The 72,089-nt window shown below is 41.1% G+C and overlaps 1 protein-coding gene across 1 annotated transcript; it reads left to right on the top strand.

Moving 5' to 3' along the window:
- Nucleotides 1–45,109: 45,109 nt before the first annotated feature.
- Irak1bp1 (interleukin 1 receptor associated kinase 1 binding protein 1) lies at nt 45,110–64,370 on the top strand. The gene is made up of 4 exons (XM_052189309.1): nt 45,110–45,453; nt 54,370–54,435; nt 63,606–63,736; nt 63,834–64,370. The coding sequence occupies exons 1-4, from the start codon at nt 45,142–45,144 to the stop codon at nt 64,102–64,104; spliced, it is 780 nt and encodes a 259-aa protein (XP_052045269.1). The 5' UTR covers nt 45,110–45,141; the 3' UTR covers nt 64,105–64,370.
- Nucleotides 64,371–72,089: the final 7,719 nt, after the last annotated feature.

Raw genomic sequence — 72,089 nt, 5'->3', positions numbered from 1 at the left:
AAATTGGGTTTTAATAACAGCTCACCCCACTGGTGTTTTGCATTATTCACTGCAGTCAGGATCAGCACAGTGAATGCAAACAGAGGTTAAAAAAGATCTCATACAGACCCGAGCAAGATGAAAAGCACTCTTAAACAACATGGAAACCTGGGCTTCCCTTGCTTTGTCAGGGCAGAGATGGCTCAGCATCGCTTATTACTGGACAGTGTGAGGCTTAAAAATGTGGACATCTGGAGGATTGAACAAAAGTGAGGAAAGAAAGACTAAAATCTTGCAGTTACAACTGATCATTCTTTTAAATGTTTTAAAAGTAAAAGGTAAGTTTTACTATAACAAGAATTAAAATACACTGGAACTATTTTCTATCTTAATAAATAGAAGTTCAATTAGATTTCTCCATATTCACAAGTTCATAGACATGCTACAATTTGTTCAGCCCAAACTGTTGGACAATTAAAGACACCTCAGGTTTTACTATGATGTCAGTATTTATATATCTTCAATTATTTTGTGGATGAACTAGCTAAAGACTATATGCATAGTTAGGAGTTTGTAACATATTAAATATATATTTATATATTTAATATATATTATATTATATTATATTTATTATATTTATTATATTATATTATATTATATTATATTTATTATATTATATTATATTATATTATATTATATTATATTATATTATATTATATTATATTGACTTCCCAAAAGTTAATATATTCCTTCCTTTCAGTGTTACATACTGGTTTCTCCACATTTTTCAATCATTATGTATTATCACACCTCTAATGCTCAACTAATTTGGTAAATAAAAACATTACCTCCTTGTTCTCCCCTCTGATAATAATGATCTGGACGAAGACGTTTCCTTCTGCAATGGTAAGCAGTTCCTACAGACTCATGACTGTACAAAGTGCTGAGAGTGACTGGCTGTTGAGTATGCTCAGCTGGAAATGGAACATCAACGTCACGTTTTCCAAGACTCCGGCAATATTGTGGGAGGAGAGGCAGAAAGAATGGGTAAGCAAGAGGAGGGCTGTGTTGAACACTGACTTCTGGGCATGAGATCTTCATTGCTTTGTTGAACACAAGTTATCTGCATTCTTTCTCCTCAAGACTGGGCCCGTTAAGTTCTTCCTTGGAGGGAGAATGGCTTACAAAGCTCCCACCTTCCCTGAGGATTTATCAGTAGTTAATGGTTGATGGGGACAGCGACATTTTCTTCAACAGTATAGCCACTGGTAAGACCCCCAGAGTCATAAGGACATGGTTCTCACAGGAATATGCGTCCTATCCAAGGGGAAGAAACTTGCTACAGGGAACAGATTTATCTATAGACGTGTCCCAACCAAGAGAATAAGTACTTGGAGGTATGGTTACAAGTGAAAGAGCTGCTGGGTGGCAGGGAGACAAACGCAGTAAGAGGCTAAACTGGCAAGGAGCCCACACAGCCTCCTCCAAGCTAATCCACCGACTTCCTCTGTGAATTAAAGGGAGCGAGAGCTAGAACCTGGAAAGGAGGTGTGTTCCTGCCATGGGGCAACAGTGTCCAGCATACTCCATGAGCAAAGTTTAGTGTGAAACCTGCTGGTGGGACAAATGTTTCCAGGGTTTACGGCCATGGTATAGGGGACACAGAATGGAACACTGACATTGAGAGACAAGTTAAAGCTACTGTATAGATTTAATAATTTCTGAGTGTTATCCAATTTCATTTGATGATAAAACTCAGAAAGAGTAAAGATGGAAAGGAAACCTAACATATTCTCAGAGACTAAATACCAATAGTCTTAAAAAGGTATTGAAACAGAGTGCCTTGTTAGTAGTCAATTGACAAGCTGATTTATAATTTTTTTAATTCTCTGCACCCCTGTCCCTTTATCTATTTAAAAAGACAAAGCCCATCTCCTTACTCCTTGAATCTGAGCACGTGTTTCACTGTGCTTGCGTGGACAGATGGTACAGGTATGAAGCTAGTACGTGCTTAGCGTCGTTATTTCTGCCTCCAGTTTCACACTGTCATTTCTGAGAAAGCGTACCCAGGTTAATCTGCTGGAAGACAAAGGACACATGGAAAGAAGCCAAGTCATCAAATGTAACAAGAATGTTGAGACTCTAGGTCTCTGGCTCTCAACCCTTCTAATACTGCAGCCATTTAATACAGTTCCTCATGTCGTAGTGACCCCAACCATAAAATTATTTTCATTGCCACGTCATAACTAATTTTGCTACTTTATGAGTGGTAAGGTAAATATCTGTTTTTCTGATGGTTCTTGGTGATCCCTGTGAAAGAGTCATTCAACCCCCAAAGAGATGGAGACCCACAGATTGAGAAACACTGCTCTAGGGTATCCAACAGCTTGCTGGAAACTATTCATAGAGCAAGCCCAGCTAAGACTTACAAGACTGGCTTGATGATCACAATATATGAGTAGCTCTTACAAAGACCAGACCACAGTTGATGGACACCAGGACACAGAAGCAAAGTAGATTTTTTATTGCTGTCACCTACCAGTGTTTAGGGTGGTTTTCCCCAGGATGTTAATGTGATGGACATAAAGGAAGTGTGTGATTTGTGCACCACACAGACAATGGACAGTCGGTGTTTCATTGTGTGTGTTAAAATCATTTAAGATCGTTCCTTGTTTTCCCATATTAAAGACATTCGGTTTTTTATTTGAAATGATGACCAGGCACACTACAAGTCGGGTTAAAAGCTTTTCCCGGGAACTGTTTTTTGGAGAATGGGATGAATAAAGAAGCCAGTGTGCACAGGCTGCAGGAGCCTATAGCCCTTCATATCCCTCACAGTTGCTCAGGGTATACAGTCTAGAAGACAGCAGGTCACCAGATCAGAAAATTATCCTTTTTTATCTTAAGTTCTACCCTAATAGGAAATTCAAGCAACAGAACTGTTTTCATTTGAACTCTAGACTCCACTCCTACTAGACTGCTTTGGCACTGTGCCTTCAGAAAGGCAGTCCTCCAGCCACAGGTCCCTGAGGTCCCATGCCCTTCCCCTTCGTCTTTCCACGCTGTGGGCTTCTTTCCATTTTATATCGCACATCACACTTGCTTTCATCTATGGGCAGCCAAGAAATTCTCAGCCACAGAGAGAATAAGGTCTGACTACTCAGAGTCACCAGATGTTTACCAAAGTCCCTGTGAGCGTGATAGAAGAGCAGATGTTCATCAGTATAGAGGAAGAAGACTGAGCCCTACGGCCCAAGGCAGGGCCTGCTTCACACAACACCACACAAACTCCCATAGTTCCATGGTACCCTAAACACAGAGAATCCCACCTAAGCTTAATGCTCTACTATTGACATCTTAAAATTCATTTTTACTTTGCACAAGGGGCAACATTTCTGGAGCCAGTTCTACACAGAGGCAACAGATAATTCCGATAGGTTCTGCCTTCCACAAAACAGGTTTCATATAAGGAAGTCATCTTCCTTAAGAAATCTTCTAGGAGTGTACTGACTGGTTTTCATGTGTCAACTTGACACAACCTGGAGTTATCACAGAGAAAGGAACTTCCCTTGAGGAAATGCCTCCATGAGATCCTGCTGTAAGGCATTTTCTCAATTAGTGATTGAGGGAAGAGGACCCCCTTGTGGGTGGTGCCATCCCTGGGCTGGTAGCCTTGGGTTCTATAAGAAAGCAAGCTGAGCAAGCCAGGGGAAGCAAGCCAGTAAGTAACATCTCTCCATGGCCTCTGCATCATCTCCTGCTTCCTGACCTGTTTGAGTTCCAGTCCTGACTTCCTTTGGTGAATAACAGCAATGTGGAAGTGTAAGCTAAATAAGTCCTTTCCTCCACAACTTGCTTCTTGGCCATGATGTTTTGTGCAAGAATAGAAGCTCTGACTAAGACAAGGAGCTGCTAGTCACTGAGTTTGTTAAAGTCTGGAATTTTACTTTTTAACATTTATTTTTTTGTTTTTTGAGAACACCATACAGGATTGCTGGGTTTACGCTTTCACCCCACTCTTTCCCCTCCAACTCTCCTATGCCTTCCTATGTTTAAACTTTAACTATTATTATTATTACATACACAGATGTGTGTGTGTGTGTGTGTGTGTGTGTGTGTGTGTGTGTGTGTGTGTGTGGTGTGGTGTGTGTAAGCTGCTGAGTACAGTTAGTGTTGTTTATATGCATATGTGTTTAGGGATGACCACCCGGGATTAGATAACCTATAGATAAATGAAGCCCTACTCACCATCAACAAAGCTTCTTTTTGCAGCAGATGGAGACTATCTCAGAAACCTACAGCAACATGCAGAAAACAAAAGAATATGAGATGTCCATCCCCAGTTGATATATCTACAATGCAGTCCCTAGCAGACCTTAGCTCAGGGCACATCTTGGAAGAGGGGCTGGAAAGAGCAGAGGACCAGTGCATCTGCCATGAGATTGTGTCTCCTATACATGACTGGGAGCTGCGCTCACCAGACCTCAACATTTAGTATTTTAAACCTTAGGTTTCATTCTACTTCTCCATAACCATTCACGTACCAATGCAGACTCTCTTAACAAGAGATTTGAAGCAAACACTGGTAAAAGTCTGAAAATGATCTGTGGATAAATGGCCTTGATTTCCCTAAAAAAACAGGCTATATTTCAATTAACATCCCACACCACACTGCGTGCACTGCTGAAACTGCACACACTTTCTTACCTCTCTTGCCTTGCTTTCACTCTCTGTTCTGTGGCAAGGAAAGAAGAAGTCTAAATGGAATCTTTCCCTAGAGGTGCATTTTATGTACTATTTTATTAAGCTTGCATTGTGTGTCAGGTATCTAAAGGAACACATAGAAATGGTCTCTTTCTAAAATGGCCTTTTCTATGACCTCTCAGAGTAAATCCCTTGGTAACTCTTCCAGAAACCGTAAAGCCCGAGGACAGGAGTTTCCTAGAAATGTCATTATTGCTGCCAGCCAACAATAAATGTTCACTGTTTTTTTTCCTATGGTCTCTCCTTGTCATGTGATTCTTCTTCAACCTTTAGAACACCCCCACCCCATAGACAATCCACATCTCCATGGATTCCCCAACCCTTGGACGTTGGAATTTTCTTTTTTTTTTTTTTTTTCTTTTTTTTTTTTTTTTTTTTTTTTCTAAATATTTTTTTTTATTTGATATAATTTATTTACATTTCAAATGATTTCCCCTTTTCTAGCCCCCCCCCACTCCCCGAAAGTCCCGTAAGCCCCCTTCTCTTCCCCTGTCCTCCCTCCCACCCCTTCCCAATTCCCCGTTCTGGTTTTGCCAAATACTGTTTCACTGAGTCTTTCCAGAACCAGGGACCACTCCTGCTTTCTTCTTGTATCTCATTTGATGTGTGGATTATGTTTTGGGTATTCCAGTTTTCTAGGTTAATAACCACTTATTAGTGAGTGCATACCATGATTCACCTTTTGAGTCTGGGTTACCTCACTTAGTATGATGTTCTCTAGCTCCATCCATTTGCCTAAGAATTTCATGAATTCATTGTTTCTAATGGCTGAATAGTACTCCATTGTGTAGATATACCACATTTTTTGTATCCACTCTTCTGTTGAGGGATACCTGGGTTCTTTCCAGCATCTGGCAATTATAAATAGGGCTGCTATGAACATAGTAGAGCATGTATCCTTATTACATGGTGGGGAATCCTCTGGGTATATGCCCAGGAGTGGTATAGCAGGATCTTCTGGAAGTGAGGTGCCCAGTTTTCGGAGGAACCGCCAGACTGATTTCCAGAGTGGTTGTACCAATTTGCAACCCCACCAGCAGTGGAGGAGTGTTCCTCTTTCTCCGCACCCTCTCCAACACCTGCTGTCTCCTGAATTTTTAATCTTAGCCATTCTGACTGGTGTAAGATGAAATCTTAGGGTTGTTTTGATTTGCATTTCCCTAATGACCAATGAAGTGGAGCATTTTTTAAGATGCTTCTCCGCCATCCGAAGTTCTTCAGGTGAGAATTCTTTGTTTAACTCTGTACCCCATTTTTTAATAGGGTTGTTCGGTTTTCTGGAGTCTAACTTCTTGAGTTCTTTATATATATTGGATATTAGCCCTCTATCTGATGTAGGATTGGTGAAGATCTTTTCCCAATTTGTTGGTTGCCGATCTGTCCTCTTGATGGTGTCCTTTGCCTTACAGAAACTCTGTAACCTTATGAGGTCCCATTTGTCAATTCTTGCTCTTAGAGCATACGCTATTGGTGTTCTGTTCAGAAACTTTCTCCCTGTACCGATGTCCTCAAGGGTCTTCCCCAGTTTCTTTTCTATTAGCTTCAGAGTGTCTGGCTTTATGTGGAGGTCCTTGATCCATTTGGATTTGAGCTTAGTACAAGGAGACAAGGATGGATCAATTCGCATTCTTCTGCATGCTGACCTCCAGTTGAACCAGCACCATTTGTTGAAAAGGCTATCTTTTTTCCATTGGATGTTTTCAGCCTCTTTGTCGAGGATCAAGTGGCCATAGGTGTGTGGGTTCATTTCTGGATCTTCAATCCTGTTCCATTGATCCTCCTGCCTGTCACTGTACCAATACCATGCAGTTTTTAACACTATTGCTCTGTAGTATTGCTTGAGGTCAGGGATACTGATTCCCCCAGATTTTCTTTTGTTGCTGAGAATAGTTTTAGCTATCCTGGGTTTTTTGTTGTTCCAGATGAATTTGATAATTGCTCTTTCTAACTCTGTGAAGAATTGAGTTGGGATTTTGATGGGTATTGCATTGAATCTGTATAGTGCTTTAGGCAAAATGGCCATTTTAACTATATTGATTCTACCGATCCATGAGCATGGGAGGTTTTCCCATTTTTTGAGGTCTTCTTCCATTTCCTTCTTCAGAGTCTTGAAGTTCTTGCCATACAGATCTTTCGCATGTTTGGTAAGAGTCACCCCAAGATACTTTATACTGTTTGTGGCTATTGTGAAGGGGGTCATTTCCCTAATTTCTTTCTCAGCCTGTTTATCCTTTGAGTATAGGAAGGCCACTGATTTGCTTGAGTTGATTTTGTAACCTGCCACTTTGCTGAAGTTGTTTATCAGCTGTAGGAGCTCTCTAGTGGAGTTCTTTGGGTCACTTAGGTAGACGATCATGTCGTCTGCAAATAATGATAGTTTGACTTCCTCCTTTCCAATTTGTATCCCTTTGACCTCCTTATGCTGTCGAATTGCCCGAGCTAGTACCTCAAGTACAATATTGAAAAGATAAGGAGAAAGGGGGCAGCCTTGTCTGGTCCCTGATTTCAGTGGGATTGCTTCAAGTTTCTCTCCGTTTAGTTTGATGCTGGCTACCGGTTTGCTGTATATTGCTTTTACTATGTTTAGGTATGGGCCTTGAATTCCTGTTCTCTCCAAGACTTTAAGCATGAAAGGATGCTGAATTTTGTCAAATGCTTTTTCAGCATCCAATGAAATGACCATGTGGTTTTGTTCTTTGAGTTTGTTTATGTAGTGGATTGTATTGATGGATTTCCGTATATTGAACCAACCCTGCATTCCCGGGATAAAGCCTACTTGATCATGGTGGATGATCGTTTTGATGTGTTCTTGGATTCGGTTGGCAAGAATTTTGTTGAGTATTTTTGCATCGATGTTCATAAGGGAAATTGGTCTGAAGTTCTCTTTCTTTGTTGGATCTTTGTGTGGCTTTGGTATCAGCGTAATTGTGGCTTCGTAGAAGGAATTGGGTAGTGTTCCTTCTGTTTCTATTTTGTGGAATAGTTTGAAGAGTATTGGTGTTAACTCTTCTTTGAAGGTCTGGTAGAATTCTGCACTGAAACCATCTGGTCCTGTGCTTTTTTTGGTTGGAAGACTTTCTATGACTCCTTCTATTTCTTTAGGCTTTATGGGACTGTTTAGATGGTCTAGTTGGTCCTGATTTAATTTTGGTATTTGGTATCTGTCAAGGAAATTGTCCATTTCCTCCAGATTCTCCAGTTGTGTTGAGTACAGGCTCTTGTAGTAGGATCTGATGATTTTTTGGATTTCCTCAGTTTCCGTTGTTATGTCTCCCTTTTCATTTCTAAGTTTGTTAATTTGGATACTTTCTCTGTGCCCTTTGGTCAGTCTGGCTAAGGGTTTATCTATCTTGTTGATTTTCTCAAAGAACCAGCTCCTAGTTTTGTTGATTTTTTGTATGGTTCTCTTTGTTTCTACTTGATTGATTTCGGCCCTGAGTTTGATGATTTCCTGCCTTCTACTCCTCCTGGGTGAAATAGCTTCTTTTTGTTCTAGGGCTTTCAGGTGTGTCATTAAGTTGGTAATGTATGCTCTCTCCATTTTCTTTTTGGAGGCACTCAGGGCTATGAGTTTTCCTCTTAGCACTGCTTTCATTGTGTCCCATAGATTTGGGTATGTTGTGTTTTCATTTTCATTGTGTTCTAAAAAGTCTTTAATTTCTTTCTTTATTTCTTCCTTGACCAAGGTGTCATTGAGTAGAGTATTGTTCAATTTCCACGTGTATGTGGGTTTTCTGTTGTTTCTGTTGCTATTGAAGACCACTTTTATTCCATAGTGATCAGATAGGAGGCATGGGATTAGTTCTATCTTTTTATATTTGTTGAGGTCTGTCTTGTGACCAATTATATGGTCGATTTTGGAGAAGGTACCATGAGGTGCTGAAAAAAAGGTATATTCTTTTGTTTTAGGATAGAATGTTCTATATATATCAGTTAAGTCTAATTGGTCCAAAGCTTCAATTAGTTTCATTGTGTCCTTGTTTAGTTTCTGTTTTCCTGATCGGTCCATTGAGGAAAGTGCAGTGTTGAAGTCACCCACAATTATTGTGTTAGGTGTAATGTGTGCTTTGAGTTTTAATAGAGTTTCTTTTATGAAAGAGGGTGCCCTTGCATTTGGAGCATAGATGTTCAGGATTGAGAGTTCTTCTTGTTGTATTTTTCCTTTGACCAGCAAGAAGTGTCCCTCAGAGTCTCTTTTGATGACTTTGGGTTGAAAGTCAATTTTATCTGATATTAAAATGGCTACTCCAGCTTGTTTCCTGAGACCATTTGCTTGTAAAATTGTCTTCCAGCCTTTTACTCTAAGGTAGTGTTTGTCTTTGACCCTGAGGTGTGTTTCCTGTAAGCAGCAAAATGTAGGGTCCTGTTTACGTATCCAGTCAGATAGTCTGTGTCTTTTTATTGGGGCATTGAGTCCATTGATGTTAAGAGATATTAAGGAATAGTGATTGTTACTTCCTATCATTTTTGACGTTATTTTTTAAATTTGATTGCTTAACTTCTTTTGGGTTTGATGAAAGGTTACTATCTTGCTTTTTTCAGGGTGGAGTTTCCCTCCTTGTATTGGTGTTGTCCTCCTATTATCCTTTTTAGGGCTGGGTTTGTGGATAGATATTGGGTGAACTTGGTTTTGTCGTGAAATATCTTAGTTTCTCCATCTATGGTGATTGAGAGTTTTGCTGGATATAGTAGTTTTGGTTGGCATTTGTGTTCTCTTAGAGTCTGCATGAGATCTGCCCAGGACCTTCTAGCCTTCATAGTCTCAGGTGAAAAGTCTGCTGTGATTCTGATAGGTCTTCCTTTATATGTTACTTGGCCTTTTTCTCTTACTGCCTTTAGTATTCTTTCTTTGTTTAGAACATTTGGTGTTTTGATTATTATGTGACGGGAAGTATTTCTGTTCTGGTCCAGTCTGTTTGGAGTTCTGTAGGCTTCTTGTATATTCATGGGCATCTCTCTCTTTAGGTTAGGGAAGTTTTCTTCCATAATTTTATTGAAGATATTTGCTGGCCCTTTAAGTTGTAAATCTTCACTCTCATCTATGCCTATAATCCTTAGGTTTGGTCTTCTCATTGTGTCCTGGATTTCCTGGATATTTTGGGTTACAAGCTTTTTGCACTTTGCATTTTCTTTAACTGTTGAGTCCATGGTTTCTATGGAATCTTCAGCATCTGAGATTCTTTCTTCTATCTCTTGTATTCTGTTGTTGATATTTGCATCTCTGTCCCCTGATTTCTTCCCAAGGCTTTCTATCTCCAAAGTTGTCTCCCTTTGAGTTTTCTTAGTTGTTTCTACTTCTGATTTTAGATCCTGGATGGTTTTGCTTAGCTCCTTCCCTTGCATGTTTGTGTTTTCCTGTAATTCTTTAAGAGATTTTTGTGTTTCCTCTTTCATGAGCTCAGCCTGTTGACCAAAGTTCTCCTGTATTTCTTTAAGAGATTTTTGTGTTTCGTCTTTCATGACCTCAGCCTGTTGAGCAAAGTTCTCCTGTATTTCTTTAAGTGTTTTTTGCATTTCCTCCTTGTTGGCTTTTGTATTCTCCTGGATTTCTTTCAATGATTTTTGTGTTTCCCTTGCAAGGGCTTCTAACTTTTGATCCATTTTCTCCTCAATGCCCTTCATGTGTTCCTGTACCAGCATCATGACCAGTGATTTTAAATCCAAATCTTGTTTTACTGGTGTGATGGGGTATCCAGGACTTGCTGGTAGAGGAGAATTTGGTTCAGATGTTGCCATATTGCCTTGATTTCTGTTAGTGACGTTTCTGCGTTTGCCTTTTGCCATCTAGCTCTCACTGGTGTTACTTGGTCTTGTCAGTGCTGGACTCACCAGTGCAAGCTGCCCCTTCCCCGTTGGCCTCTGGTGCACAGCTTACACTCTGCACTGCCTATAGACAGGGTGCTGTTGTCCAGGCTGTTCAGATCCCGAAGCAGGCACCCGAAGGCTCCCGCTGGGGCCCGCAGGATTTATTGGAGCACACCGACTTCTCCCAGCTGGCCGCCCGGAAGCCCCCTCTAGCCTCTTGAGGGACCTGGAGATGTGGCGGCCACCCAGGCTGATCTGAAGCGGAGAGAGTTGAGCTGGGGGCTTCTGCCTGAGCCCTTGCCCCAGATTGTGTCTGTGGACCAGGTGGAACCCGTGTGCACCCCCAGGGAGCTCCGAAGGTGAATGTTGCTGTGACCTCCCCTGTGCTCCCCTCACTCCGCTGGGCAGCCGATTTCCCCAACCGGGCTGGCGCACACTAGGTTAGCCTTGTCGCCTGGGCCCTGAGTCCAGGCAAACGCCTGGGAGGCCAAGGTCCGAGCAAAGTTCCCCTAGGGCTATGTCTGTTATTTGGGTCCGCCAGGTGACCCGGATGGCGGGCGTGCGCGTCCGCGCTCCGCGAAAGCACCGGGAGAGTCTGTTGTGCTAATAACCTCCTGGGCTGGTTGACACACAGATGGCCCACCAAGCCGCCCAGTTCTTGGGGTCAGTCCTGTGCCTTTTGGGGCCTAGACCCCCGTTTTGTTAGCCTCAGGCTACGCTTGTTAGCAGTCTCTGCCCTCCCGAGCACTCTGGCTCCTGTAGGCAAAATGGCGGCGTGTGCCCCGGCCGGGGCAAAAAAAAAAAAAAAAAAAAAAAAAAAAACTCCTGGTTGGGTTGGCGCCCCGATGGCCACTCGAACAGCCCAGGGCCTGGGTGCAGGCCAACGCCCGTCTGGCTCCGACCCCTGCGGTGTTGGGCCTAGGATTATGTTTGTGTACCTCAGTCTGACGGATCTCTGGAGCCCGGGATCAAGATGGCGGTGAGTCTCTCCTGACTGGCGGGCAGCCGAGTTCTGAAGTGGCTTCCGTGCAGCGAAAGGCTCCGCAGAACCGCAGTTGCTTGCCGCCCGGCTGGTCAGCGAAGGTCAGTGGTCGTGGGCGCAGGGCCTAATTGGACCCTGTGTCGCCTTGGTTCCACCGCTGATGGCCCTTCAGCTGGAGCAGCCACTGCTACCGCCGCCGCCGCCGCCGCCGCCGCCGCCCTGTCTCGGAATTTTCTATTTACACAAATGGATGATACTGACTGTCTCCATAGGATATAAGAACACATAGACCCCCCCCTTTCTTCTTAAAATATTTTCACCAAAACCTACTAAATGAGTTTTAAATTTCAAATTCTGAAGCTGTTCATTGTTTGAGAACCATTACCTGGATGATTCTGTTAAACTAAAACAATGTTGGCTCATTCTTATCAAAATGAGTTCAAATTAACACTGAGCACTCCACTGTACAAGCTTTCATTGTCTTCATGTTTCATAAATCCCAACAAGTCTTTAGTGTTGCCTCCAGCAGAGACAAATCATGATAGAGAAGAGGAAATATCTTTATGCATCAGTAAAAAAACAGACCAGTTGGTTCCAGTCCTGAGGCCTCTGGCGGGAGCACTCAGATCTCTCCGCTTCCAGATACAGATCAGCCTGGGCGGCAACACCACATCTCCAGGTCCTGCAAGAGGCAAGAGGGGCTTCCGGGCGGCCAGCGGGGAGAAGTCGGTGTGCAACAAAAACAACAGAAAACCCGCATACACATGGAAACTGAACAATATTCTACTCAATTGGTCAAGGAATAAAAAAAAGAAAGAAATTAAAGACTTTTTAGAACACAATGAAAATGAAGACACAACATACCCAAATCTATGGGACACAATGAAAGCAGTGCTAAGAGGAAAATTCATAACCCTGAGTGCCTCCAAAAAGAAAATGGAGAGAGCATACACTACCAGCTTAATGACACACCTGAAAGCCCTGGAACAAAAAGAAGCTATTTCACCCAGGAGGAGTAGAAGGCAGGAAATCATCAAACTCAGGGCCGAAATCAATCAAGTAGAAACAAAGAGAACCATACAAAGAATCAACAAAACCAGGAGCTGGTTCTTTGAGAAAATCAACAAGATAGATAAACCCTTAGCCAGACTGACCAAAGGGCACAGAGAAAGTATCCAAATTAACAAACTTAGAAATGAAAAGGGAGATATAACAACGGAAACTGAGGAAATCCAAAATATCATCAGATCCTACTACAAGAGCCTGTACTCAACACAACTGGAGAATCTGGAAGAAATGGACAATTTCCTTGACAGATACCAAATACCAAAATTAAATCAGGACCAAATAGATCATCTAAACAGTCCCATAACGCCTAAATAAATAGGAGTCATAGAAAAATAGCAAAAATAGTCCAACCAAAAATAGCACAGGACCAGATGGTTTCAGTGCAGAATTCTATCAGACTTTCAAAGAAGAGTTAACACCAATACTTTTCAAACTATTCCACAAAATAGAAACAGAAGGAACACTACCCAATTCCTTCTACGAAGCCACAATTACGCTGATACCAAAACCACACAAAGATCCAACAAAGAAAGAGAACTTCAGACCAATTTCCCTTATGAACATCGATGCAAAAATACTCAATAAAATCCTTGCCAACCGAATCCAAGAACACATCAAAACGATCATCCACCATGATCAAGTAGGCTTTATCCCGGGAATGCAGGGTTGGTTCAATATATGGAAATCCATCAATGCAATCCACTACATAAACAAACTCAAAGAACAAAACCACATGGTCATTTCATTGGATGCTGAAAAAGCATTTGACAAAATTCAGCATCCTTTCATGCTTAAAGTCTTGGAGAGAACAGGACTTCAAGGCCCATACCTAAACATAGTAAAAGCAATATACAGCAAACCGGTAGCCAGCATCAAACTAAATGGAGAGAAACTTGAAGCAATCCCACTGAAATCAGGGACCAGACAAGGCTGTCCCTTTCTCCTTATCTTTTCAATATTGTACTTGAGGTACTAGCTCAGGCAATTTGACAACATAAGGAGGTCAAAGGGATACAAATTGGAAAGGAAGAAGTCAAACTATCATTATTTGCAGACGACATGATAGTCTACCTACGTGACCCAAAAAACTCCACTAGAGAACTCCTACAGCTGATAAACAACTTCAGCAAAGTGGCAGGTTATAAAATCAACTCAAGCAAATCAGTGGCCTTCCTATACTCAAAGGATAAGCAGGCTGAGAAAGAAATTAGGGAAATGACCCCCTTCACAATAGCCACAAACAGTATAAAGTATCTTGGGGTGACTCTTACCAAACATGTGAAAGATCTGTATGGCAAGAACTTCAAGACTCTGAAGAAGGAAATGGAAGAAGACCTCAAAAAATGGGAAAACCTCCCATGCTCATGGATCGGTAGAATCAATATAGTTAAAATGGCCATTTTGCCAAAAGCAATATACAGATTCAATGCAATACCCATCAAAATCCCAACTCAATTCTTCACAGAGTTAGAAAGAGCAATTATCAAATTCATCTGGAACAAGAAAAAAACCCAGGATAGCTAAAACTATTCTCAGCAACAAAAGAAAATCTGGGGGAATCAGTATCCCTGACCTCAAGCAATACTACAGAGCAATAGTGTTAAAAACTGCATGGTATTGGTACAGTGACAGGCAGGAGGATCAATGGAACAGGATTGAAGATCCAGAAATGAACCCACACACCTATGGCCACTTGATCTTCGACAAAGAGGCTGAAAACATCCAATGGAAAAAAGATAGCCTTTTCAACAAATGGTGCTGGTTCAACTGGAGGTCACCATGCAGAAGAATGCAAATTGATCCATCCTTGTCTCCTTGTACTAAGCTCAAATCCAAATGGATCAAGGACCTCCACATAAAGCCAGACACTCTGAAGCTAATAGAAAAGAAACTGGGGAAGACCCTTGAGGACATCGGTACAGGGAGAAAGTTTCTAAACAGAACACCAATGGCGTATGCTCTAAGAGCAAGAATTGACAAATGGGACCTCATAAAATTACAAAGTTTCTGTAAGGCAAAGGACACCATCAAGAGGACAAATCGGCAACCAACAAATTGGGAAAAGATCTTCACCAATCCTACATCAGATAGAGGGCTAATATCCAATATATATAAAGAACTTAAGAAGTTAGACTCCAGAAAACCAAACAACCCTATTTAAAAAATGGGGTACAGAGTTAAACAAAGAATTCACACCTGAAGAACTTCGGATGGCGGAGAAGCATCTTTAAAAAATGCTCAACTTCATTAGTCATTAGGGAAATGCAAATCAAAACAACCCTAAGATTTCATCTTACACCAGTCAGAATGGCTAAGATTAAAAATTCAGGAGACAGCAGGTGTTGGAGAGGGTGTGGAGAAAGAGGAACACTCCTCCACTGCTGGTGGGGTTGCAAATTGGTACCACTCTGGAAATCAGTCTGGTGGTTCCTCCGAAAACTGGGCACCTCACTTCCAGAAGATCCTGCTATACCACTCCTGGGCATATACCCAGAGGATTCCCCACCATCTAATAAGGATACATGTTCTACTATGTTCATAGCAGCCCTAATTAAAATTGCCAGATGCTGGAAAGAACCCAGGTATCCCTCAACAGAAGAGTGGATGCAAAAAATGTGGTATATCTACACAATGGAGTATTATTCAGCCATTAGAAACAATGAATTCATGAAATTCTTAGGCAAATGGATGGAGCTAGAGAACATCATACTAAGTGAGGCAACCCAGACTCAAAAGGTGAACCATGGTATGCACTCACTAATAAGTGGTTATTAACCTAGAAAACTGGAATACCCAAAACATAATCCACACATCAAATGAGGTACAAGAAGAAAGGAGGAGTGGTCCCTGGTTCTTGAAAGACTCAGTGAAAGAGTATTCGGCAAAACCAGAACGGGGAAGTGGGAAGGGGTGGGTGGGAGGACAGGGGAAGAGAAGGCGGCTTACGGGACTTTCGGGGAGTGGGGGGGGGGGCTAGAAAAGGGGAAATCATTTGAAATGTAAATAAATTATATCGAATAAAAAAATTTTTTTAAAAAAATGGGAAAAACCTCCCATGCTCATGGATCGGTAGAATCAATATAGTTAAAATGGCCATTTTGCCAAAAGCAATATACAGATTCAATACAATACCCATCAAAATCCCAACTCAGTTCTTCACAGAATTGGAAAAAGCAATTCTGAAGTTTATCTGGAATAACAAAAAACCCAGGATAGCTAAAACTATTCTCAACAGTAAAAGAACTTCTGGGGGTATTTGTATCCCAGACCTCAAGCAATACTACAGAGCAATAGTGTTAAAAACTGCATGGTATTGGCACAGTGACAGTCAAGTGGACCAATGGAATAGAATTGAAGACCCAGAAATGAATCCATACATCTATGGTCACTTGATCTTCGACAAAGGAGCTGAAAACATCCAGTGGAAAAAAGATAGCCTTTTCAACAAATGGTGCTGGCTCAACTGGAGGTCAGCATGCAGGAGAATGCATATTGATCCATTCTTATCTCCTTGTACTAAGCTCAACTCCAAGTGGATCAAGGACCTCCACATAAAACCAGACACACTGAAACTAATAGAAAAGAAACTGGGGAAAATCCTTGAGGGCATAGGCACAGGGGAAAAGTTCCTGAACAGAACACCAATATCTTATGCTCTAAGATCAAGAATTGACAAATGGGACCTCATAAAATTACAAAGTTTCTGTAAGGCAAAGGACACTGTTAAAAGGACAAAACAGCAACCATCAAATTGGTATACTTACCAACCCTACATCTGATAGAGGGCTAATATCCAATATATACAAAGAACTCAAGAAGTTAGACCCCAGGGAACCAAATAACCCTATTAAAAAATGGGGTACATATCTAAACAAAGAATTTTCACCTGAAGAAATTCGAATGGCTCAGAGGCACCTTAAGAAGTGCTCAACATCATTAGTCATTAGGGAAATGCAAATCAAAACAACCCTGAGATTTCACCTTACACCAGTCAGAATGGCTAAGGTCAAAAACTCAGGAGACAGTAGGTGTTGGCGAGGATGTGGAGAAAGAGGAACACTACTCCACTGCTGGTGGGGCTGTAAGATGGTACGACCACTTTGGAAATCAGTCTGGCGGTTCCTCAGAAAACTGGACATGACACTTCCAGAGGACCCTGCTATACCTCTCCTGGGCATATACCCAAAGGATTCCCCGGCATGCAATAAAGACACATGCTCCATTATGTTCATAGTAGCCTTATTTATAATAGCCAGAAGCTGGAAAGAACCCAGATGTCCCTCAAAGGAGGAATGGATACAGAAAATGTGGTATATTTACACAATGGAATACTACTCAGCAATTAAAAACAATGAATTCACAAAATTTTTAGGTAAATGGTTTGATCTGGAAAATATCATCCTAAGTGAGGTAACCCAATCACGAAAGAATACACATGGAATGCAATCTCTGATAAGTGGATATTAATTAGCCCAGAAGCTCTGAATACCCAAGGTACAAATCACATAGCAAATGACTCCCATGAAGAAGTATGGAGAGGGTCCTAATCCTGGAAAGGATTGATCTAGCCTTGGAGGGGAATATAAGGACAGAGAAAAAGGAGGGAGGTGATTGGAGAATGGATGGAGAGAAGAAGGTTTATAAGACATATGGAGATGGGGGAGCTGGGAAAGGGGAAATCATTTGGAATGTAAACAAAGAATATAGAAAATAAAAATATTTATTTAAAAAAAAAAAGAAGAAGTTTTGGCTGGCATTTGTGTTCTCTTAGAGTCTGCATGAGATCTGCCCAGGATCTTCTAGCTTTCATTGTCTCTGGTGAGAAGTCTGGTGTGATTCTGATAGGTCTTCCTTTATATGTTACTTGGCCTCTTTCTCTTACTGCCTTTAATATTCTTTCCTTGTTTAGTACATTTGGGGTTTTGATTATTATGTGACGGGATGTATTTCTGTTCTGGTCCAGTCTGTTTGGAGTTCTGTAAGCTTCTTGTATATTCATGGGCATCTCTCTCTTTAGATTAGGGAAGTTTTCTTCCATAATTTTATTGAAGATATTTGCTGGCCCTTTAAGTTGTAAATCTTCGCTTTCATCTATGCCTATAATCCTTAGGTTTGGTCTTCTCATTGTGTCCTGGATTTCCTGGATGTTTTGGGTTACAAGCTTTTTGCATTTTGCATTTTCTTTGACTGTTGAGTCCATGGTTTCTACGGTATCTTCAGCATCTGAGATTCTTTCTTCTATCTCTTGTATTCTGTTGTTGATATTTGCATCTATGGTCCCTGATTTCTTCCCAAAGTTTTCTATCTCCAATGTCGTCTCCCTTTGCTATTTCTTAGTTGTTTCTACTTCTGTTTTTAGATCCTGGATGTTTTTTCTCAGTTCCTTCACTTGCTTATTTGTGTTTTCCTGTAATCCTTTGAGAGATTTTTGTGTTTCTTCTTTCATGACTTCTGCCTGTTGATCAAATTTCTTCTGTACTTTTTTAAGTGATTTTTGCATTTCCTCCTTATTGGCTACTATTGTTTGACCCATATTCTCCTGAATTTCTTTAAGTGATTTTTGTGTTTCCCTTGTAAGGGCCTCTGGCTTTTTATCATTTTTCTCCTGAATTTCTTTAAGAGATTTATTTATGTCCTTCATGTGTTCTTATAACAGCATCACAACCAGTGAATTTACATCCAAATCTTGCTTTTCTGGTGTGCTGGGGTATCCAGGACTTGCTATTAATGGAGAATTGGGTTCAGATGTCATATTGCCTTGATTTCTGTTAGTAATGTTCCTACGTTTGCCTTTTGCCATCTAGATCTCACTGGTGTTAGTTGGTCTTGTTGATAATGCAGGACTCACCCTTGCAAGATGCCTCCCTGCAGCCGGCCTTCAGATGCACCACTGGCCCTCTGCACTGCTTGGGGATGGGCATGTGGCCCAGGCTGCTTCTGATCTAGAGGTGGTGACTGGAAGGCTCCCGCCAGAGGCCTCCGGATGGATCCTCAGCTTTGCCTGGTCAGACGGACTCACCCGAGCAAGGTGCTTTCCCATGGCCGGCCTTCAGATGCACGGCTGGCCCTCTGCACTGCTTGGGGAAGGAGCGCATGGCCCAGGCTGCTTCTGATCCAGCGGTGGTGACTGGAAGGCTCCCGCCAAAGTCCTCCGGATGGATCCTCTGCCTTGCCAGGTCAGATGGACTCACCCGAGCAAGGTGCCTCCCCGGGTACAGGGACCGGGCGGGTGGCCCAGGCTACTTCCGATCCAGACCTTTTCATATCTTTTTAAAATATTGTATTAATCTGGACTCTCTAGAGTAACCAAACTTCCACATGGGCAAGAATGGATAAATAGGCCCACACGTGCATTCACAGATATGTATATGTCGTGCCTTTCCATCATTTCCTGTTTCTGTGATGAAATACCCTGACAAAAGCAACTTAAGGAATAATGGGCTTGTTTAGCTCACAATTCTGAATCCCTGACCGTTATATTGGAAAAAGTCACAAGGGCTAGTCATATGGCGTCAACGAGGCACAGAAAGCAAAGGATGCATATATTAGTGTCCAATTACACTCTCCACTCTTGCACAACTCATAGCCCCCTTCCCAGGGAATCGTTACACAGTAGGTGGTTCTTCACACTTCAATTCTTGCAATCAACATACCTACCCCTCCACAGGCATGTCCACGGGCCAACTTAGTCTAGATAAGTTCTCACTGAGACTCTTCCCTGGTGATCCTCTGTTGTGTCAAGTTGACAATCGTCTTTTAAATTTCCAACACTTAAAGATCCAAAGGCTCTTAACTGGGAGTTCCTATACAATACAGAACATATGATGTACTTCTGGTGTGTAATGTCTCAGAGTAAGCGTTTTTATTTCAAAAAAGAACATGACGTAAAAACATCGCACTGTAAATGTTGCAGCTCTGAAGGGCAAGGCTTCACCTACAGAAGACGTGTTACAGCTCTGTTCCAGCTGCAGGGAAAGGTTTCCCCAGTGTTAAGTGTAAGGACTCTGCTCCAGCAGGGGAATTATTTTCCTCAGCAAAAGGGTAACAGCTTTGCTTCGAGAGGTATCCTGGCAATTGGGAGCCAAGGATTACCACAAAGTCACACCATACAGGAAACCTCACACAAGAGATTTATTGGGAGGGGAGGCAGAAGAGAAGCTGCTTCTGCTCTGAAGAACAGTAGAGAACTGAGTGGAAGGCAGGATTTATATATGGCTTCTTGGTTGGGCATAGCTTTCCAGGATGGCGGTTTCCAGGGTGAGGATTGATGGAATTTCAAGTCAAGCAAGCTCATGGCTTGGTGGGGTTTCGTACTCAGCAATCAGTGGGTTTCTGATTCTTGGCCCTGGTCTTGGGCTTGGGGTCAAGTCAGAGTCAGGGTGTTTTTCCTTTGGCCCTTTGACCCTCCACACACCATAGCAAAAATAGCCCAACAGGGTACAGCAAATCCTACAGCTCCATGCTCAGTGCCTAGGGTTTGTAATATAATTCTCGGGTTCCAAATGGACTCAGGTTGCCCCATCCTTCCAGTCTTGCCACTGGCAGTATATATAACTTCTCTCCTAGACTTACTCCAGTTCCATTCCATGTCTGCAGCCTGAGGTCTTCAGCATACTAAGGTTTCACCGTCATAGTTTCACCTGATGGCCCATGACACCTGTTTTATAAACCCTAACACTGTCAGCCATTGCCTGGCTGGCCTCACCTCTTCTCCAGGACTGTCTCGATATTGTATCCACCATGTCTTTACAACAAGGACCGCCTAGATGACGTCTTCAAGTTTCCCTGCCAGCTCAGGATGCCATAGCTGCTGCCCTTTGATGACCACAGCTGTAACAGCTTCCACTGTGTGCTGACATTGCAAAAGAGTTTCCTAGGCAACTGCTTGTGAGTAATAAGGAACTCCTTCTGCTCATGTTTTCCCCCTTTACTAAATTTGGATCTTTACAAAATGGAGACTCTAAGGCATAGTTTTGCGCTTGGGACACCTTTCCTATTCTCCCAGTGCAGTTCAAGATGGTCCTCTAGAATCATGAAGGTCTCTTCTTCAGCTCCAGACTGAATGTTATTTTTCCTTGAAATGTGCTATGCATAACACACTTCTTGGTAGCAACTTCTGTCTTGGTTTCTTTTTCTTTTAATGTGATAAAATACCCTGACCAAAGCAACTTATTGGGGCTAAGAGTTTAGCCATTATCTAAATTCAATTTCACTCAGGCTCTTGGGACACACACAGAATGATGCTAGATTCTTGGCCAGTATAGTATATGAATGGCAACTATCCCATCTCTACAGAGAGCTTTTCTCCCCATCTCAAGCCTCAGGAACTAGGCTTCTGCTGTGAGAATTTTTATCTTCTGAGCTCCCACAAGAATGGCTCACTCAGCTGTATCCATACATTCAACAATTACTCCTGCTCAAAGTTCCAAACTCTTCCACATGCCTCCCGTTAAACTGTTCTGACAGATTAAAAACCATGTGATCCAAACCTATGGTCACTTAATCTTTGACAAAGGAGCTAAAACTGTCTAGTGGAAAAAAGATAGCCTTTTCAACAAATGGTGCTTCAACTGGTGGTTAGCATGCAGAAGAATGAAAATCAATCCATTCTTTTCTCCTTGTACAAAGCTCAAGTCCAAGTGGATCAAGGACCTCCACATAAAACCAGAAACACTGAAACTAATAGAAAAGAAACTGGGGAAGAGCCTTGAGCACATGGGCACAGGGGAAAAGTTCCTGAACAGAACACCAATAGCTTATGCTCTAAGATCAAGTACTGAAAAATGGGACCTCATAAAATTACAAAGTTTCTGTAAGGCAAAAGACACTGTCAAAAGGACAAAATAGCAACCAACAAATGGGAAAAGATCTTTACCAACCCTACATCCAATAGAGAGCTAATATCCAACACATACAAAGAATTCAAGAAGTTAGACTCCAGAGAGCCAAATAACCCTATTAAAAAATGGGGTACAGAGCTAAACAAAGAATTTTCACCTGAGGAATATCAAATGGCCGAGAAGCACCTAAAGAAATGTTCAACATCTTTAGTCATCAGGGAAATGCAAATCAAAACAACCCTAATATTTCACCTCATACCTGTCAGAATGGCTATGATCAAAAACTCAGGAAACAGCAGGTGCTGGTGAGGATGTGGAGAAAGAAGAACTCCCCTCCACTGCTGGTAGAATTGCAAGCTCTTACAACCACTCTGGAAATCAGCCTGGCAGTTCCTCAGAAAACTGGGAATGATACTTCCAGAGGACCCCGCTATACCACTCCTGGGCATATACCCAGAGGATTCCCCAGCATGTAATAAGGACACTTGCTCCACTATGTTCATAGCAGCCCTATTTATAATAGCCAGAAGCTAGAAAGAACCCAGATGTTCCTCAACGGAGGAATGGATACAAAAATGTGGTATATTTACACAATGGAATACTACTTAGCTATTTAAAACAATGAATTCATGAAATTCTTAGGCAAATGGGTGGAATGGGAAAATATCATCCTGAGTAAGGTAACTCAATCACAAAAGAACACATATACTATGCACTCACTGATAAGTGGGTATTAGCCCAGAAGCTCGGAATACCCAAGACACAATTCACATATCAAATGATGCCCAAGAAGAAGGAAGAACAAAGTATGGATACTCTGGTCCTTCCTGGAAGTGGGGACAAAATACCCACAGAAGGAGATGCAGAGACTAAGTGTGGAGCAGAGTCTGAGGGAAAGACCATCCAGAGACTGCCCCGCCTAGTGATCCATCCCATATACAGTTACAAAACCCAGGCACTATTATCGATGCCCACAAGTACTTGCTGACCGAAGCATTATAGGTGGGAGAAAAGTGTTTCAACATTGACGCAACACAAAACACACTATAACGTGAACGTGTTTGTGTTCTTCTCTGTGCTAATAACCAGAAGAGTGTTTCTTTTACAGTTTACACGTACTGTGAGTTTTAAAAAACTAGGCATTTAAATGTGTTGTTTAGCAGAAAAGAAGAACGTTTCACACAATACATGATATATTCTAAATGCAATTAGGAAGTTCTTATTTGTATATGATTGTCTTTACTGTGAAACACTGTATTTTATTACTATATTGTATTTTAACATGCATATCTCAGAGAAAACTTTCTAGTGCATTATAGCTAGAATAAAAGTGTTTTAACATAGGGGAAAAAAGATGCTATGCCTTAAACTAACTCACTGCCAAGATTAAAAAAATAAATAAATAACTGAAGCCCTTTACACCATAAAGTGACCAAAAGAAGGCCAGGGACATTCTTGCCTACTAGATTCTACATACAGAGAGGGGCAGTGTTTTCCCATGATGTTATTTGATTTTCATATGTGTTAATTAAATTGAAAAAAATTGTGAAGGTGAACCTGAGTTAATCACTAATGTCCAAGGAATGTTTGTGTCATGTAATCTTGATAAACAAAACAAAACTAAATTTTGGATTTGGTGAAACAAGGAATGGTTACACCATAAACGGTTTAATTTCTTAATGTAGCCAATAAACTGCCAATGCAGTATTCCATTAGCTACATTAAATTAAATTTCACCAATTAAATAAAATATAAATTTAAGACTCCTTTTTTGTCGTTTGCTTGGTTTGGTTGGTTGGTTTTGGTTTTTGAGACAGGGTTCCTCTGTTGGAGCCTGGCTGTCCTGGAAGTCATTCTGTAAACCAGGCTGGCCTCCAACTCAGAGATCCACCTGCCTCTGCCTCCAGAGTTCTGGGATTAAAGGAGCACACCACTATCTGGCCAAATTTAGGGTTTCTAATGTCTCAAAAATACCTATCATTACAAAACAATAGCCGGGTGGTGGTGACACATGCCTATAATCCCAGCACTCTGGGAGGCAGAAGCAGGCAGATTTCTGAGTTCGAGGTCAGACTGGTCTATAAAGTGAGTTCCAGGACAGCCAGGGCTATGCAGAAAAACCCAATCTCGAAAAAACCAAATCCAAAAAAACAAACAAAAAAAAGTAATAATATTTTACATTTGAAATGTATTTTTGTTTTTGACATTGATGGAAATGACTCCCTGGTAATATATTTGCTATGCAAGCTTGTTGATGTGAGTTTGACCCACTGAATGCATAGTGGAAGGAAAGAGTCAACTCAATACCTAAAAGGTGCCCACTGCCCACCACACACATACATACACACATACATACAACATACATACATACTACCACTTAACTGATAATAATAAAGCAATATAAACAATTTATGATTTTTATGTGTACTGTTGTGTGTGTGTGTGTGTGTGTGTGTGTGTGTGTGTGTAGGTATGTACACAGGTGTACAAGTGTCTGAGGCGTCCAGAAAAGAGTGTCTGATACCCTAGAACTGAGTTTCAAGCACTTGTGAGCTGACTGATGGTGGATGCTAAAAGCCAAATTTCAGTCATTTTTTAAAATTTATTTATTCATTTAATTTATGAGTACACTGTTGCTGTCTTTAGAAACACCAGAAGAGGGCATCAGATCCCATTAGAGAGGTTGTGAGCCACCATGTGGTTGCTGGGATTTGAACTCAGGACCTCTGGAAGAGCAGTAAGTGCTTTAACCACTGAACCATCTCTCCAGCCCTCAGTCCTCATATCTTTTTTTTTCCTTTTCTTTATTGGATATTTTCTTTATTTACATTTCAAACCTTTCCCTGTTGCACCTCTCCCCACAAAACCCACTATCCCATCCCCCATCTCCTGCTTCTATGAGGATGCTCACCCAGCCACCCACCCTCTCCCACCTCCATGTCCTCGAATTCCTCTGCACTGGGGCATCAAGCCTTCCTTCACAAGACTAAAGGCCTCTACTCACATTGATGCCCAACAAGGCCATCCTCTGCTACATATGTGGCTGGAGCCATGGGTTGCTCCATATATACTCCTTGTTTGGTGGTTTAGTCCCTGGGAGCTCTGAGATATTGTTGTTCTTCCTATGGGTTGCAAACCACTGCAGCTCCTTCAGTCCCTTCTCTAGCTCCTCCACTGGGGACCCTGTGCTCCGTCCAATGGTTGGCTGCAAGCATCCACCTCTGTATTTGACAGGTTCTGTCAGAGCTCTTGTCAGCAAGTGCTTCTCGGCATCTGTGATAGTGTCTGGATTTGGAGACTGTATATGGGATGCATCACCTGGTGGGGCAGTCTCTAGATGGCCTTTCCTTCAGTCTCTGCTCCACACTTTGTCCCCCACATTTGCTCCCGTGAGTATTTTGTTCCAGTTTCTAAGAAGGGCCAAAGGACCCACACTTTGGTCTTCCATCTTCTTACGAAATTCTTAAGCAAAAGGATGGAACTAGAAAACTTATCCTGAGTGAGGTAACTCAATCACAAAAGAACACACGTGGTAAGTGCTCACGGATACGTGGATATCAACCCTAAAGCTCAAAATACCCAAGATAGAATTCACAGAGCACATGAAACTCAGCCCCTCGTTCTTAATTGCTAAGCCATCTCTCCAGCCCCAAATAGAATTTTTTTAAAAGAATTTAAAATAGTATCTTTGTTGAGATTGCTATTTATCTATTGATATGTAAATCTGTGCAAATAAGAATTTACCATTCCTATAATATTTTCATTTATAATTTTTTAAATTTATATAAACAGTTTTCTTAGGTACTATTGAAAGAGTTAACTCAGGAACCTTAAAAAGGCCAGAGGCTGTATTGCATTCCCCAGACCACAAGGGGAGGGGGAGGACGACCTAAGGGTGGGGATGCATCCCAAAGCACTGGTTTTTGACCACCTACATCATCATCTAACAACCAATTAATTTGAATATAACACTGTTCTGCCAATCACATTGTGTTTAATGGGGCAGCCCTGAGGAGGGTATAAAATCCCTCACAACACAAGACGTGGGGCCACTCCCTCCTCATATACAGAGTGACCCTAGCATGTTAGAATTTTTAATAAAGTTCCTCATTAGTTTTGCAGCAATTCCATCTCTACGTGGTTCACTTAGGAGTCCTGGGTAATCAGGAGCCCCCAGTAAGTTAAGACTGTTCGGTTTTAACGCTAGTTTTATTTAGATAATGATAAAACAGTCCTGACTACAGAGAGAGAGAGAGAGAGAGAGAGAGAGAGAGAGAGAGAGAGAGAGAGAGAGAAAGTCTTAAGTAAGTCAGGAAAAAGTAAAATGACAAACTGCTAAACTGAGATTTCCTGATTTCAATTGATTAAGAGAAAAACTGTTAGCATCATACATGTTGCAGGAAATTTTGAAGGTTTTTCAGAATGCTATTATTTTACAAGATGTTTTCCGTTCAAGTGTCTAAATTATAACTAAATAATTCAATAGTCCTATAAATATAATTAAATCATGTAATCATTCTTAGCATACAATTTTAATTGGTTTTGCTGATTGGTTGGTTGAGTGAGTCTTTTTGGTTTTTGGTTTGTTTGTTTTTGGTTTGATTTTGTTGATTGAGTTCGTTTTGCAAAGAAAAAAATATCCATTTCAGTGAGCTAATCTGTAAGCTAAGCATTCCTCTCTGTCTCAACATTTGAAACAAATCCCCAGTGGGCTCCCTGAGTTAAATTAGCAGAAGAAGAATATTTCACAGCTCATTAGTGCTTCAAATCAGGGCAACTAGCAGTGTGGAGAAAGAAGCAACAGGGTCTGAGCCATTGTGTTAGCTCTACATGAGCCTCCACGCCTCCACCACAAGGTATAAACAGCATCTTTGACCCCAAACAAAGAAACAAGGGAAGGAACAAAGAAAGAAAGGAGGGAGGGAGGAGAAGAAGGGAGAAAGGGACAAAGGGAGGGAAGAATTTAGCTTCACATAATAACTCAACACCTGTCTTGTTTTTTTTTCATTAGAAGACTAAATACCATATAAAAATGGTATTTAAGCTAGTTAAATAAAGACTGTGTACTATAATCACTTTAAAGAGTACTTAGCACTCTCTGCAGCTCTCAGTTGCAACAACTGCCGCCACCATCATCAACAATAGAAAAAAAAAAATGTCACTGAAATCATTCCCTGGAAGGGGCTATACAAGGTCTAGCCTGTCCTAAGTTTGGTTTCCAGTTAGGATTGCACCACAGCTTACCCTGGAGAACCAATGAATTTATTGTGCTTAATTCCAGAGCATGGGTAAGGTTACTAACCAGAGCATGGGTGACCCCTACGCAGCCCCTCTGGCGTCTTCACTTAGTGTGAAGAGGGCTTGCACACTGCTACATAGACAGAGTCCCTGCTGTTACTCCTTTCCAACTCTGCCCTTCCCTGAGACCCCAGAGACTTAAGGAAGAATTGCATAAAACTCGCTGGGAAGAGTAGCTGGATGGCCAGGGAGAGTCCAGTCACTCTCCTCAGCTCTTCCCTTTAAGACTGAAAATCAACAGTCAATAGATAGAAGGGGAAGATATATTTTGCAGGCAGACAGAGTTGCTCTTACAAGGGTGCCAATTGTTCTTCTTGGAGGGTAGTGTACACGTAGTAATTCCAAGTAAATCAATTCTGGAGTATCCAACTAAATAAATGGGTATAAAAACAACATAAATAAGCTAGACACTATTTACACGGGAGTGGGCAGGTTGGGGGTGGACGGTGGCGGGGGCACAGTCAGGATACTAAATGTTCCTTACGTCCATGATCCAACTTGTTTAACCACTGAAAATTGATCATGGGGCACACACCAGACTATAGTACAATAATCAATACCCATGACAGTTCACATAATTAAAGGTTGCTGGTGGACAAAATTGGACAGCTACATAAGACTCAGCCTCGGAACCCAAAAGGCCAAGAAGTGGAAGTTACTGTTCACAGTGAGACAAATGTTCATCGGGAGCATTTCAGCTGGTTGGCTGAAACTAGAAGTTGAGTGTCATATCAGAAGGCATGGCATAGACACACTGAGAAGGATGACACAACGGGAATTGTGGGAGTCCTGAGAATAAAGAGAAATATTAAACAGGGATTGGAGAAAACAGATAAAGTTAAAAGGGCCTGAAACAGCATGGCCTGTGCTGGGCTCTAGAAGAAGCCAAATGCAAGAATGAGAGGACACACTTGGGAAAGGGTGAAAACAGACGGGCAAATGAAAGCGGACCCCGTGACTGCAGCACTGCAGCTCCTGGATTTGGTACGAAGAAAAGAAAAAAAAGGAGAACATTGACAGAGCAACTGAGGTGAACGTGAAAAGACCAGAGGCAGCACATGAGTCCACAAGTCACTTCTACCAGAGAGAGGCCCATGCCAGACACAGCACTAGATGTATCCAGTGGTGTAATTTACCAATCAGCACCTAGAATTTCCCACAGACACTTTCTCAGCAGCCTCATTTCTCATTTAGCAAATGTACGCCAGATGTTTCTCTCTACTGAACAGCTTTAACCACAAGGTCAGAGTCATGAAAGAAGTGGGAGTGGGCCTCCATTGAAAGGCGATACACCCAAGAGATGGATAAACAAGCTTTTACATCAGGTAACAAAGGAATTATAGAGAGCCCCCAAACTGTTCTGGTTTACCAATAAAAGCCAGGGACTGCTCTCTGATAAAGTTGACAGAAAGCTTGGAGACTCAAGACCGTAACCTACGGATATCTGAAATGAGAGTTGTTCCAGCCGAAGAAAGTGCTTCAGCTCCCGGAGGGATTCTGCCACGAGCACTAAAAGAAAGACAAAGTCAAGTTGAGACTACTGGACAGAACATCATAGGGCAGAGGACACTTTTGCAAACCCGTATTTCTTCTTTAAATGCAGGAAGAAAAGTGTGTTGCTGCGCTTTGAGAACCCAAGTGAAAAAATTCCATCCCCACAGTTAGAAAATAGAGTCACTGACTTGCTTTGGGGTTTCAGGTAGGCTGAGTACCACTTTTGGTGACTTCCAATAGGAATTAATGACATCACTATAACATGGCAGACCAACCTATACACATGAGAACGTGGTAACTGTCTCTTTATAGTCCTGTAAGAGAGCTTATTGTAGCTGTCCAACGGCCATGGAAAACTGGGTACCTGAAAGGGAGGCTGAAAATTTAAAAGGAGGGGAGGGGGAGAGGGAGGAAGGAAGAAGGGAAGGCGAGAAAAGAATGAAGCCAAGACAAAAGTTTCTGATCAAGGCTCAAAGTTTAATATTTAGCCCTGTATTTATATAGGGAGAGCCCACAGACCCATCCTTGTTTCCGCAGGATTATGTTGCAAAGCAAGCTCAGTGGGCAGTCTGCTCCTGTAAGAAATTTCAGATGCAGCAAGGCGGAAGACTCCACCCTAGGTTGACTAGTTAGGTCAGCTAGGTTAGCAGAAGAAGGCCAACTTGGCAAACACTTAAGGTCTGTTTAGCCTGTTCAAGGCTGGTGGACAGGCACAATTCCCCCTTTTTTGTTTTTTAAAAGATGAGCCGGATGGGGCTCAAGATTCACTTGTTTTCCATAATCGCGTCTAGGGTACAGAGTGGCTAGGTGGCCGTGTCTGTCTTAGGTCAGCGTCTATATTGCTGCTTCTTACCTGTCATGGAGTACAAACCCAGCTTTTTGATGTTTGTCTCTGTCTTAGGTTGATAGGAACTCAAGAACTCTCTTTCCCATCTCTGGATACCAGCCTTCAAAAGCACACGCTTTCTCATTTAGACTAAAGCCACGAAGGACATGTGAATGCACACTCGATGCATTTCTTCATAGCAATAAATAACTGCCGTGGTGAATAGCTGAGTTTGCTGAAAGTTATCCTGTGTAAAGGCAACCAATCTGTCTAAGATACAAGATCCAAAAGTTAAAAGCAACAAGATTAAAGTTGTCCTCGGGAATGTCCCAGGTATTCAATTCAGCTGCTAATTGACAAGGATCAAACACAAAGTCTGGCCAGCAGGTATATGGGGGTTGGCTTTGAGAATTGATAGAAAACACTTACTCCCCAGTAGGAGTGGAGACTACACTCCAGGCTGATAGGGATTTTGAGCCATCTTCATCATTGGTATCATAATCATTAGAAGGCTCAGGATCTGTGTCCACTTGATGAACACACTCTTTCAGGCAGCCATTGGGCTCCATTTTCTTTTTGTGAAAAAAAAAACAGAAACAGAACCTTGCCCCCATATTAAATACCTGATCAGGATCATGTCATAGGCAGTAAGTGGGTCCTTCCATTCCACCTAAGCGTAAGGATGACTACTTGTAGCATACCATAGACACTCAGCAGAGAGTTCCTTGGCATTCAAATTTTAAAAATTTAAAATAAAAAGCATTATTTAAATAATGTGGTGTACGAGGATATAATTCCCCCTTTTTTGAGCTTTATGAAGATATTGTTTTAAAGTTCCACAATACCTTGTCCTTTAGGATAAGAAATCCCAGGAATATGGGTAATATTAAATTGTCTACAAAACATCTCAAATGCTTGGCTGTAATAGCCAGTTCTGTTATCTGTTTGAATCTGATTTGGAACACCAACCAGAAAAGACAATGGAGGCAATGACTAATTACATTTTTAGTTGCTTCTCCCGTTAAATCAGCTGCAACTAGAAAACCTGAAAAGGTAACAATAGTCTCATGTGCATATTTTAATTTTCTAAAATCAGAAATATGAGTACCATCCATTTGCAAAAATTGATTAGGTTTAAATCCTTGAGGATTAATACCATTATGTGGTACAGGTAGAAACTGAGGACATCCAGGGCAGGCCTTTAGCATAAATGTAGGCCAGGGCTACCACAACTGCCCAGAACTATCACTACTGCCCAGGACTGTCACTACTGCCCAGGACTATCACTACTGTCCAGGACTGTCACTACTGCCCAGCATTATCACTACTGCCCAGGACTATCACTACTGCCCAGGACTACCACTACTGCCCAGGACTATCACTACTGCCCAGGATTATCACTACAGCCCAGGACTATCACTACTGCCCAGGACTATCACTACTGCCCAGGACTATCACTACAGCCCAGCACTATCACTAGTGCCCAGGATTCCGCCAGTGCTCAGGACTGTCTCTCTCATAGCCATGGTTGCCACAGAGATTTTATTACCTTACTGCCTAGAACTGGCAAGAGAATTTTGAAGGGAGAAACAATTGTTCACAACTGAGCTCACAATTGAGGTCTTTGAATGGAGGAGACTTTTGCTTGGAAAACATTTGTCCGAGGATTCTAAAAGTCAAGGTTTCTTTCTTATGACCCAGTGTTATCAGAAAAGGAAAATGCTTTCTACTTTTCAATCACGAAACATTCTTTCAAGCATCCAAATTCTTCTTTAGGTTGCTTTTTATATTTGTAAATACCTCTTCCTCATTCTTCAAGGCTAGTTATTCAAATAAGACAGTTGAATGCGATTACAACCTGTTGCTTACCTTCTTTTCCTTTGGTAAAAGCCCAGTTAATTACCCCAGGAGAGTAGAGATTTTAGCACAACAAAGTGGAGGTTGAATCAAGAACCTTCTAGAAGAACCAATGTCAGCCAGCAAGAAGGATGCTGGTTAAGACAGCTGCGTCCCATGTTTCTGCTGAGTTCCTCTAGTGTGGAAACTAGATTCCTTCCGTAAGAATGAGAAAGGAGAGGTATCCTCAAGTCCTCATAGTACCAAAAGCCTGAGGAACTTTGCACACTTCAGAGTGTGCACCGTGCACTTGGCATTCAACACCCACTGGGCCATTTCTCCCAGCCACCAATTTATCATGGCCCTTCCAGAAGGGGTCTCCTAGGCTTACTTCCCAAACTCTCTGCAAACTTCATGTTAATCATTTCATGCATTTTCAGGGCTGATATCAATGATTTAGTTGGTTTCAAGCCTCCTCAAACCGGCTTTTTCAGAGTTTTTCAGAGTTGTGTAGGAAATTGTTCTTAGACTAGAAAGATGACAGAATAATTAATTCACTGAACCAGTCCAATGTCTGTGAGCTCATACTGAGCTTGGCACTTAGAGCACACTGTTCCTTTAGAATTTCCTGATTGACAAGCAGAAACCCCGTGAGTCTGAACATTCTGTATCAACAACTTACAGGAATGTAACTGAGCTTTGATGTTTAAAAGCCCAGAGAACCTGTGGGATTAAATGCTGATGGAGCATAGGCCAGCTCAGTGCTTGATACTAGTGCTCAAGTCCACCCAACAGCCCACCAGATTTGGTAAGACCTTAGTCTCTTGTGGGAAGCATTGTCTTTAGAAGCTTTGTTATCTGATGCAGAGAATGTAAAGGAACAAGGACTTCCACATCAGTACAAACGCCTATACGCACTTATTTTATCTTTCCATACTCACTTGTTATATGCATTGCTTATGTTCAGGTATGTTCATTGTATGTGTGGCTGGTGTGGGCAGAGACCCGAAGAGGACTTCAGAGTCCCTGGAACTGAAGTTGCAGATGGTTGTGAGCCTCCACATGAGTGCTGGGAACGAGTGCTCTTATCTAATGAACCATCTCCGCAGACCCATCATGTCTTGATTTACAGAAGATCTTTCCATCTTTGGGGATTCTTGTTAAATTCAAAGTACATTCTGAAAGTGTCGTAAGGTTTGCTCCTGTGGAATATACCTCTGTGCGCAGGTCTTTTAGGTCATTTCTGAATAATACAATAATCAGAACTGGCGTTTTCTTATTCGGTGGGAAACGTACACAGTGCTACTTTCACTAACTCAGTCACCGTTGTATTGTTAGAGTAAGGAGCTGAGGTTTTAGGAAGTTGAGCCTTTTGCCCAAAGTCAAACTAGTGAATGACAGAACCAGTTTGTTGTTGTTTGCTTGTTTGTTTGTTCAGTTGGTTGGTTGTTTGGGGGAGTGTAGTTTTTTTTAAGTGGAGAGAATTGGAAATAATTCATGCTATTTTTAATATTTAGAAACTGTTACTTATCTGGAATTAGTCAGAAAGACCAATCACTAATGTCTTAACCTTATCCTCAAAAGGGCTCTGGAATATGCAATAAGCTTTGAATTAGTGACCAACAGATGAAACTATTTCTCCCTAGGCAGCAAATTCCTCACTGTAAACAACCCCTTCAGGGCTTAAGTTCTTAGTTTCTGCCCAAAGATGTTTCATAATAGATGTAGGAGTGTGTGTGTGTGTGTGTGTGTGTGTGTGTGTGTGTGTGTGTCAATAGTGAAAATACTTTAGTGTCAATTAATTAGGACTTGTTTTTTACCCTTAAGTATGATTCTAACAAAATTGTTGACTGTATAACAAGAAAATCACAGTCTTTAAAAACAGGTATCCTCCTTTCAGATGTCAGTTCCTTCCACTGGATTCCACATGTGTGTGACCTGTTTAAAAATTTTCTTTACTTGTTTGAGATCATATCATTTTAACCTTCCCTTTCCTCCTTTCAAATCCTGTAGGGCAACCCTCACCCCCTTGCGACTTTCAAGTTTTTGGCCTCTTTTTCTAATTGATAGAGGTAGTGGTAATGGTCATGGTGGTGGTGGTGGTGGTGTATGCATGTGTGTGGTGTGTGTGTTCCTAAATATTAAATACAACCTTCTCAATTTGTATAATGTTACTCATGTATGATTTCAGGCACGACCATTTGGTATTGGATAACCCTGAGGAAGACTACATCTTCCACTTAGCACCATAGTGGCCTATAGTTCTTTGTCTAGGATGAAGTCTCTCAAGCTTCTCTTCCATGTCAACATGACTGTTGGTGTTTTTCTTCTTCAGGTCTTGTTTAGTCAACCTTATTGGTAAGACACACACCCACTAAAGAAACATTTGGATGTTTTAAATGATAACAATAATACACTACAATTGCATTTTCAAAAAAGAAACTTAAATCCAAAAATCCATGATAAAAACACTAATGAAGTATTTAATCCTAAGAAATTTCAGTGAAGTTTTGGGGATTAAAAAAAAAAAAAAACTAAGAAAACCCGGTTTCAGGATTCCAGAAAAGCACACAAAACCTTAGGTTCTTAGGGAGTTAGTAAGAGAAAATGGACTGAAATATACATTGTGTATAGTTCCTTTAAAAATGTATGGGAGATCAAAATTAGTACCTTTCTTCTTTTTGTTAAAAAGGAAAAATGTAGTCGGTGAAGACAAGACACTTAGCAACCTCACATGGTGTTGTAGAATGATTTTTGCTACAGTCATGGGCCTAGCTCTCAGGATGGAGTGCTGTGAGAGAAAACATTTGTAATCTCCTACTGCCATCTTATGTACTGTCTTGTCACTGCACAGGACATGAGAAACACCAGGAGCATCTTCTAGAAACTGTCTATCAAATTCGCACTCCTCACATAAAATTAAATATCTATTACTTTGTCATATAAAAAAGTAAATGTTTATAGTACCATTCTCCACTCTAATTACATTTAGATTTAAAAAAAAAACCACTGAGCAATTTATTTACAATTCCTTCCCTACTGATTTCTTGAACGTTTTTATGCTGATCACAATACTGTAAGTTTACATCTGATATACTGTAATGTAAAATTCTGAGTAAAACTGAATATTAACCAGATGCATGAATCACACAAAGTCCAAAACTTTTAAGGGTATAATAAACCAGAAACAAAGCACAGCTCTAATTTTTTTTTTTTTAAGTATCAGGATGTCAAACATAAAAACCAACAAATTTATGGAGACAGTTTTAATGTGTCAACTATACCAATGCCCACAGTTTATTTTAAAATCACAGTGCAAATGCAAGCCTAATTTTTCTATAAAGTCTAAGAACTCTTGTTAAATGCATGTCTCTAAAAATTACTCTTCAAATATCCTCATCCAATTTGGAAATCTATGAAGTAGAGTCTTCCTACTTTCATTATTTTTCCAAATAAGAACATCCTAACTATTAGATATATATATGAATTAGGAGTGCTCATACACACACACACACACACACAGAGAGAGAGAGAGAGAGAGAGAGAGAGAGAGAGAGAGAGAGAGAGAGAGATGCCAAGTAACCATAAATAAGAATAACTCATAGAAAAAGAGTTTGTCTCTACAAACAGAACTCTGTTTCTTCTGCTAGTTTTGCTGATATCAGCTCTGCACTCCACCTCCCTACACTGGCTTTTGCCTTCATGCCTGTCACCTCGCTCTCACAAAACAGTTGCTGTAGTTCTAGATATTAAGTCAGTGTCAAAGTTAAGGAAAGTGACACAGGACAGACAGCACCAGATGCTTCCATCCCTTACTGCCGTTAGTCTTGCTGGTGAGAATTATATCGCCATTTCTAGATGCAAGAGGATCGGAAAAACTGATTACTCTGTTAGTCAGCATGAATCAAATTAGAAAAATGTAAGAAAAGAATGGAGAGTAAAAAGAACCATTGTCTATCAAGGGCAGATAATAATTTTGATCTTTAATGATTTTAGATTCAGATACTAGACTAAACAGAAGTTAAAATCTTCCCTTTCCTTCCAAACATATAATAATAATGGGCAACATGTCTGAGAAAATGCATAGCACAACAAGCAGACATGTGTAAGAGAAACCTTCAAATCCAATACCATAGACAAAATGAAAGAAACTGAAGAAAATTGTCTAAAATTAACTCTGTACCATATTATAAATGACAAAGCACATACCCAAGGGGGCACTTCCTAACACAAAGTACCTAGAACATAAATGCTAAAAAAGGCTAAGCCACTGCCCAAAAGATTATGTGTGTGTGGGCACACACATAAAAGATATTATATTATATTATATTATATTATATTATATTATATTATATTATATTATATATATACATATATATATATATATATATATATATATATATATATATATATATATATATATATAAATTCCTCTCCATATACATATATGTATATGGAGAGGAAAAAGGCTCACAGTCATTTGTAAGAACAAAACAATATAAAAGCTAGTTTATCCAAGCCAAAATTGTGTTTTTCTGTGGCCCCGAAATTCTCCAAAATATCTTTGCAGTCAACTACGTAAGAACACCAATGAAAAAAGCATCTTAAGTAAGTGCAGAATTTTGAAAGTTCTGGGGATAGTATAGAATTACAAATTTTCAGAATATTGACAACCTTTCTACACTTAGTCAGTTTATCAGTGAAGTTAGTCATGCTAATTTAAAAGAATTTTAGAAAAATTTCAAAAAATCTAATGGACTTTAAATTTTTTCTAGTAGATTAAATGCTAAGATTATATGCAGAGGTTAAAATATTCCTGCTTCATTTCTCATAGAAGATACATGAGTGCTTGTGTTCAAGCTTGTTCACTTATTCAAGGTATTTTAGGAGAAATTAAAACTACTTTTGTCACTGAGGTAAAAGGGCCAGTGAGAAGATTACTCATACACAAAAGAAAGGAGAGAGGTGATTGGAGAAGGGATGGAGAGAAGAAGGTTTATGGGACATATGGGGAGGGGGGATCCGGGAAAGGGGAAATCATTTGGAATGTAAACAAAGATTATAGAAAATAAAAATATTAAAAAAAGAAAGAGTCTATAAAGTCTAAGACAGCAAACCCTAAAATAATCTATCTAATCAGGAACTAACTCCCTTTCTAGACATCTACTAAAGAAAGAATAATTCCTAATAAGGTTATAAATGGTTTTCATGTTTGTCTTTGATTCTTTACTAAGATGTCTATGTATTATCTTCTGTGATCAAAAAAAAAAAAAAAAAAAATCCTCAAGCTGGGCGGTGGTGGCTCATGCCTTTAATCCCAGCACTTGGGAGGCAGAGGCAGGTGGATTTCTGAGTTCGAGGCCAACCTGGTCTACAGAGTGAGTTCCAGGACAGCCAAGGGCTACACAAAGAAACCCTGTCTTGGAAAAAAAAAATCCTCAAAACTAACAACACAACTTCCACAGCTCAGGTCATCAGCCTGAAGGAGGGCGCTGAGCTGACGCAGGAGATGTTCTAGATAGACTTCATTCTCTAGGAAAAACCCTCCCAGAGTTATTTTTTATTTAGTAATTTCTGATAGATGACTAATTATTCACCCAGAATAATGGAATACCGGTATACTCGCTCAGTTCTCCAACATCTAAATGATAAGTAATTCTATTATTTTTAACTGTGATAATAACTTCTTTAGTAATACTTGTCTAGGAAAGGTGAAAAAATTCTCCTGTGCAAATAATAATTCAAAAGAAATATTAGTAAAGAAAAGTATTTTACTGGTCATTTCAGAAAAATATTTTAAAAAGGAAATTGAAAGTAACAGCAATTATGGAGCTTATTTCCCAGTTCTTAAAATAATCTCCATTATATAGAAAAATGTGTTACAATAAATGCATAGGAACAATTATGAACAATGGCCATATTCTGTTTATTTGTAAAACAGAGCTACAAAGCTGATCATTACATTGCAAAGGAATATATAAAGTAATTCTTCTACAAACAGCAAGTCACATTGAAGACTGTACAAAATTCAATCACAATAATCTATGACCATTCTTGATATGACCATGTCACATACATAATAGTAAATACATGTAACATCAATTGCCGGCCTTGTTTCCTGAGGTACAAGTGCCTAACTAAACTACTGTCACTCAGCTTTTAAGTACAAAGTGAATCCAAGTCATGCAAGGCTGACCCTGTTTACCTGGAGCTAATGGAATTGCATGCTACATAACCTGAGTGATTCTTCGAACTCTGTTTTATACGTTTGGCTTGAGCCAAACTAAATTCAGGAGACGAGGCTGGGGAAATTCTGCATCAACACCACCCTGTTCATAGTGCTCATATTGTGTTCATAGTGTTCATATTTATTTTCAAAAAATAAATAATATTGGAAGGCTAACATTAGTTGGAATAAAATGGTAAAACAGATGTGTGAAGTAATGGCTCTCAACCTTCACTACAAATGCAAGTCTCCTAAGATTCACTTTTAAAAGCATCAGGCATGCAGTGGTTAAGAGCATTGGCTGTTCTTGCAGAGGACCCAGTTGTGATGTTCAGGACCCTCATGGTGGCTCCCAGCCATCTACAAATACAATTCCAAGTGATCCAAGGTCCTCTTCTGGCCTCATGGAGCACTGCACATACATGGTACACAGACACACAAGCAGGCAAAACACTCCCACACAAAATATACAAATAAATCCTTTAAATTTTTTTAGCCGGGCGCGGTGGTACATGCCTTTAATCCCAGCACTTGGAAGGCAGAGGCAGGCAGATTTCTGAGTTCAAGGCCAGCCTGGTCTACAGAATGAGTTCCAGGATAGCCAGAGCTATACAGAGAAACCCTGTCTCAAAAATAAATAAATAAATAATGCCACGGACAGTCCCAGCCTGACCACCAGGTTCTCCCGGCATCACTCAGGCCCTACTTGTTACTAGATATGGCTGGCATATCCTACCGGCTACCCAGAACTCTCCCGTCCAGTGCCTGGCTGTCCTTCCCTTAAAGGTTCTTCCCTATATAATGTAGCCATTTTAGTTACTCAACCCTTTTTTACCTTTGTCCTCCTGGCTGCTGCACCTGATTTTCCTCTCTACCTCTCGCTTTCCTTCTCTGTCTCCTCACAGGCTCAGGACCTGATGACTCTGGATTCTCCCAGATGTCTCTACCTCTGGCAATGCTCTCCCTTTTATCCACAAGACCTAGGGGCAGTCATGTCCTTTCCATTCCCTTTTGATTTATTTTTTTCATTCAGTTTTCTTTTTTTATAAGACATGCTGAATAATCCATTTTCTTTTTTTTAATTTTTATTTATTTTTTTATTTACATTTCAAATGATTTCCCCTTTTCTGGTACTCCCCGAAAGTCACATAAGCCCTCTTCCCTCCCCCTGTTCTCCCACCCACCCCTTCCCACTTCCCTGTTCTGGTTTTGCCCTATACTGCTTCACTGAGTCTTTCCAGAACCAGGAGCCACTCTTCCGTTCTTCTTGTACCTCATTTGATGTGTGGATTATGTTTTGGGTATTCCAGGTTTCCAGGCTAATATCTACTTATTAGTGAGTGGATACCATGATTGATCTTTTGAGTCTGGGTTATCTCACTTAGTATGATGTTCTCCAGCTCCGTCCATTTGTCTAAGAATTTCATGAATTCATTGTTTCTAACGGCTGAATAGTACTCCATTGTGTATATATACCACATTTTTTGCAAAGGGATACAAATTGGAAAGGAAGAAGTCAAATTATCATTATTTGCAGATGATATGATAGTCTACCTAAGTGACCCAAAAAACTCCACTAGAGAACTCCTATAGCTGATAAACAACTTCAGCAAAGTGGCAGGTTATAAAATCAACTCAAGCAAATCAGTAGCTTTCCTATACTCAAAGGATAAGAAGGCTGAGAAAGAAATTAGGGAAATGACCCCCTTCACAATAGGCACAAACAGTATAAAGTACCTTGGGGTGACTCTTACCAAACATGTGAAAGATCTGTATGACAAGAACTTCAAGACTCTGAAGAAGGAAATGTAAGAAGACCTCAAAAACTGGAAAAACCTCCCATGCTCATGGATTGGCAGGATTAATACAGTTAAAATGGCCATTTTGCCAAAAGCAATATACAAATTCAATGCAATACCCATCAAAATCCCAACTCAATTCTTCATAGAGTTAGAAAGAGCAATTCTCAAATTCATCTGGAATAACAAAAAACCCAGGATAACTAAAACTTCTCAACAACAAAAGAAATTCTGGGGGAATCAGTATCCCTGACCTCAAGCAATACTACCGAGCAATAGTGTTAAAAACTGCATGGTACTGGTACAGTGGCAGGCAGGCAGATCAATGGAACAGGATTGAAGATCCAGAAATGAACCCACACACCTATGGCCACTTGATCCTCGACAAAGGGACTGAAAACATCCAATGGAAAAAGATAGCCTTTTCAACAAATGGTGCTGGTTCAACTGGAGGTCAGCATGCAGAAGAATGCGAATTGATCCATCCTTGTCTCCTTGTACTAAGCTCAAATCCAAATGGATCAAGGACCTCCACATAAAGCCAGACACTCTGAAACTAATAGAAAAGAAACTGGGGAAGACCCTTGAGGACATCGGTATAGGGGGAAAGTTCCTGAACAGAACACCAATAGCTTATGCTCTAAGATCAAGAATTGACAAATGGGACCTCATAAAATTACAAAGTTTCTGTAAAGCAAAGGACACCATCAAAAGGACAAATCGGCAACCAACAAATTGGGAAAAGATCATCCCCAACCCTACATCAGATAGAGGGCTAATATCCAATATATACAAAGAACTCAAGAAGTTAGACCCCAGAAAACCAAATAACCCTATTAAAAATTGGGGTACAGAGTTAAACAAAGAATTCTCACCTGAAGAACTTCGGATGGCGGAGAAACAGCTTTAAAAAGGCTCTACTTCATTAGTCATCAGGGAAATGCAAATCAAAACAACCCTGAGATTTCACCTTACACCAGTCAGAATGGCTAAGATTAAAAATTCAGGAGACAGCAGGTATTGGCAAGGATGTGGAGAAAGAGGAACACTCCTCCACTGCTGGTGGGGTTGCAAATTGGTACAACCTCTCTGGAAATCAGTCTGGTGGTTCCTCAGAAAACTGGGCACATCACTTCTGAAAGATCCTGCTATACCACTCCTGGGCATATACCCAGAGGATTCCCCAGCATGTAATAAGGATACATGCTCCACTATGTTCATAGCAGCCCTATTTATAATAGCCAGAAGCTGGAAAGAACCCAGGTATCCCTCAACAGAAGAATGGATGAAAAAAAATGTGGTATATAATAATCCATTTTCTAACTAGTAACCTATTATTTCTCTTCCAGGAATGACTGACTACTGTCTTTAGAGTAATTATACTATTCAAACGTTGTTTACAGTGGAAATGCAGTGTCTTTGAACTGAAGGGTTTTATGTTTTGTTTTAATGTACTGGAAAGTGTTTAGTTTCTGTGCTTTAATTGAAATGGGAACAGATGTACATTAAAGTGCACAATAATAGATTTTTATTAGATATTTGCTTTATTTACATTTTAAATGGTATCCCGTCCAAAAACCCCATCCCATCCCCCCACCCCCTGCTTACATTTCAAATGGTATCCCGTCCAAAACCCCCATCCCATCCCCCTCCCCCTGCTTACTAGCTCCCACCCCCACTTTCCTGACCTGGCATTCCCCTACACTGGGGCATCGAGCCTTCACAGGACCAAGGGCCTCTCCTCTCATTGATGTCTCAAATGGCCATCCTCTGCTACATATGTAGGTGGAGCCATGGGTCCCTCCATGTGTACTCTTTGGTTGGTGGTTTAGTCCCTGGGAGCTCTGGGGGTACTGAGAAATTAAATTTTCTTTGAAAATTGTGAACAACATCAATGACTTCTTCCTTAAGAAAAACAAGCTTTACTGCCTTTTAGACTTTGAGATCACTGTATTTCAAGCTTATGGATTCCCTGTGGATAGATGTTAAAGATGTCTGGGTTTCTCTAAGATAGTGGTTCTGAACTTTCCTAATGCTGTGACCCTGAGAAAGCTAGGCTAATTCCATGATAGGCTTCAAATTGGCAGTTAAGAACACTAGTCCTAAATCCCTGTTCCCAAGGACTGGACAATTCCAGGCAAGTCCAGACCTCAGAAGCTGCCCTGCCACCTGGCCTGCGACAAGGACAGTGGGTCCGGAGCAGTTTCCAGGCTTCCTCAGCTACTTCCTCAACAACAGTTTCCAGCCTCCCCAGAAAGTTTCCAGCCCCCATGCACTGCACCAGTAATGGAATGTGCATAAAGATGGACCCAACAGATTAACAGAGATCACCTACTGCAGAATCCCCTAATGTGCTTTAAATCAGGGCTACAAGGTCACTTGGTTGTCTATCTTGTTAATGGGAGACCCCCGCCTGCTGGGCTTCTGCAGAATAAAACAGTCTTTACATTTACATACTATGTGAATCTGGAGTATCATTCTTCAGTGAATCATGGACCCTTACAAACCTTTAATAAAGTTCCTTATGCTGTGGTGAGCCCCAACCATAAAGTTATTTTCATTGCTATATCATATCTAATATTTCCACTGTCATCAAACATCATGTAAATATCTGTGTTTTCTGATGGTCTTAGGCAACCCCTATGACAGAGTCATTCAATCCCCAAGAGGCTATGGCCCACAAATAGAGAGTCCTATGCTCTAAGGGGAATACTGGAGGTTTAGTTCAAGATGGTAGTGGCCAACAGCACCCAAGGGACCACAGAGCATCTACACAATTGGGAGGAAAGATGGTGAAGCAGAGCTGCACGTGGCGGTGTCAACCTAGCGACATGGTGGTGATAGGTATGGGAGCACTGTGGGAGCACAGCTGCAGATGACAGAGGAACAAGTTGTTGCTGAGTATGGCAGGTACACAAGTTGGACTTGGTGGGGTTTAGGGGGAAGGGGCGCAAGGGTAAGAGGATGAACCTGAGAGAAATGAAAATTGAGTATGGTTATTGTGTGAGATTCCTAAATAATCAATTAAAATATTATGGCGGAACAGAAGATATTTACTATAATTTTACAAATTCTCATAACATAATTAGATGGAAATGGATGCTCCCATCAGTGACTCCCAGAAGGAGTTTTCTATATGAAAAGTACCACAGAAATTGAAGTTGCAGAGTAGACTCAAGTCTCCCATGCTCTCTCCAGATGAGTGCTACCTTAATCAAAGACCACTCATTCCTGATGATGCACTTGCTAATGATGATTCATGTCTGATGACATAGTGGTACAGATTTCTGCTTTTTCTCCAAGTCTCTTCTATCAGAATAACAAGCAAAATAGTTTGGATGCATGTTCTTGATTCAATCACCTTGGTACTCTTACTTTGTTCAGAATGGTTGCTAGTGGCTGAGCCTTACCTCCGAGGAAGAAGCTGAACAGATAGAGACATGCATTATCCTCTGAAAAACTCATAAATCTTGGAGGCATATCTACTTATATTTATTACATAGCTCTGTCACTAAGAACCAATCTGCCTTCTTTTTTAAAATTACTTTCATCTGTTTTTCTGCATTCTGGATTTATCTCTTGAAAAAATGAGGTCTTTAAAGAGATCTTTCTATATGTTTAAATTTTCATTTCTTTAATCATGAATTGTTTAAACTGTTTCTTTTTTCATCTTAGTGTTGCAAGCCACTAATATCTCTGCACTTTGGGTAAGAAATGGAACGTGCTCTTCCCCAGTCTCATGTATTTGCTGAAATCCTAGGCCTAATGTGACTGTGTTTGGAGACAGAACCTTTAAGGGGGTAAATTAAGGTTAATTGAAGTCCTAAGAGTGGGTCTCTAATCCATCTAACAGGATTGGTCTTGTAAGAAAAGGAAGGACAGCAAGGACAGGGCAGGCACAGGCCCTGTGAAGGCAGCTGTTGCAGACCAGATATATCTTAGGAGAAGCCACACCTACTGCTGCATGAGCTTGAACTTACAACCTCTGGCACTCTGAGAATAGGCAGTTGCACTAGTTGTCAGTGCAGCCCAAGCCCATTAACAGTTCATCTCTGTGTTCCCTGTCTATTTGGGAGGGGACATGGAAGCACTATTAAGTGTCTAGACACTTCCCATAAATTTTAAAGATTTATTTATTTTATGTATATGAGTACAACATTGTTCTCAGACACACCGGAAGAGGGCATCAGATCCCAGTACAGATGGTTGTGAGCCACCATGTGGTTGCTGGGATTTGAACTCAGGACCTCTGGAAGAGCAGTCAGTGCTCTTAACTGCTGAGCCATTTCTCCAGCCCCGACACTGACCCCTTTATACATAATATTGTAAATCCTCATTTCCCCTCCTCTTTGCTTGTTGGTTTTGGTTTACATACTTCCAGTTTTGATTTTGGGTTTTTTTTTTGGTGTACATATTTTTTCCAGTTTTTTCCTTTATGGTTGCTTGGTGGCACACACTTTTAATCCCAGCACTTGGGAGGCAGAGGCAGGCGGATATCTGAGTTGGAGGCCAGCCTGGTCTACAGAGTGAGTTCCAGGACAGCCAGGGCTGCGCAGAGAAACCCTGTCTCAAAAAAAAAAACAAAACAAAACAAACAAACAAACAAACAAACAAAACCAAAAAATATGCTTAAGAAAAAAAGACTTTCATTCCTCAGAATTACATTTAGATACTTTTTTCATTTTTCTTTGAATTTTATTCTCAGTGTAAAATATAATATACAGATCAATTTCTTCAATACAGCAAGCTAATTATACCACTTATTTCCACCTTTTTGAAATTTTTATAGTACTCTAAATACACTTAAAACTTTTTATTATTTGTTTTCTTTTTTCCTGTGACATCTTTTATTCAGCAATCCATTTTGGAAACTATATATCCTACTACAGTAAAACAGTTTTCACCAACAGGCAGTTGTCTGGAGCTGGACAACCTGCTATCCTGTCCTAGATCCCAGTGATAGTAGATCTTGTCTCCCCAAACAGACTTGACATAGTGAGACAACTCAGCTGATAAATGGACTTGACTCCAAGCCTGAGGACCTCAGTTCAATCCCTGGGATCCACCAAAAAGAAAAAAGAAATTCCCCCAATTTTAAAAGATTTAGTTGCTCAGAGTTTAAAATATGCATATATGCCTGTATGCATATATGGGGGAAAGTTCTTAAAATATACTTTTTTTCTTCTTATCTGACAATAAGTTTCAAACTAAACAATTATGTTAACCTAATAATGGACCAAACCAAGAGATTATCACTTGATCTAGATAAATTATTGAATTAAAATACAGGTTTTTTTTTTAAAAATTTTGAAGAAAAATACAAAAATTATAGACTTTTTCAAGTTCCTAGAAGAAACTACTTCCTACATCCCAAGGTTTTCTCCTCCCTATTCTGTTCATAACATTCTAGTAGTAATCAGATGATTTGTCATCATCAAGACCACAGCTTGGTAATTAAGAAAATGACCACAGGTGTGGTGGTTTTGAATCCCAGCACTCTAGAGGAGAGAAGAGGGGGAGGAGAAGGGGAAGAGGAAAGGGAGAAAAGAGGAGAGACAGTAGGGGGTGAGGAGGAAAATTAGTATAATGGAGGCCTTGGAAGAGGGCAAGTTCAGCTTTTCATTATAATGGCTGTCAGGAAATGGGTAGAACTCTTGCATCTCTGCAAGTTCGAGGTCAGTCTGGTCAACAGGGTAAATTCCAGGCCAGTCAGGGTTACATACTGAGACTGTGTCCAAAAAGGGGAAGAGAAAGATATAATGGACAAGTACATGCATTACCATGACTCGCACTGAATGACCAGGCTCAAGACCAGAATTATTCCAAGAAATTTAGAATCTGACACTTGACAATCTTTCTAAAGATTGTAGCTGCCGGGCTCACACACTCCGGAAACGCAGAGCCCACGTCCCTATGCTGCCTGAGGGATGGAGGGGGTCGGGGGAGGGCGACGGCGGGTCACGTGGAAGGCCCGTGCTCACTGGCAGCGAGGCCAAGGCAGCTTGCCAAGGCTCCTGCAGGCCGTGAGGTAAGCATTTAAAACGTGTGCAGGCCTACTTCTCTGGGAGGAGCGCGCCCCATCTCCAATGCTGTAGCGGCACCCACAGTGAGCAGCTCCGCCGCCTCCATCCCGGCATCCCCCGCGCGGACCAGCAAGCGCTGTAACCAAACGTCACTCCCCGCCTTCAACCCGGCGTTGCTATGGCAACTCAGCTGCCCGGGCTATGTCGCTGCAACCCGCCCCTGCAACGCGGGTTTTCATGGAACTGGTTCCCTGGGCTGACCGGGGCCGGGAAAACTACCCGATCTCGGCCGCAGAGGCGCACCCGATCGGCTGCCGCCCCCATGTCGCCCAGGCCCACCCCGGAGCCCGCGAGGTCCACGTGAGCGGCGCGGCCGAGGTGTCCGCCAGCCCCGACCGGGCGCTGGTGACCGTGCGGGTGAGCAGCACCAAGGAGGTGTCGGCCGAGGCCAAGAAGAGTGTGTGTCGCCGCCTGGACTACATCACGCAGAGCCTCCAGCAGCAGGGTTTGCCGGTGAGCCTTCCGAGACGGGGTGCGGAGTGGGTGACTCTGGACCTGTGGGGATGCTTTGTTATCCCAGGATTCGTTCTAGGGCGCAATGGATGCTTGACCTTTCCTTCTAGAATCTAGATGAAAGCCGATTGGCTGCAGCGAACTTGAAATCACGAATGAGGCTTGGGTAGGTTTTTATTTGGTGATATTTGCTACAGCGATTTTGTTTTTAAGGTTAGAGTGATGAAATGTTTTCTTGAAAAAGTATATGTAAATGTTTGCATAAGTAGAATGTTGAACCTACCCCCCCCCAACACAAACACACTTTGCTAGTTTTTATTCTGCATGTTGAAATAGGCAGGTGAGAAGCTTGAACTGCATCCTTCCGATCAAAGGTTTGTGTGGAGTAGTTCTTCAGTGTATTTATTAGCACCCATTTTTGGTTTATGATGATCATCTACCCTGAATTTTCCACCTTTTTAGTTTTAACCTTTTTAAGTCGGTGTATGTAGGTATCATAGGTGAAATGTTTCTACTTCCTAGACTTGTCTGGGAAACAAATCACTAAATAGGTCGCACCTCATTTTAAGGAATGGGGCAAAAATGGAACTAGCTGTACTCCACACAGCAACTCTTAGGCATGTTTTAATATCCTCACTTTTCAAATTTAGGGCGATAAAATAATGCTTTGAGTTTTAAAGAACAATATTTGAAATCCTGTTCCTGAAACCACAATCAAGATTGCTTCCAACTTTGTCACACTTCAGATAATTACTATGAAAGAAAATTAGAAGCCACAGTCAGCCGTCTCAATGTTAGCATTGTACAAAACAGGACCCTAGCTGCAGGAACTATGGTTTTCAGGGGTGACTCTGATTTGGTGAAAGTGCAACCTAGTATTGCTTCTGTGCTAGCAATATCAGTCAGAACTTCGAAAATCTGGTCTTTGTTTTTAAAAAGAAAATATATTTGTATTGCATTTAAAACCAGAATAATAGAAATGATGGGGTTGGGCTTCCCAGGTTATTTTATAGTTTAAAACATTTAAATGTAAATTGTAAACAGTGAAAAAATAGGTTTAAAATGTCAGAATCTATCTCCTAAGCAGTCTGCTGTAGTCCTACCTGAATAGTGCAATGAGTTTTTATGTCATTGACATAGAACATAATCTGAACCCATATATCTAATTTCTAACATGTAAAACAAAATAAATACAATAATTACTTGCAAAGTCAGTTTTGGAGGCGAGGATAGTAATCTCCCAAGTTTCCTTTGCTACCAGAGGAAAAGCATCCATGGATACTTTGTCTAACAGTATAAAAATCATGTATAGTCCTTCTAACAGGAAGTTACGGACCTCACAAAGTCCTTATGTGACTTAAACGTTGGAATACTGGGTTTTAATACGCACTCCCCTGCTTAGAGGGCCTCTCCCAATCTAAACACTTGACAGATGGAAACCGACTTTCTCATCCTTACTTCCTGGCTTCTCTCCCTGTCTTTGTTTAGATGATTTGTGTTCTGTTTTTAAGAACCGGACCAAAATCACATTCTTATTTATTTATTTATTTATTTATTAGTGAATATCGTCTTCATTTACATTGCCAATAGTAAAACCTTTCCCCATATCCCCCCTCCTTTCCCCTGCCTCCACGAATATGCCTCTCCACCCAACACATTCCCCCCCACTCAGTTTCCCTTTGTTCGGACCTCTGTTGAACCTTTACCTGACCAAGGACCATTCCTTCCACTGATGCCCAACAAGGCCTTCCTCTGCCACATTTTTGACTAGAACTATGTGTTCCCCGTGGTTGATGGTTCAGTCCCTTGGGGTGTCTGGGTGGCCGAAATCATTGTTCTTCCCATGGGGCTGTAAACCCCTTTAGCTCTTCTGGACCATCTTCTAGCTCCTCCATTGGGGACCCTATGCCCAGTCCAATAGTTGGTTGCTAGCATCTGCCTCTGTATTTGTAAGGCTCTGGCAGGGCCCCTCCGGAGACAGCCACGGCATGCTCCTTTTGGTATGCACTTCTTGTCGTCCATAGTAGTGTCAGGATTTGTTGACTGTAAATCACATCAACACTAATCCCTACTGTGCAATACTCACTTCTTTCTCTAAGTAAAAAGTGTCAGTCTGTTACCACTCTTGCCATACTTAATCTCTCAGGGTGACTGCCTTCTAAGGATGCTCATATGCGTAATGCTACAGTGAGAACTGCTTTGAAATGAGTAAAAGAAAAAGAATGAAGCAATGCATAAATTAGCTCAATTACTTAGTGGATGGTAGGGTTATGAATTTGCATGAAAATAGAGCAGTCAGTGTGTGCATTGCTTTCATGGAGAAATAGGAAGTTCTAACTAGTGTTTGCTTAACCCAGAAATATTTAGTAAGCACTCCCTAACACTGTTCAGACTTCAGTGGCACCTAGAATCATTTTGTCTTACTTTGGGGGTAGGGGAGGTGCTGTAATGGAATATCACAATCTGACTAGCTTAGTGTTAGGTTAGGGTTAGGGTTTGTTAGTATTTATAGCCCTGGATGTTAGAAAGGCTAAGGCACCATCAGTTTTGATCTGGTTCTTGTGAAGATTCAGCTCATAATACAGAGATGATGCCTGAGCCCTGTGTCCTTATGCGAGAGAAGGCAATGCACTGGGGCCACTTCACGGGGACACTGATTCCATTCATGAGGCTCCACCCTCATCATCTAACCTCCAAGGCCACCCTACACCATCACACCAGTAGTTAGCTTTCAGTATATGAATGGGGCATATAAACATTGCAGGCGATAGTCATTATAGTGTGCTCTATTTTATAGACCAGCTTAGGCTGCAAACTCCTGTACTTGCCTATACATAATTGTATTACTTTCAATAACTACACATGCCTGATGTCAGGCAGGTTGGTAGGCAATAAGAGAGATAATATTTTTGTGCGTGATTCTAGGCAGAATATTTAGAGACATTTTAACTTTTTTCTCCAAACCCAGCTTATCAACAGCTTCTAATAGATGAATCAGACAAGTAGTTATTTTTTCCTTCCAATAAAAGTTTTAAAAAGCAACTATTTTTAATTTATATATTAATTTTATTATCCTTTATGTTTTATTTCCCCCGTTTATTAAATATAGATTCTTTATAATCTGAATACAGCTTCCCTGTCTCTACTCAAAATTCCTCCCCACTTCCTCTCCCATCCCGACCCACTCCTCTTTCTGTCTCTCATTAGAAAAGAGCAGGCTTCTAAGAGAAACAAAACAGAGCAAAGTAAAATATAAGATGAAACAAAACTATCATATCGAAGTTGGACAAGCCAAGTGAAAAGAAAAATAAAAGTACCCCAAGAGAAGGCACAAGAATCAGAGACCCACTTATTCACACATTCAGGGGACCTATGAAGATATTAAACTAAAAGCTGCAATATATATGCAGGGGTCCTGGTACAGACACAGATAGGCCCTGTGATTGCTGCTTCAGTCTCTGTGAGTTCATATGAGCTGTTACTTTAGAGGGCCATGCTTTCTTGGTGTCCTCTGTCCTCTCTGTCAACCCTAACTCCTTCTGCCTCTTCTTCCACAGGGTTCCCTGAGCTCTGGAGGAGGGATCTGATGGAGACAGAGAGATAAGAAAATTTGAGCTGCCAGAATCCCATCATCAGAATAAAATAGTATGATTCATGCTGCCCTGAAAGGACCTGTATAATACATTGAAGAGATAACATTGATTTTACCTTAGGGATTCCAGAAAGACTTCATAAAGGAAGTGACATTCTGTCAAAATGTTAAGCACTGGCCAAAGGGGAATCATTTGGGTTCCACATCAGAATGCAGCAGGCATATATATTAACAGCACTTTGTAGTATAGCATGACTAGAATGCAGAAGACACTGGGCAGTGTGAAAGAGAATTAAGACACGACTGAGGGAGAGAACTGGAGGCTGACATCAGCGTATGTACCTGTATAACTTTACTTTTCCCATTGCTGTGACCTGACAGCAACCTGTAAGAGGGGGGGGCTTATTTGGTTCACAGTTTCAGAGGGTCTCAGTCCATGGTGGTAGGAAAGGCAAGGTGGCAGGAGCACCTCAGTCTATGGTAGCAGGAGCTATTCCCATGGGCTGGAGCAGGAAGCAGAGACTAGAACCAGAACCAGAGCCAAGTTATAATAACATCAGTATGTGGTGTGTGTGTGTGTGTGTGTGTGTGTGTGTGTATGTGTATGTGTCTCCCTCTATCACACTCCACCTTTTTTTCTACACTTACAAGCCAGGATCCACCTTCTGAAGGCTCTATAGCCTTACACCACTAGCTTGAAAACAAGTGCTCAAAATGCAAGCTTGAGAAGATATTTTAAATCCTAACACAACAATGTCCTGTAGCAGGAAATATTCAAAAATGAAACTGGTTCCATGCTTGCGCCTCTGCCCAGGCAGCCTGGCAGGCCATGCACTGGCGGGCAATGGCCCACCTCTTTTATCTCATTGAGACTCTCTGGCCCCGAGTTCCCAAAACATCTCCACCGATCTTGCTAAGTTCCCACTGGCTACTATGACATACCCATGCTTCAAATCCCCCACGGCCTTTGTGGTGTACGTCTGGCAAACCCACACTTTGCTTCCATACCTTTATCTCTTGAACCCAGATGAGCTGCTGTGTGAAGGAAAACACCACACAAACTTAGCTCAGAAACAGTGGTAACTCAATCTCTGGGTGCAACAACTAGAACCTTGTCTTGTAAGCCCTGTTAAATCTGATTCCTCTGGTGGTAAATCCTGATGGATCTGTCATTGAAACCAGGGAGACACTCATAGCTACATCCTATCCTTACGCTATCCCTATCCAAAGGAGGTCCAGCTCTCTTCTGCTTCCTCTCATCCCCTCTACAGTCTGGAAGTCCCTCCTACTCACCCATCCACCAGTCCCACCAGGCCCATCCACAACAATGTCTGACCGACTGGAGCATTTCTATATTATTGATAATTAAGACAGCCATATACTGTTGATAGACCTTATACAACTGCTATCTCATTTACTACTCTATAAAGTTAGTGTTTCAATTGCTGTTTTACAGAAGAGGATTCCCAGGACCAGAGTAACTACTGGCAAATAGCTTGCCCACAACTGAGAGATGGTATAGTTTTAGACACCAACCAGGACCTTTGACCCATGCTCTTAATGATTACAGTATGTTATCACATTATTCTCTTGGCAGTAGATAATTGAGGTGTTGAGTAGAGGGCATAGCAGGTGATACTGATAATCTCCTTTTATATGCTTGCTGGCCAACACCTGTCAACCATCATATTTGAGTTAACTGCCAGAGTGTAAAAGCTTCCAGGTTCTGAACTTCCTGCAGGTTGAGTCAGGTATTAATTCCAAAAACTTCAGTTTTGCTGCCCCACCATGAATGGAGAACTGGACGGAGTAGCAGGAGTGGCTGGAGACCCTAGTTTCCTCACTTGTTGATGGACAATTGAGATATTTTCTTACCCCAGTTGCAGAGTTTCTCTTCAGGGTTAATTTGAGTAGGCCTGAGTGGTAAATTGCTTTCCAATACAACTTTTATTGTCTCTCTTCTGTCTTGATTCTCCCCACCCACTTAATATTTTTGGAATTACCAACAAATTAAATTTATTCAAACTTTGTTTCCAAACCGGATTCTGGGCATACCCAAATTAAGACGGAAGTGGTAGGAACTCGGGCGGTCAGTGCATGCCTTTCCCACTTGCCTCAGGAGCATTCTTTCCCCCTGTAACTTTGAAAATTAATTAAGTCCAAAGAAGTCCATTGTTTCCCTTTTTAACAACACAATTCGCACACATTTTTAGTTCTTAGTATTTTGCCCATTTTTATTTTTATCCTTTTCCACATTAATTTATAGGAATCTTAAAAATTATGATTACCAATAACTTATGGCTATCATATATTACAAAAACAAATCTGTATCTGTCATATACATAACATAGTTTTAAGTTTTGACAGTTTAGTCAAATACACTATTCTTTCTGTAGGCTTTCTACCTTCATTGTACTGTTTATTCAGTCCATGATTTTAAGGAAATATGGCCATTAAGTAATACATCTTGGAATCTTAAAAGATCCTTAATAGTTTATTAAATATTCTATGCTTGGAGTTTATTTTGGTTAAAATAGCAATGGTTTTATTTTCTTTTATCTAGATAAATAGCTGTGCTCGTAACCTTAATTAGTCTGTCTTAACTTTGCAAAATGATCTCAACTTATCTTTTGAAAATAAAAATCACTGTTTTACATAACTGAAAAGCCAGGTTATTTTGTGGCTACTCAGGTTTTATATGGTTGGATCCCTGGCTTTTCTGGTATCTCTCAGTGGGACTCAAAAGGGTGCATGCGTCCCAAGCCTTACATCACAGGAGGATAAGTCATCTTCAGGCAGCCACACTTACATATTATGCCCACTCTAGAAAAACAGTCCTGTGGTCTGGAGACTGGTTCACTGCTTCAGAGCATTTGTTGCTCTTACCAAGGACCTTGGTTCGATTCCTGGTATACAATGCCAGCTCACAGCCCTCTGTAACTTCAGTTCCAGGGGATCTGCTAACCTCCTCTAAACTCTACGGGCACCAAGCACACACATGGTACACAGACATACATGTGAGCAAAACACTTATATACATAAATAAATCTATAAATAAAAGCTGAATCAACAACCTCACATCTGTTTGTGGCAAGAGAAATCCTACAGACAAGTTAGCTTTTATTTTGCTATCTGCATGTCTGTGGCAAGCAAACGTGGTAATCCAAAATGGTTGAGAACTCTCAGGGTTCACCTGAGTCACACAGTTGCTGCTCAGGAGTAGGAACATAACTATGACATGAGGATGCTTTATGGCCTTACTTGTCTTTAAATATCCAAATCATTGGGTTTTTGCATTCTCAAGCTATTTTGAGGCAGACCTAGAGTAATAATAGTTCAAGTGGTACTCCTATACTATCCACACTGTTTAAAATATTTAATCTTTGTAAAACCTTTGAGGCCCTGTTCCCCCTTCATTACTGATCTACTGGAAAGATTTCTTGCCTGCAGAGAACAGGGCATGCATGTTAAATGGAGATGTAGAGATACAGTATGTAATTCTACATGGTGGAAACCTTTACAGAGAAAGAAAAATTTTCCTTTATATACTAAGGATACTAAGCATATATATTTCAGGATAAATGCTGATTTTACAGTATTGTCATTTTATTTTATTCTTTTCTGAACAGTTGTAAAATTTTCACTTTTTAAGTTTATTCTTACATAGCTTTTATGGCTACTGAGGCTGACATCCTACCTTTTCCTATTATGTAAGTCGCTAGTCCTGTATTGACTATTTTGCTTTAAAAGTCTGCCTTTTTATATGTATGTAGAAATAAAAATAGTTTAGTCAGGAAAGCCTCATAAACCAGACTGGTATGGTAGATTTATCAGCCTTAGCACTATTGACATGTTAAGCTGAATAATTCACTCTTGTTGGCTTAATCTGTATATTGTAGGATGTTTAACAGTATCTCTGGCCACTTACCTATAGTGTAGGCAAAATGTGGCCATTTAGATGCATACTGGGAAGTAAAAAGCCAGACCAAAAAGAAAGACAAAAGTTTCATTATTTCATTCATACAACATTCAGAAAAGGCAAACCGATGAAGATAACTAAATGGTTGACTATAAGGGAGATGCACAGGGGAACTGTTCAGGTGGAAGAACTAATCCTCTTTGTGCTGGAGTGCTAGATATTTAACTGTGTGCCCCTGTCAAAACCCAAGGAGCTGTAAGTCACAAAGAGTGGATTTAACATTTGCAAGCTGGGGGAGGAAAGGCTTGAAACAGGCTGTCGGACCTTAGTCTCAGGACAGAATTCAGACTGTAATAAATTAACCCAGTTCTATTATTAACAGAGGACACAGCTGAACTAAAGGGAGTGGGGAAAGGCATGTCCTGAGTGATGAGGAAAGAGTATTTTAGCTGGAAACTGTAAGCGTGAAGATAAAGGCACAGAAACCCCAGGCTCTGCTTTCCAGGGTATTCTCGTTAGCAGTTCTGAAACTGATTTGCATAGTATACAGGTCTTGAGCAAATGTATGAGTAGGAGCCACCTGAGTCTCTAGGTTGTAAAGTGTATGTGTGGGTGGTGGTGGTGGTGGTGGTGGTGGTGAAAGTAAGATGGCCATCCTGCACACACCATCAGCATCCTGATTGAAAGAATGGCCTGGCCATTCCCATGGAGTTAAGGCATTGAGATCCTTGACGTGACTGTGTCCAGGTCAAATAATACTCATTCACTCAAAATGATATTGTTTCCTAGATGGAAGAACCCATTGTTTAGCTTGCTTCCATGTCTGTGGGAAGATTTCAATGGCAATCATGGTCATATAAATATATCTGTTGATTGTGGGATTTTCTTTCTTTCTTTTCTTTTATGATCTTGGCTCATAGTTTGAGAATTATGGCGGGAAATGTTTGGTGGAGTTCTATACTGTAATATTATGGAGTCTACTTCTGTCTATTGCCTTCTCTATCCAAGCACTTTACATTTAACTTGTTTTTAAATCATTATAACACCCAGATGGTGTTTCTATTGACCTGATTTTATACATGCAGAAACAAAGACTCAAAACTATGGAGTACCTTACCCAAAGGTACATATAATTGGTACTATGTCAAGTAAGTCCATATTTTCTATACAAGTGAAATAAATGACTGAAAAATGGAGTGAACTGCTCATTTTTTTTGAACAAGTGTCTATAGGCTTCTAAATGATTTCATGGCACTTTTAAGAAAATTTAAAACATCAACCCAGGCAATTCATTCTGCATACTCTATGTGTTCATATTTCAAACTCAGGTTTCTTAATTGATAGGCAGAAACAACCGAATTTTGTAGCCAAATGTAATAACTTTATTTGATACTTTCTGTTTCAGGCAGATAATGTATCTGTGACAAAGGATATTAGAAGAGTGGAAAACGCTTATCACATGGAGGCCGAGGTGCGTACTGAGTGATTGGAAGCACCGTGGCTTTGCGGAGGCAACTGCAATTTAGACTTATCCTGAAGCTGAAATCTACTAGAGAAATTACTCTTATGGTGATGATAAAAAGTTTTCCTCAAGATCATTCTGATATTATATGTCTGGTGATACTTTAAAATAAATATAATGAGATCTACTTAAGAGAGAGGGTGTAAAATGACTTAATAGAAACATGGAGAGAGCACCTAAACACCACAGGCTTTCTGTAATGTTATTGCCTGGTGAGCAGAAAGCACAATAGGAGAAAAATTTCCCTTAGATAAAAACATGGAGAAACCATAAAGGATTGAGACTTTTAAAAAACATTTTTATTTTGTTTCTCAATACAATTCACAGACACTGTGAGAAACATTATTTAACATTTTAAATCTTGTCATCTTTACCCACTTTAATAAATGCACTGTTTTCAGACACTGAGACCGCAGCCCTGCCGTGCTTCTGATGCTAAGGTCTGAGGATCTGGCTGTTATATCTCAGTGCATCTAGTCATGAGAAGGCTGCTGCTTTCCGGTCCCAGTGTTTGCAGCTGCCACCTGTCATAGGAAACAAAGATGACTGAGTTAGAGTGCAGTCTTGTTTACCAATGAGAGACTCTCTCTCTCCAGAAGTAGAGAACATGCCCAGAAGTCACCCGGTGCTGTCTTCTCTGGGTTAGTTTATCATTGCTTCCTAATATTAATGGTAAGCTTAGATCACTTGGGCTTCTCAGAGATCAAGGGTAAGATCAGAGGCACAGAAACTAATGGACATTAGAACGGCAACTCCTTGTCTCTAAAGATAACAATTTCACCAGTAAACACTCATCTCAATAAGCTTTGTGATTGTTCAATTTAAATTTTAATTATCTCAATGAAATTTACAGTTATTCACGGGGAGCCACTAGGAAAGGCTAAAGGCATGCAAGTACGTTTTCTGGAGATGTCTCGCCATTTTGCATGGCCTACAGCAGGTGAGCTATGAGAGGCAAGGTCCCAAGAGACTTTTTCCCAGGATTGCTTCTTCCTGCTGTGCCCCTTTCCTCTCACTGTCATGCAGTCTAATGATTCCTGAGCATGGAGCAGATGTCCCACAGAGCAACATGAAGATGAACAGTTATGAATCAGGGCTATTTAGATGAATTAATGATTTTATAGAATTCCTGTTTTGATTCAAATAATTTTAGGAAGAAGGTTTTAAGAGATGGTTTTAGATATTTGCCAGAATTATGTAATAAAGTTAGAATCAATCAAAAATAAAAGGTGCCCACCTTTAGTAAGTAAATAGTAAGTAAAGGTGCATGATGAGGAGGACAGTGCTCGTTCACAATTACACTAAAGAGAATAGGCTTGGACAGAATGTGATCGGGAAACATGTTCATTCTAGGTCAGGTGCAAGGGTGAAGCCAAGGTGTGATCAAGTGAGGCCATGTGGAACTGTGGCTGTCAGCTTAAAATGAGCTTACAGAAAGAAGCACTGCTTTAAGCTTAAGTATTGCCATCTTCTGTAATTCCCCTTGTGTGTAACATCTTATCTATAAAGTAATTTTCTAAGAATTTTATCTTAATTGTCTATAAGAAGGCCAGAGAGAAGGAATAAAGTGTGGCATCTGGGCCTCTGCCCATCCACCCATCAACTGTATGTGTATGGCTTGGGGGGCTCTGTGTGATCCACCAAATGTACATATGTATATGTTTGTCTATACATACGTGTGTAGGTATATATGTAAGTGTACATGAACACTTGTGGAGTTGATGAGACAGGTGGTTGTGCCTAACCAGTGTGTGTGTGTGTGTGTGTGTGTGTGTGTGTGTGTGTGTGTATTAGACTGTGCGTATTGCCTATGTAAAATATTTTAATTCTTTTCCTTTCTTTTCTCTCACTTCATGGAGAGTTAATGAGTTGTAAGACTCTCACCTGGCCAACAAGAGGTCCTTGAGCTAGAGAAACGAGAAACCAATTTTTTATTAAAGCACAAATAGTAAGAGTGTTACAGAGTAAGAAACCAGCGCTTATCAAAACACAAGTACTAAGAAACCAGCACTTATTACCACACAAATAATAAGGTTGTAAGGCCAGGGACCATCAGTCTTTAGCCTTCCTCCGACACTGTGTCCCACCCAGGACCATTCCCCTAAAGGCCAGAGGAGACCTCTGGCAGGCTTCACCATCTTTTGGTATAGATTTGGTACAGATTATTTTGACAGAATGAGTAGTCAGGCAAGATTTGAAATAACAGAGGTTGGATTTTAGTAGGGTAGTGTATCCTGTTAAGAATTCAGTTTGTAATGATAGGAACAGGAAATTCTACTTAAGAGGGTATGTTTTGCTTTTTATTACTTTTTAGGCAGAGTCTCAATATGTAGCCCCCGATAGCCTCAATTTATGCTTTCACTACCTCTGCTTCCTGAACGCTGGGTTTATAGTCTGGAACCATCCCTGGCACTTGTAGTTAAGTCTATTATTGTAAAATGTCACCAAGAGCACAGGGAAGAGATAGCTCTAGAAGTGAACAGGGCTGGAAAACTGGAGGGATTCCAGACCACAGAGTTGTTCTAAAACTAAAGTTATGCGTTTGGCAAGAGTCCTTGACTGAGAACTGGGTTAACCTCTGCTCTTCCTTCTGCTGTACCTGCCATTTTAGCAGTTAGTGTTATGATGTCTTAAGAAAGCATTCGATTATGATTTCGATAGGACTTCCTGGAATGCAGACATTACACAATACTGAACATTCCAGCACATGATTTCCTTTAGATGACCACCAACTGTCAGTGGAAACCATGATAATCCACTCAAAAGATATAGTGTTGTGGATAGCCCTGGGCTTGTATTTTGATGCTAATTCCACTCCTCAGAGGGGCTGTAGATGAGGAGTTGCCTTGTGAACCTCCTCCCCACCTTAACTTTTCGAATAAAGGCTTGAGCCAATGATTGGGCAGGAGGAAGTGAGAGGAGCTGAGAGTCTAGGAGAGGAGTGACAGGGGGAGGAGCTATGGGAGATCAACTGGGAGGGGAGGCGAGGCTATAGAGGAAGAAGCTCATGGCCTAGAGAAATGCAAGTTATATGGGATAATATAGATGGAAATAGATAGTGTAGTGGGAGACCTGCCCAATCTAGGCTTGTAGCTGAGTTGAGATTTCTTTTACCGGGGAATTGGATTGAAAACAAAATAGCAACACATGATTACCTTCAGATGACTACCAACTGTCAGTGGAAACCATGATAATCCACTCAAAAGTGTGTTAACCTATTCATAGAGAAAGGTGTGTGGCTTTATGGATGTGACTGTAGCAAACTCCACTTGGCCTGCAAATGTCTAACATATTCTAGACATCTCCTGAGCTATTAAACATGTAATATAGTTAGATGGTAGTTAGACATGTAAAACACAAAAGCAAGTAACATGATTTAAAGATTTACATGTGACTTGGATAGATAATTATCACAAACATACCAGTAGGTATATGGACAGGTACTCAGTATCTCCAACTATCAGAGAAATAGAACTTGAAACCACAGTGAATTCTGTCATTACACCTGTTAGGGTAGTTATTGTCAAAAAGGCAAGACACTACGGTAGGCAAAGATGTGGGGAGTTAGAGCATCGTATGTCACCAACAACAATGCAAAATAGTAAAGCTTATGTAGAAAACAATGTGGACATTTCCAGACTACTAAACAAACTCCCAGATGACCTAGCAATTCCACTTATAGTGTATGTCCAAATGATTTTACACCATCTAGATCAGGAAGAAATACCTGTACAATGGTCTCCACGTACCTCTTCTGCAGGGGCTAGGATCCAGTGGCTGCTTAGCACTGCCAACAGTACTAAAACAGGTATATATTGTTTTTTTCCTAAATGCCCTGCAGTACTGTCACATAATTATCTCTCTGTTCACAAGAAATCAATGTTTTTCTTTTTGTTCTTGTGGAAAACAATACAAAGAAGGAGACAGTCTATCAACGCCTTTAAAGTACTAACAAGAGCCACGGATGCTGTAGAGATGGCCCCAGGGGGAAGTATGGATTGTATGAGCAAAAGGGTTAGTATTTAGGTCTCCGGCCTCCACGACAGGTGGGGACTGTGGAGGACTGTGCACGGCGGCAATCCAGCTAGTGTGGAGAGAGATATAGAAAGGTACTCCAGGTAACTCTGGCCCCCACAAGTACGTGCACAGGCCTATGTACAAAGCGTACAGACAACACCCTCCCCATACACACAGGTCATCCATGATTACACATTAGCTAGAGAGTGGGCAGAAAAGATTGCAGGTTTCCGTCCAGCCTTGATTACTTGATATATATATATATATCCAGATCTTATCTCAAAACTAAACAATTAAAAAGAAAAAAAAATTAACCTGAAATTCTATATCCAATAAAAATCCAGAAATAAAAGCCAATTAAAGGGGTTTTCATAAACTGAAAGAATACATTACCTATAGACCTGTTTTTGAAAAATTTTAAATACTATTTGGGCAAAAGAAAATGATATCAGAAAAAGGCATCTATCTACATAAAGGAACAAAGAACATGAAAAATGAAAACTGTCTTTCAATAGATATTTTTCAAATATAAATCTCTTAAAATCTCACTTAAATTATAAGGATAATATGCTATACATAAGAGTAAAATAGTAGAAATGATGTATAAGGTCAGGAAGGAAAAACATGAAAGCATACTGCTTAGGCTCTTACATGCATAATATACCTCTTGTAGATAGATGGGGGTAACTTAGATGTATCTTATTAATACTAAAGCAGCAGTACAACTAATAAGCAATGAGGGATTAAAATACAACAACAGTAATTACATAAAAACAGGAATTAAGAAACAGAAGAGCAAACAATACAAAATAAGATCACAGGCTTATCAATAATCTTATAAAATGTAAATAGCCTAAATACCTTCAACAGAAGAAAGTATTTTGTCTGGGTGTGGAGACACAGGTCTGTAAAGTCAGACAGAAACATGGATCTCTGAGTTCTAGGCCAACCAGGACGGCAAAGTGAGATTCTGCCTTTTAAAAAGAATTTTAGATTGTATAAAAAAGTGGACTCCACCTATAGGTTGTCTGAGGGATGCATACTCTAAATATGAGAATGTTTTGGTTACAAGTAATGAGATGTAGGAGACTAGACCATTCAGCTGTGGATGAACAGTAATAGTATTACACACAGTAAACTACAGAGCATAGACTGTTAGCACACAAAGAACAAAAGCATTCTTAATGATAAAGGAGTAATGAAATCAAGATGATATACAAGTCCTTCCACTTCTAATATTACACAAAGCTTCAGAATACTTAGTGCAAAGATAATAGAATTTTAACTAATTAATTAGGTAAGGGAAACCTATTTTAAAAGCCAATGGTTATACCTTTATGGTGAAATACTGAATACCTTTGTACCTAAGACCAGGTTCCATACAGAGATGGTGGCTACACTTATGACTTCTTTTTGGCATTGTACTTGAAATTCTGTTCATTATAGTTTGGGAGCAGAACAGGAAAGGATAAAAATATTCAAATTGAGAAGGACAAAATAAAACACTCCTTATTCAGAAACAATACAGCCATCTATCTAGAAAAATATTATGAGAAAATCTATTAGAAATAACAAATTTTAAATGTCAAGAGATATGCTAAAGATTATAAAACATTTCTGAGAGAAATAAAATACCTAAGAAAGGAGAGAAGTGTATCTTGCTTGTGATTTGGAAGACTCAATACTTGTTCTTGATAAATCTTCTTCCTAAAATGAATTATACATAGATTTATTACAATCTTATTCCAAATCCTAGCTAGCTTTTAAAAGTAGAAATTAGCAAACTGAGTTAAAAAAAAAAAATACATCCAGAAATGCAAAATATTGGCAACCACTTTGAAAAGCATCTTTAGTTATAATAACTTCAAACTGGGAACAAATGTTTCAGACAAACTGTGGTTTTATCTGTATAACAGAACACTACTCAGATTAAAACAGTTATGCAAGAACATGCTGAAACTGCACATGCACTATGCCAACCAAGTTAAAGGAGTTTCCAAAGACAACATATTCCTGGAAATGTCGATCAGGAAGAGGTCAGTTAACTGCCAGGGGCCTGGGAGCTGAGAAAGTAACCAGTAATAAAATTATTTGAGATTTGTGAAGAGATGGGAGAGATAAAATTATTTAGATGAGGCCCAGGGGAAGACTCAGGAAACTCTTAAGCCTGGGAGTCAGCACCAGAGCATGCTGAGACTCCTCAGTCTCGCTAGAACAAGCTGGGAGTCAGCACAGTTGGTAAAGGGTACGTGGGGCCTGCAAAAAGCCCACGGGAAGTCAGAGTGTGGCATATCACCCTGTCCACAGACAATAGGAAATGGGATCCTGGAGCTTCTTTGGGGTGCCGAGCACTTATGTTTCCATTGTGGAATGGTTCCATAGGAAAGAGGGCAAAACCCTGCGGGACATTATTCCTGCCTCTGTGCGCCTGGGTGTGGTGGCTCTGTAAGGCCATCCTGGAGAACATCCTCCAGCCCCACACTCTGTGGCACCCTGAGTGCATTGTGTCACCTTTTGTCAGCAGCTTCTTTGACCAAGTGGGCAGTGGTACTGCGACATGCACGCCCATGAGCGGCTTGCCTGTTTTCTGTCTGCCGAAGCCTGTTACCAGCCGCTACTTGACCCGCAGTGCCAAGAAGTTCTACCCCAGCCTCTGTTTAAGTCTGTGCCTCTGGAGCTGCTCAGCAAGGACACCTTCAGGAGCGAACCGCTCTGCGGAGCTTCCTAAAGCTCTTCCAGGCTCACTTCCTTCCTGTCCATTTCCCCAACTGCACCTGTGACCCAGGGACGGTGCCCAGGGGTGAAAGGGCACATCCAAAATAAAGCGGAACCTTGTCATCATCAGGTGCTGACCCAGGATGGGACCAGGATGCTGGAGTCCTTCTTAGCTTCTTAGTACACCAGAGCCTGAGCCCCGCCCCCTTCCTGTTTTGTGGCTCTCTTGGGCTTTCTGCTCTTCATCTTCCCCAGAGGTGGAACCCGGGACCCAGTCAGCCTCATGTGTGTGCCCACAAGTGTCCTGGGGAGACCAGGCTATGTCAGCACCCTCAGGGTGGGAGAACAGACATGGTCAGCTAGAAGCCTTTTTACCCGTATTTCTCCTAACACAGTTACCATGAGAATACTGGGGGCACCTGGCCTCCTCTAGACAATGCCAGCATTAACCCATCCGTCTGAGGATGGATGTGCACACAGGCCACTGAAGGCCCTTGCATTTCCAGTTTCCCAACTCCCAGGATTTGAGTGACTGCCTTCCTTCCTCACTGCCCCTTCTATGCAAGCCTAGGGTTTACTGAGAAAGGACCCTCTAGCAATGATGTTTCATGGCCGCTTTCTGCATCTCTGGGATGATGTGAGGTGTGGGATGTGGCCATGCCCCGACACTGCACTGAGTTCATAGATTTGTATACTAAGGTTTGAATTAGATTGCTCAAGCTGACTTGACTTCTCTATACACGTGATTTTGAAGAGATTTTAAAGACATCCCCTCTTTTTTTCTTATATTCTTGCCAGTGACCCAGGCTTTGGTATAAGGAAGCAATGTGTTTTGTTTATTCTAAACTTAAGCAAGTAAGTTAGGAAAAACTCTTGACCTTCTTTTGTGACTCTATATACACAGACACACACAGACTCACACACACACACACACACACACACTCAGGACTGTTTTTAAACTGCTGTATTTTGCAACTCTTTCCTTACTGCTCAGGCCAAGAAGCTCTTAATTAAAACTGGTCTGAAGGGATCTGACACTTTTGGACCTGGGATTCAGAATCTCCTTTGTCCTGCCCAAGGAAGGCAAAGACGACATACCCTTCATGGGTATGACCAGTTCCAGCCTGAGTGGGCTGCCAGGAAGCCTGTGCTCCCCCATGAACATTTGGCAACAAAGAACCCACAAGCCAGGCGGTGGTGGCTGGTGCCTTTTATCCCACCACATGGGAGGCAGAGCAGGCAGATCTCTGTGAATTCGAGGCTAGTCTGGTCTTCAGAGTGAGTTCCAGGACAGCTGGAGCTACACAGAGAAATCCTGCCTCAAAAAAGAAAAGAAAACCCACATTTTTTAGCTCCTTGCTGCTCTTCTAGGACTCACCCTTCTGCCTTCTCATGAAAATTGGTGTCTGATTTTGACCCAAGTCAAAATCTTGATTCGATTGGGTACATCACGTCCTCAAACTTCCTGGAGACTGGCCAAAGGTGGGACTCAAGGGTGGGGGGTTGTGAGGGGGTTTGGATAGAAGGGCTCAAGTTGGTGCAGGGGAGTAGTCTACTAGGGTTTAGGGTGACAGACAAGATCTGTCAGAGCAACAGGAAGCTGAAAAGCTCCCATTCCCAAGGATGAAACAGAAGCGCCAGCCCTGGGCTTGTGGTAAAAAGAAAGGTCCTCTAGAAGCATCCATAGGCAGATGACCTAAACCGTGCATCCGCCTCCGGGCAGAGGCCGAGTGTGGTGACGTTCCAGAGGAGTGTTGATTCCCTTCTGAACACAGTGAGACCGCTGGAGGGGACACATAGTTCAGTAGTGTCAGTGAATCGTGACACACGCATCAGAAGACATCTGAATACATTAGACTGCAACATCAGAAGCGGTATCATACTTAGAAATTAGCCAAATAATAACCCTGAAAGGGAGAACCCTCCAATTTTAGAAAAAAAATAAAAATGAATACATTTTAAAATGGTTTAAAAAGAATTTTTAAGTATACAAGCTAGTATCAGATCAGTTTAAATTTCATAATCAGAAGTCTTTAGTAAGAAAATAATATAGCTATAAACTTAAAATTTGTTTTCTTATCGAGTATATTTGTTATCTTAAAATGAAGTGACCTTATAATCTGACTTTACTCTTTCCTTTCTACCATTTGTTTGTTTGTTTGTTTGTTTGTTTGTTTGTTTAAGACAGGGTCTTGCTATGTAGCCTTGGCTGACCTAGAATTTACTTTGTAGACCAGGGTGGTCTACCTGACTCTGACTCACAAGTGCTGAGATTAAGGGCATGCACCTCCACAGTAGCTTGGCTTTACTTTTTATACTTATATTTAGACAAAAGTTTAAAACTACATGAAGCATGAAAATGACATGAAGTATGTTTTCGCTTACAGGTCTGCATTACATTTACTGAATTTGGAAAAATGCAAAATATTTGTAACTTTCTGGTTGAAAAACTAGATAGCTCTGTTGTCATCAGCCCACCTGAGTTCTATCACACACCAGGTTCTGTTGAGAATCTTCGGTGAGTTAACACATCTTTAAAGTATTCATTCTGAACAAAGCGATTGACTGCCACAGGTCTTTTAATGTCACACTAATCCTTACTTTGAATCCCCAAGGCGGCAGGCCTGTCTTGTGGCTGTTGAGAATGCATCACGCAAGGCTCAAGAAATCTGTGACCTCGTTGGTCAAACTCTGGGAAAACCTTTACTAATCAAAGAAGAAGAAACAAAAGACTGGGAAGGCCAAATGGATGATCATCAGTTATCCAGATTGCCAGGATCATTAACTATACAACAGAAAATCAAAAGTGCAACCATCCATGCGGCCTCAAAGGTGTTCATTACTTTTGAAATAAAAGGAAAAGAGAAGAAAAAAAGGCATCTTTAAAATTCTAACTGAAACATAATCTATCTGTGCTTTTAAATCTGTTTTTATACATTTTACAGTGCTTCTGCCTCGAACATACATGTTGTATGGTATACTAATCCTCAGTAAAATCTGCCACTTTGAACATAATCCCACAGAATATATATGATCACTTTCTAGTTTCCAAAACACTCTGAGAAATGCTGTGAGAAATAAATGTATTAAAAGATACTTTTGTATACTGAAAATGTATGTATTGAAAATAAAATTAACAAAAATCCAGCTCATACTGAACTTCTACTTTGCAAAACAGATTAAATCATGCCTTGCTTGTTTTTGTCCAGATGTATAAAAATGTGCAGCCTGAGCTGCATGTCAGAAAACATCGCTCATGGTCCATAAAATATGTCAACATTTTCCATTTCATCACAGTCTATGTTTGTTCTTTTAAAATATTTCATGCAATGTATTTCATCAAAACAAAGTTTATCTGTGTGTGCATGCGCACACACGCGCGTGCACGCGCGCGTGCACACACACACACACACACACAGAATGTATTGCAATTTTGTTGGCCAACTATTACTGATCATGAGGCCTGCCCTGAAGTGTAGTTAATATATCCATGTTCCATTGAAGAAAAGTGTTTTTTCTCTTCTCCAGAAGCTACCAATTGCCAATAGTTATGGATAAGACTTGATGCCCATTATCCTGTTCCTGTGCTGGGATTTTGTCTGGCTCAAACTTGTGCAGGTCTTGCCTATATTATCACAGCCCCTGTTGAGTCCATATGTGCATCAATCAGCCTTGTGTCTAGAAGAAGCTACTTCCTTGGAGTCATCCATCACCTTTGCTTTTTTTTTTTTTAACAACCTTTCCCTTTTGTTCTGAGTCAACCCCAAAACCTTGAAAAGGGCTTATAATGACATTATTAAAAGACTTTAATAATGACATCCTGAACCCGCCTGTGGATTCTCAAAGAGGTTCCTGAAGGGTGGGGTGAGCACCTAGGAGCAAGAGGCTCGAGAAATGGAGCCAGGATTCTGATCAAGTCTCGTTTAATGCAGGTTCACATAGCCATTATACGGTAAAGCATCTGGCAGCAAAAAATAAAACAAGATGTGATAAGCAACGAGCAAAGATAAACAACCTGACCTTCACAGAGAATCTAATCTAAAATATACATCAGCACACCGTGTCTCATCAAGAGCTCAAGGTACAGTCAGCAGCATCAGTTCCAGACTGACCAGACCACTTCCCGTGACTAATGTCCTCACCTTGACCCTGCTCAGGCCTGAGAAAGACATGTCTGACTCCAGTGGTCTCCTACAACATCCATTTAGGGCTGACTGCTCCAAAGACTCTGCACACTGTCCAGTTGTAGGTCTTGGTGTTAATTACTATCTACTGCAAGAAGAATCTTCTCTGATGAGGGTTGAGCTATATGCTGATGTATGAGTATAACAATATGTCTTATAAGTTATTTTATTGCTGTGTTCCTTTAGGAGAATGATAGTGGTAGATTTCCCCCTAGGGCCCGTAAACTATTTCCAAATTCTAGCCTCCAACAGTTTCAGGTATGGGTTTCATTTGTATTTTATTCATAAAGCTAGAAATTGGAAACAGCTTAGTTTTATCTACTGATGAATGGCTAACAAAAATATAATAGATTCACACCATAGAACATTATTCAGCCATTAGGAAAAATGAAAATTCCAGGTAAATGGATAGTGCTAGAAACAATCATTCTAAAGTGAGGGAACCCAGATCCAGAAAGACAAGCATTGCCTGCTTTGTATGTAGATGTTAGCTTTCAAGTTTTATCTATGTATGGATGAATCCAAATGATCACAGAGGTTAGGTAACTAGTAAGAGAATAGGGAGAAAGAGGGAGTCCTCCAAAGGGGAGATGATAAAGTGTTGGAAAGGGACAAGGGAATTAAAACCCAAAAAATTAAAAAGGAAGATTAAGAGAGAATTGGAGAGGGTGGAATATGGGGAAGGACAACAAACACTAACTTTTGAAGTCATACGAAACCTACTAGTTCCTAAAACATACATTGTGATGGTTTGTATATGTTTAGCCTGGGGAGTGGTACTATTCGAAGGTGTAGCCATGTTGGAGTGTGTCACTGTGAGCATGGGCTTTAGGACCCTCATCCTAGCTGCTTAGAAGTCAGTCTTCTCCTAACTGCCTTCAGATGAAAATGTAGAGCTCCCAGCTCCTCCTGCACCATGCCTGCCTGGATGCTGCCATGCTCTCACCTGATGACAATGGAACCTGTAAGCCAGCCCCCCAATTAAATATTGCCTTAGAAAATGTGGTAAATTTACACAATGGAATATTACTCAGCAATTAAAAACAATGAAGTCATGAAATTCTTAGGCAAATGGTTGGAACTGGAAAATGTCATCCTAAGTGAGGTAGCTCATTCACAAAAGAACACACATGGAATGCAGTCACTGATAAGTGGATATTAGCCCAGAAGCTCTGAATATCCAAGACACAACTCACATATCAAATCATCCCCAAGAAGAAGGAAGGAGAGGGCCCTGGTCCTGGAAAGGCTTGATGCAGCATTGTAGGGGAGTACCAGGACAGAGAAGTGGGAGGGGGTTGATTGGGGAATGGGCAGAGGGAAGAGGGCTTATGGGACTTATGGGGAGGGGGGAGCCAGGAAAGGGAAAATCATTTGGAATGTAAACAAAGAGTATATGGGGGTGGGGGGAAGAGTTGCCTTGGATGGCCAGGCAGTGGTGGTGCACGCCTTTAATCCCAGCACCTGGGAGCCAGAGGCAGACAGATTTCTGAGTTTGAGGCCAGCCTGGTCTACAGAGTTCCAGGACAGCCAAGGCTATACAGAGAAACCCTGTCTTAAAAAACAAAACAAAAACAACAAAAATAAGAAAGTTTCCTTGGTCATGGTGTCTGTTCATAACAGTAAAATATTGATACCAGGGACTGGGCTATTGCTGTGACAGGCCTGACCATGTTTTTGTTTGGAAGTATGTGGTTTTGACGACTTTGGATTTGGAAATCAGTGGAATGCTTTAAGTGGAGCTTAAAGGGCTATCCTAGGAATATGGAAGACTTTGTTGCTGAGATTTGAACTGTGCAGACTTGGCCCAGGAGGTCTCAGTGGAGAAGAATTCCAGTACATGGCGTAGAGACTGGTTTTGTGGTGTTATGGTGAAGAATGGCTGCTTTTTGCCCTTGTCCAAAGAATTTGCCTGAGGCTAAGGTGAAGAGATTTAGATTAATTGCTTTGAAAAAGGAAGTCTCTAAAAAGCCCAACAGCAACTTTGTTATCTGGTTAAATCTTGTGAAAAGCATTTTGAACAAGCATAGCTACTTTAGAAAGGAAAAGTATAAAATATATGGTTCAAATATTAAAGGGGTACCAGGAAGTGAAATTGAGCTGAATCCCGTATTCACAGATATTAAATTGAATTAAGGGAGTGGTGACCTGGGGCCAAGATCCTACCCAGCTAAATTTAGGTCTAGGCATGGTAGTACAAGCCTTTAATCCCAGGAGGCAAAGTCAAGCAGATCTCTAGAAACTGAGCAGGTTCTAGATGAAGAAAGCTTAAGTCCAGGCATGGTGGTCCATGCCTTTAATCCCAGCACCACAGGAGACAGAGGTATGCAGATCTCAGAGCTCAAAGGTCAATCCACAGAGCAAGTTCCAAGACAGCCAAGCTTAGGCAGTGAGGGAGTGGAAAACAGAAAGCTGATAATAAATAAGGGGGTGGTGTTGCAGCCTCAGCAAGCAACAGAACTTCAGCCATGTGGCTCTGGCTTTAAAGTCCAGAATAGATGGGACTACAGGGACAATTAATGCTGGTTACTGGAGCTAAGAAATTAGCAGCGATTAAGAAGAGACCATCATCAACGAGGTGAGATCTGGTAAGCATTTTCTGAGATCACAGGAAGCAGTGTTCTAGAGCTAGCCAAGGTTGTACCTCGTGCTGCAGCTGGACTTGGTAATGTGTAAGAATCACCCAGGTGGTACTGGTTTTGAAGGTATGAAGGAATCTTGGAGAGCAGCTGAGGCTTGGCACTGTGAGAGGCCATGGAAGGCCATTGGTGAAGGTGCAGCCTCAGTTGCATTTGATGGCCAAGGACTGAAGGGGTCATGCAAAGAAGTTGAGGCTTGGCACCATGAAGAAAGCCTATGAGATGCTATTGGTGAAGCTTAGTTGCAGTTGAAGATCCCAGTGTATTGAAGATACCAGTGCCATAGGATGATCACCAAGAACAGCAGCAGCAATGTAGTAAAGTCAACCAGAGCCTCAAAGTGCTACAAAGGGCAGAGATGGAGAAGTGACCCAGAGCCCAGAAGATCACATGTGAATCCCAGATATTGGAACAAGAAGCTGTAAAGCTGAAGTTGAGTTGGAGACCTCAAGATGTTAAAGATGCCAGAGCTGTGGGCTGTCTGCTGAGGAAAGCTGCTAAGTAGAACCAGCCCAGGAGAAAGAAACGTTGCAGTCAGCAAAGATGAAAACAGAGTGGAGATCTGAAGACTGTTCTGACATTAGACATAGAGATACAGAGTTTGGAGTTTGCCCAGCTGGTTTTCTGTCTTTCTTTAAGAATTACAGTTAAGTGGTTGGATGAATCTCAGAATAGACTTTGAATTTTAGTCTTTTAACATTGTTGAGACTGCTATAGACTATGGGGACTTTGGAAGTTGGACCTAATGTACCTTTTTATTATACTATGGCCAGGCATGGCCCCCGTAGACTCGTGTGTTTGAACAAGCCTATGGGGGCCAGGGGGTGGAATGATACGATTTGCCCAGGGAGTGTGGCCCTATTGAGGTAGAGTAGGTCTGTCACTATAGGTGTGGGATTTAAGACCCTTACCCTAGCTTCCTGGAAGTCAGTCTTCTCCTAGCTGCCGTCAGATGAAGAGGTAGAACTCTCAGCTCTTCCTGCACCATGCCTGCCTGGACATTGCCATGCTCCTACCTTTGTGATAATGATCTGAACTTCTAAATCTGTAAGCAGCCCCAATTAAATATTGTCCTAAAAAGTTGCCTTGGTCATGCTGTCTGTTCACAGAAGTAAAACCCTAAGACACACATATTATTAAAAGGAGTTTAAATAGTTACCATTTAGAAGGGGGAGATAATACCCCAACTAGATATCATGTCACCAAATAAGATCCCCAATACTATGAACAGGTGACATCTTTTTGACATGTTGGCTAACAGGGTCTCTCTCTCTCTCTCTCTCTCTCTCTCTCTCTCTCTCTCTCTCTCTTTCTCTCTCTCTGTCTCTCTCTCACACACATATACACACACACATACATACACACACACACACAGACCCCCTTCACCAAACAGGCCTTTTCCAAGGTTATTAGCTACTCTCTACAACCTGATGGTAAGGCTCTATTACAGAAGACACCACTGATGTCACTAAGCACAGAGAAATAGAACTGATGCTCAATAAGAAGCATCACCCCCTATGACTAAAGGGCTACACACATTGCCAGAGGAAAAGAACAATCATCCCTCTCGCCCAGCCTCAAACCCTGGGAGCTACAGTAGCAACCAGCCTAGAAGATGAGCGCACTAGTACCACAGTGATACTAATGTAACAGGAATAACCAACCACTATTTTATATAAGCAGACTCTTCTTAACCACGGGATGGTGACACACACACACACACACTCTGTATGTGTGTATGAATGTATGTATGTATGTATGTATGTATGTATGTATGTATACTGGTTTTCTGGCTTTATAATACAAGTTGAAGCCATGAAATATCTATGGACAGACAAGGTAAACAAGCATATATATATATATACTAATATTATATATATGTATATTAGTATACATTAGTATATATACTAATAATATTATATTATTAGTATAGAATAGAGTTTATTCAGGGCATGAGGAGGGTAGTTAAGAGGGTAGTAGAGGCAGAGAAAGGCAGAGAGAGAGAGAGAGTAGAGAAGTGAGGGCAGGCCATGACCACATGGAGAGCGGGGAGAAGGGAATGGAGAGAGAGAGAGGCAAGAGCAAACGGCCATATTTTAAAGATTAATATGTGTGTGAGTAAATGCCACAGCACGCATGTGGGAGTCACAGGACAATTCTGTAGAGTCAGTTTCACCTTCTGTCCTCCGGAGGTGGTGCCGTCCTTATTTCTGTTGCATACTCCAGACAAGCTGGTCAAGAGCTTCCCGGTAGCCTTCCTGTCCCTGCCTCCAGTTTTGTCATAGACATGCTGTAGTTACAGATGAAGACTAAAGCTATAAAGTTGTAGAGTCGTGTGTCAGCTGAGAGCAGTTTAACTTCTGACTGCTCTGCAACAAGACTTTTCCTGGTGAGACATAACCCATACACCGATTCACCCCAGGAAGAGCCTGTGGCTGATCAAACTATGGATATCACCAAAGTACAACTGGTGAACCGATGAATTTTATAAGGGTTGCTTACAGGAATATGGGTGAGGAATAAAAGGAGCAGAAATGACCCAAAGACAGCTATGTCACCAAAGCCCACCGCAGCATGGGTGGCAGGTCACAAAAACAGGGGAGCCCAGAGCATACTCCCCAGACAGAAGCACAGGTTGGAGAGTGTCCTCCATTGGTCTAAACCCTCTCCAGGCAACTCTGGTTTCCGCTGCTTCCAGGCAGCCGGTCTGGTCTCAAGAGTCTTCCAAGCTTGGTTTGTTTGAGCGTGGCCATCAGCAGCCTTTTCTCTTGGGAGGGAGGGGCCCAGTAGATCTGGTCAGTTTCAGACTTCCTTTCTGAAGTTATTTTGAGTTGTTTACCTTCTAGCTTAAAGCACTTACCGGCAGGGCTGGAGAGATAGCTTGGTGGTTACCAGTATTACTGCTCTTCCAGAGCATAGTGTCCAATTCCCAGCACCCATATGATGGTTTACAACCTTCTGTAACTCCAGTTCCATGTGATCATCTGCCCTCTATAGGTTTCCTTGGGCAATGCATGTACATGATGCAGACATACACATGGGCAAAACACCCATAAACATAAAAACAAAACAAAACAAAATGTAAGTTGGGCATGGTATTGCACACCTTTAATCTAAGCACTTGTGAGGCAGAGGCAAGCATAACTCTGTGAGTTCAAGGCCAACCTTGTCCATATAATGAGCTGCAAGACAGCCAGAACTAGAGAGACCCATCTCCAAAAACAAAACAAAACTGTGACCTCCCCTGCCCACTGCTCTCAAGAATAGCAGCCAGCAACCTGACCACCCACCTCCTGAAGAACAAGAAGAACCGGTTCCCAGCCTTCAGGGGAGGGGCTTGGTCTGCCTTTGTTTCTTGGGAGAGAGGCATATTCATTAAAGATGGAGACTTGAACCAAAAGCCATGTGTTTTGTGTCTCTCCATGTAATTTCTCTTGCAGCCTGTTCCTTACCCATCTTTCCTTCCAGAGAACCCACGATTAAGATGTATGAGCTGGCCTCTACACAAAACAAAACAAAACCCCCCTGCAGGATAGAATATTTCAAACTGGAAGGGAACTGCTGCAACAATGCTGCCAGCATTGACACTGGTCTCATAATGAGTGACTTAAGAGATCTCACTCTCAAGCCTGCCAGGATAAACCTTTTCTGACCCTAGCCTGACAGAAGCCATCTCACAAGACCCTTTTTAAAAAAATGTACAAAAAGCAGAGTATTACAATCAGATTTAAAAGGCAAAAGTATTGTGTATATTTGAAACAGGCCCACTATATTTTAAGCTTTTTGAAAGAGAAAATTCTACTTAAAAGGTTTGCATATAGTAATCACTGATAAAATAAGGAGTCAGAAGGATATTTGTCTCCCTTCTGTGCACAGGAGAATTCCACCCAGCTAGCAGATACCATCCAGGAATCAACCTTGCTTCTATTATTGCCCAAGAACCAGCTTTACCTCTTTAATCTCCGTGGTCCTACAAAACCAAAAGGCTTGCTGACCACAGAGAAAAAGAAGTCCTTGTCTCTTCTTCCACGAAGAATGATGTCATTAT

This window comes from Apodemus sylvaticus, chromosome 7 (genome assembly GCF_947179515.1).
Source record: "Apodemus sylvaticus chromosome 7, mApoSyl1.1, whole genome shotgun sequence".
Taxonomy (NCBI): Eukaryota; Metazoa; Chordata; class Mammalia; order Rodentia; family Muridae; genus Apodemus; species Apodemus sylvaticus.
The sequence above is the reverse complement of the archived record's forward strand: the minus strand, read 5'-3'. Positions and strand labels throughout refer to the sequence as shown.

Excerpts from the sequence above, each read along its gene's own strand:
- Irak1bp1 (XM_052189309.1), top strand. The coding sequence starts at position 45,142 with ATGTCGCTGCAACCCGCCCCTGCAACGCGGGTTTTCATGGAACTGGTT. Across the intron at positions 45,454-54,369 it reads TCCAGCAGCAGGGTTTGCCG|GCAGATAATGTATCTGTGAC; the intron begins GTGAGCCTTCCG and ends TTTCTGTTTCAG. Across the intron at positions 63,737-63,833 it reads GGTTCTGTTGAGAATCTTCG|GCGGCAGGCCTGTCTTGTGG; the intron begins GTGAGTTAACAC and ends TGAATCCCCAAG.